We start from the raw sequence: 72,089 nt of genomic DNA, 5'->3' as shown, positions 1-72,089 counted from the left end.
AACTTACTCATAGGCTTCCCATGAGCCAGTACAAAAATATAATAGAAAATGTAATAAAAAGACAAATGAGGATAGTTACAGATCCAGCCTCATCTGTCAGTGTTAAAAAGTAATCTAGAGTAACTGGGACTACTGTAGAGGTTCCTCAATAGGTTGGAATATGAACATGTTCACTTCAAGGTCGTATTTTGCATGGTGCGCGCCTTAGGCCACAGAACACAGAAAGCTACAAACCCTACTGAGAAATTTTCAATAACGTCAGTTATTATTTTGGAAACTGATGACTGTGATAAACTTTGATTCAGTAAGGAAAACTCTTGGATAGAAATAACAATATTTACAGCAAATACTACACTATACATATTATCATTACATCTTTGGTCTTTGTTTCAAGGAAGCCATGGGCAGGAGGTAGGATAAGTGCCCTCCCCCTTAGTCAAATCCAAAAAGCAGGTGGAGGCTGGGGGGGAGGCGAACTCTGACCTACAACAGGGACGAATGGATTGAGGTAAGATATAAAGCCCCTTCTAGCTGGTTGGATGCGCTGTTAATCGAATGACGAATGTCTGGTAACGGAGGCTTCTAATATGCTTGATGTTTACTATTTGAATCTAGCTTGAAAGTGAGTTCCCTGCCTGAACCACCGCATTGCTGAATTGATTACTATTGAATACCCGTGACAAACCCGGTGAGAATTGAGGTTAGGTTTTAAAGTGGGTCTGTGAGAAGGGAGGGCTCTGGACTGGCCGTCAGGCGCATGCGTGAGCTTGCAGGGGGTTCGGACACCCCGTGTATTCCCACGCTGTCAGGCAATGTCTTATTGACAGGAGTCAGCTGTGAAGGAATCGGCTGACGCTCTGTCAATGGCTGGGGGGTGGGACTATACAAGGTGAATGGCTAAATAAAAAGGCACTGTTTTGTATCCTCACTGGCTCATACAGGAAGTATAGTGGAGTGTGACTTCATGGCGGAATTCTGATACTTTGAAGCGAAACTGGAAACTCTGGAACAGCGAGTTGGGAAGACAGCGTGAGACAGACCCGATGGTGCAAGCAAGCCATGCACCGGTTATTTTCTTTTCACTATCTTAGACAGTTAGCTTAGTGGGACTGAGCCGTCCCGCAGTATATAACAGAGGATACTGAGCAGTGCCTGTTTCTCAGGGCTTCCACCGCTAGAGGGAGCAACGAGCCGTGGTTAAAAACCTGCACACTTTATTTTGTAGTTTTTCCTTAAAGTGTTTTGCTTTCCTTTTTCCTTTCACCTTCTGCTTATTCTTTTTGGTTTACCCGCCTGCATGTGTGATTTATGAAGACGGGGCACGATACCATTGCTGGTAGAGTGCCACCGAACTGTCACAGAAGCACCTGCCAACTGAGCGAGGAATAATAAATCTGGGCGCCTGAGCCGACATTTAATATTTGAACTTTGTGTCTGCCTTGTGTTTTCCCACACCCTTCCATAGGGTCAGAAATGTTTCTTTACCCATTAAGTGCCATTGTCCTCATTTGAGGACAGGCTATTTTGTGGTTTTTTGGAGCATTTTAACTGCCATCTACCTGTTATTTTAGTTTTCTCTTTAACTATATTGTTATGATAACTTACTCAAATTGTGTTAACCGCAAAAGTTAATGTAGTGTATGAAAGTTCAATTAATTTGGTACTGAATGGGTTAATAACCCCCTTAGTGAATCTCAAGTCAAAGGATATAGAGGCCATTTATATATATAATCATAATTTTTAGAGCCTTAGGTGGTTCTGAGTTTCAACCACCATAGAATTCAATATAATTAGGACTTTATTGATGTTTTTGATGTCTTCAGTCAGTTTGTCATGTAAATATAATTTCAACAGAATATATCAATACTTGTGACCTAGGACATGTAGCAAGTAACGGTAACACTTTGCATGAAATGTCTCTAATTACTGTGTATTCACATACTAATTACTTAGTAAATACATGCGTACCTGTCATCTATCTGTGTTAACAAGGGGCTAATAACACACATTTGTTTCTGCATGATTACATTACTACTGTTCTTCCATGAAGTCAAGGCAGAACCATGCCAAAAACAGACTCTGCAATCTAACATGCTGTTTGTCTTTTTCTAATACTTGATCGAGAATAATATTTAGCTCAAGCATACTGCAAGTCTACGCAATCATGAATTCCATCCTTGTCCAGCATAAATGTTTGGTTCCATTTTTATGGGTTAAAGTTCAAACACCACACATGGCTTTCAAGCCAGTTCAAGTTCAGTTTATGTAAATGCTTGGGTAAGTCTGGGTTTCGTACGAAAGAACATAAAATCAGAGACTGTGTAAAATGTACACAGGAAAATGTTTAAATAAATAAATAAATAAATAAATAAAAACTAAGCAACCTGTTAAAACATTATTTTAAAAATATGAAAGTGTATAAATAACAAACAGTCCAACAAAAACAATACTGTAATTTAACTGGTCAAAAGGTAAGGTGATGTTAAAAGTGTACAGGCGTAGAATCTGTTTAATAGAACCTCAATGTGCTTTAATTAATTATGAACAAAACAGCCTTATACTTTGTTAGGTACAGTTTGTTCCATAAAGGATATTGGCTTGGTGGTTAACCTAGATTAGTGTGGGCTTCACCAGTAATCACAGTTCTCATTACAGTATATATAGTCACTTTCCAAGCAACAGCCAATGCAGAGCTCCCTGTGGAATCATCAGAGAAGGTTGCCACTTTGCACAGCCAGGACTCAATGCTGTATTCCCCTGCATACCACACACCAGATGAGCCACTCCAGGTCTTACTTCTGCATGTAATGCTGTCCAGTCGCACAACCATGCAGTCACTTGTTTTTATGAAGGATGAATGATACAACTGCAACACTCTGCTCTTAGCATTTATTTAATAATTCAAATTGTTTAACTCAGGCGTGTCAAACTCAGTTCCTGGAGAAGGCCGCAGTGTCTTTTGGCTTTTGTTCCACCCGAGCGCTCAATTACTTAATTGGTCTAATTATTTGATTAGTTGGACACATTTAAGACTTCTCTCCAGGCCTCAAAATGTTTCATTGGCAGTGTACCTGGAATCAAGTGCATTTTTTACATCATCAATTGTAACTTTACAAAATATTAAATACGTCCAATTGAACAAATAATTTAATTGAGAGCTTAAGTTGGAATGAAAACCAGAAGCCCTCGAGGAATGGAGTTTGACCCCCCTGGTTTAACTAGTACCTGTAACGAATAAATATCAATTGAATACATTACATTAACACTGTGTTTAAAGGATGTTACATAAAAAAAAAAAACTACAGATTACACAGATACATTAACAGACATTTACAGATTACTTGCTAATTTGTAATTGTTGCTGAAAATGTTTCCAGATTTTGGATGGTTAGCACCCACAAAGACAATACAAGCTGAAATGCTGTACAGCAGGGGTGTCCAATCCTGGTCCAGGAGGGCCGGTGTCCCTCCTGGTTTTTGTTCCAACTGAATTGGACCAATTAAGTGCTTAATAGATGCTTAATTTGTCCAATTAATTAATTTATTGTACAGTTAGAACAAAAAACAGGCGAGACACCGCCCCTCCAGGGTTGGAGACTCCTGCTGTAGATAATCATTTATATAGAAGTAAAACAAAATAGCTATTCCTTGAAACGAGTGGACAAACTAAACGTGTGTGAACAACAACAACAAAACAGAATTACTGAGTTTGCTATTGTACAAATAGGGAAGTGTGACAGGTTGGCTTGGGTGGTGACGTCAGGGCCAGGAAATGAAACCACAACACAGGAAGTACTACGGGGCAAGACGCAAATGCGCTTGTTTCTTTTATTAAATAAAAGATTTAACCCTTAGCGGTCCATTTATTCAGCGCATCTCAGGTGTGTCAGGTCCAATTTATTTTCACACGCGCAGTTTATTTTAGACGCACTGTTTAAAAGTATTGTTTTCACAGTAAAACAGGTTTGCAAATGTCTGTGATGTTCTTTGAGCGCTGGATGCGGAAGCAGCTATCTTTTTTGTTTATGTCCGTGTTATCTATGTGGTGTCGGGTCTATCAGTATTCATGAGATACTCCCTTTTTTGGGGCTTCTCTCGGCTCCTGTCAGTCTCACTCGGCCATTGAATGGTTTTCTCGGCTTTTTCCAGAGAAAAAACGACTAGAGACCTGTTTTTTTGTGTCTTTTTGATGATGTCGGACCAGGTCTGACATAGGACCGCAAAGGGTTAAACAAAAGCAAAACACTAAAAATAAATGGCACGTTGGCCAAAACAAATAGACAAACAAACAAACAGTGGACGAACACTAAACAAACAAGTATCGTGCTGAGCTATATCAATCCCAATATTACCCCCACATACATTACACAGGGCAGGGCAGTATTTCTGTTGAACAATGAAGGTGAAAAATTGTTAGTGGAGATCAAACTTAACGATAATGTGCTAATTGTATTGCAAATAGGATTGTATAAGTTGTAAGTATATAAGCATGCTTTCTTCTCCAGCTCCCTCTTGTTGAGTCTCTCCTCTCCTGTCAACTCTTTTCTTTTCCCGCAACCTCTTTCAAATAAAACCTGCAGAAAAAGACATTTTTCATTGGAACAGCCCGATGAAATTAAGCAATACTGCTTCATGAACACCATGCCTTCTGGGTACAGTAGTTCTTTACCAACACTGCTAACAGGATAAAACTACATTTTAACTTAGAGGAAAGAAAAACGTTACTGCTACAGCGTTCCCCTCAGAATCATGTGCAGGGGCTGCTGGGAGCGGCACGGTAGCTCCACTGCTCCTACAGATGGCAATTCCTCCCTCTAGCTCTTGGGCAGGCAGCTCCTCCTTTAGATCTGGAGATGACAGCGGCTCATTCTTTGGATCTGGAGATGGCAGCGGCTCCTCCTTTGGATCTGGAGATGGCAGCGGCTTCTCCTTTGGATATGGAGATGACAGCGGCTCCTCCTTTGGATCTGGAGATGACAGCGGCTCATCCTTTGGATCTGGAGATTGCAGCGGCTCCTCCTTTGGATATGGAGAGGACAGCGGCTCCTCCTTTGGATCTGGAGATGACAGCTGCTCCTCCTTTGGATCTGGAGATGGCAGCGGCTCCTCCTTTGGATCTGGAGATGGCAGCGGTGCCTCCTTTGCTTGCCTCGGGAGTGGGACATTCCTTTTAGTGGGATTAACGCTCAGCATTTGTGTGGCAAACTTTTATTTATAGCTTTAGAACATAAGAACATAAGAAAGTTTACAAACGAAAGGAGGCCATTTGGCCCATCTTGCTCATTTGGTCGTTATTAGCTTATTGTTCCCAGAATCTCATCAAGCAGCTTCTTGAAGGATCGTAGGGTGTCAGCTTCAACAACATTACTGGAGAGTTGGTTCCAGACTCCAACAATTCTCTGTGTAAAAAAGTGCCTCATATTTTCTGTTCTGAATCCCTTTATCTAATCTCCATTTGTGACCCCTGGTCCTTGTTTCTTTTTTCAGGTTGAAAAAGTCCCCTGGGTCGACATTGTCAATAAATTTTAGAATTTTGAATGCTTGAATCAGATTGTGCGTAGTCTTCTTTGTTTAAGACTGAACAGATTCAATTATTTTAGCCTGTCTGCATATGACATGCCTTTTAACCCTGGAATAATTCTGTTAAAAATGTTAAAAAAAATACATATTTTCCAAGTTTTGTCAGGATGCTGGGGAACTGATAGCAGGCAAAACTGCATTTTTAACAGGAAGCCAGAAGTTCAAATGTGAAAATATATCATTAAACACTGTGCTTCAAAATGGCACGCAATGTGTGGAGAGGCATACATCCAGAAACAGCCAGATCATCCCGCTACTATAAACAGGCAAATAGCACATTCTGAGGAAGATGCTACCACTACCAGGCAGTTAAAAATCATTTAAGTTGGAAAAAAGGTGTCAATTATAGTTTTGTTGATGCAAAAGTATTGAACTACACAAGTGTTATGTAAGAAAGGAAGGAAAAAGAGATTCGTAGATATTCAGCAATAAACTTGAGCAAAATTGTATTTTTTTTTTGTGTGCCCCTATATTTTTGCTCACATGTGCCTAAAATAAGAGCATAAAGCCCTGCCTACACCAGGTTTTAAAAGTCAGATGAAAAATGCTGGTAAGTTTCTGTTTTATAACTACCTATGCTTAATATTAAAAATGCTTTGATTGCACAGTTGTTATGTTTTTGTTGTTCTGGCTGTTTTTTTTATTATTGCTTACATCTTACATATTAGACACTATTATATTAAATCCCGCTAATAATTATTGATCATAGCTTACTGCTGGATCGCAGAGCCCATTGAGATCCACCAAAATGGGTTGCAGTGTTTGATTGATTGGCCACCACTGCACTAGGGCTACCATTGTTATTATCCTAGTATCAGCACTTGTGTTAATTAAATCTGCACACTTGTGCGGCGTTTCAACACCCTATGCTCTGTGTCTGCCTCATTATTGTTCAGTGACGACCCACACACATAACAATTCACCTTGTTCCAGGGGCACTATCCCACCCTGACACCATATGTGACAGGGTAGCATCACAGCCCAGGTTAGTTTCGGGCAGGAGGAAGACTCAGACACAGAAACTGCAGTGAAGCGCTGTATAGAGACTCAGACACAGAAGCTGCAGTGAAGCACTGTATAGAGACTCAGACACAGAAGCTGCAGTGAAGCACTGTATAGGGACTCAGACAGGTAGCTGCAGTTTAGCGCTGTATAGACTCAGACACAGAAGCTGCAGTGAAGCGCTGTATAGAGACTCAGACACAGAAGCTGCAGTGAAGCACTGTATAGAGACTCAGACAGGTAGCTGCAGTTTAGCGCTGTATAGACTCAGACACAGAAGCTGCAGTGAAGCGCTGTATAGAGACTCAGACACAGAAGCTGCAGTGAAGCGCTGTATAGAGACTCAGACACAGAAGCTGCAGTGAAGCACTGTATAGAGACTCAGACAGGTAGCTGCAGTTTAGCGCTGTATAGACTCAGACACAGAAGCTGCAGTGAAGCGCTGTATAGAGACTCAGACACAGAAGCTGCAGTGAAGCGCTGTATAGAGACTCAGACACAGAAGCTGCAGTGAAGCGCTGTATAGAGACTCAGACACAGAAGCTGCAGTGAAGCGCTGTATAGAGACTCAGACACAGAAGCTGCAGAGAAGTGCTGTAGAGACTCAGAGACAGGAAGCTGCAGTGAAGTGCTGTTGCACACATTTATTAAACAAAAAAACTAACAAAACACAGAAACAAATAAATAGACACAAAGGCCAAAACAAAAGGTTTAAACAAAATACACAAATGTACACAAAAAAACCTACTGTCAGGCTGGGTATTCGCCTCCACTGAACAGATCTACACCAACACACATCAAAAACTCACCAAACTCCGTCCACCAGACAAAGCATTTCTCCTCTCCTGTATACCATGTGGTTGGAGCCTAATTAACCATCAATCATTCAATTAATGTATTCTGGCAGGGAGAATTTAACCCCCTCTCTGCCAACCCAATATTCTCCCCACACACATTACACCTGCAGGGTTTCCAGCCTGCCACAAGTGGTGATTAAAATGACCTTTCTTGAGTGAGCCTAAATAGACCGCCCCATAGCCTACTGTCATTTCTTGACAATACCTTGAAGCATTGCAGTGCATTATACAGTGTGTGTGTGTTATATATGAGCAGAGCAGTATACCCAAGTGTAGTTTACATGTGTAAGGTGCAACCAGCATGAATACTAGCCTGTTTTTCTTGCAGCTGTCAGCAACAGCTGAAGTTACAGTCAGGCCGTATACTTAATTGACACATTGATAATATAGTGTACGTACACTATAACACAGTTTAAAGAATGATACATTATTCTTTGCATTTCTGCATCTACAAAGAAGCAGTTTTTATGAGTGGAGCGCATTTTACAAGTGGTGAGCGCTTTACAAGGGGTGTTAGATGAAACTGATCAGTAATGATCAGAATGTCTGCTTTATAAACCTACAAAGTTTCTCCAGAGTTGCAGTTGCTGGGGAATCGAAGCACATAAAACAGATGACAGCTTTTTCAGTTCAGCTAAACTCTTGTGGGTTTCAAATTGGAATCTACCTTTCCCTATGGAATATATCACATTCACATGTTCCATCCCTATGGGTGACTGCTGTGTTTTCCATAACTGACCTGGACAAGGCTATGCCAGGGTCAAAGCAAGCCAGGTTGTTTGACACTTCAAGAAATCTAGCAAGGAAATGCAATTAAAAATCCCCAGGAAATCCTTGAGATATGCACAAGTGAACTTGTCTAAATGGGCCCCACTGTGAGTGTGGGCAAGGGGCCCAAGTAAATGTGGAAACCAGCTCTGCCCAGTTTCTTGCAGGTCAGCGCAGGGCTGGAACCAAAGCCAAACATGTGTATTTTTCATTATACCACAGTGTGCAGTCACAACATCAAGTTATTTATTACTATTTTCCACTGTTGTTTCTTTTTCAAATACACACAGCTGACTATAGTCAGGGCTAACACTCCAGACAAGAAACAATTCAAGCTATTACACACACATGAATGATATACCCATTTACTACTGTATGCATAAGAACATAAGAACATAAGAAAGTTTACAAATGAGAGGAGGCCATTCGGCCCATCTTGCTTGTTTGGTTGTTAGTAGCTTATTGATCCCAGAATCTCATCAAGCAGCTTCTTGAAGGATCCCAAGGTGTCGGCTTCAACAACATTACTGGGGAGTTGGTTCCAGACCCTCACAATTCTCTGTGTAAAAATGTGCCTCCCTTTTTCTGTTCTGAATACCCTTTTATCTAATCTCCATTTGTGACCCTTGGTCCTTGTTTCTTTTTTTGACATTGTCAATACCTTTTAGGATTTTGAATGTTTGAATCAGATCGCCGCGTAGTCTTCTTTGTTCAAGACTGAACAGATTCAATTCTTTGAGCCTGTCTGTATACGACATGCCTTTTAAACCCGGGATAATTCTGGTTGCTCTTCTTTGCACTCTTTCTAGAGCAGCAATATCCTTTTTGTAACAAGGTGACCAGAACTGAACACAATATTCTAGGTGAGGTCTTACTAATGCATTGTAAAGTTTTAACATTACTTACCTTGATTTAAATTCAACACTTTTCACAATATATCTGAGCATCTTGTTGGCCTTTTTTATAGCTTCCCCACATTGTCTAGATGAAGACATTTCTGAGTCAACATAAACTTCTAGGTCTTTTTCATAGATTCCTTCTTCAATTTCAGTATCTCCCATATGATATTTATAATACACATTTTTATTGCCCGCATGCAATACTTTACACTTTTCTCTATGACATGTAATTTGCCATGTGTCTGCCCAGTTCTGAATGCTGTCTAGATCATTTTAAATGACCTTTGCTGCTGCAACAGTGTTTGCTACTCCTCCTATTTTTGTGTTGTCTGCAAATTTAACAAGTTTGCTTTCTATACCAGAATCTAAATCATTAATGTAGATTAGGAATAGCAGAGGACCTAATACTGATCCCTGTGGTACACCACTGGTTACCTTGCTCCATTTTGAGGTTTCTCCTCTCATCAATACTTTCTGTTTTCTACATGTTAACCACTCCCTAATCCATGTGCATGCATTTCCTTGAATCCCTACTGCATTCAGTTTGAGAATTAATCTTTTATGTAGGATTTTGTCAAAAGCTTTCTGGAAATCTAAATAAACCATGTCATATGCTTTGCAATTATCCATTGTCGATGTTGCATCTTCAAAAAAATCAAGCAATTTAGTTAGACACAATCTCCCTTTCCTAAAACCATGCTGACTGTCTCCCAGGATACTGTTACCATGATGTGTTTCATTTTATATCTCTGTGATCTGGGTTCAGAGTGATTGCGGTACAGAATTGTGCAGCTTTGTGCTCTATGAAGAACACAGCCTTGGTTACTCAGATGTGGAAAGCTTATTTGGCATCACTTTACATTATGTGTCTCTAATTACAGTGTTTTTTAATAGTAGTTGCTTCGTAAATACATGTGTGATTACACATAATTACAATGCTATTATGCATACTTACAATGCACTTAATGTGTAAAACATTTTGCATGATATAACCCTAACCCTAACTCTTTTCTGATACAATTGTGTACTTACAGATATGCTCATATTAAGTGCATTATAACTATGCACAATAACTACTATGTAAATACACAGTAATTAGAGACACTTAATGTAAAGTGTTCCCAACCTCGGTTACTCGGATGTGGAAAGGTTATTCAATACAACACGATAAACTGGGTGTGTGATTAGATGAGCAGTTCAAATCCCAGCTCATCCACTGACTCATTGTGTGACAAGCATGTGTAGAGAGTGCTGCAGTCATTTTAGAATAAAGACGTGTGTAACATGCAGTGCACCCCCCATCATACTGCAAATTAAAAATGAGGAGGAGGTATCCGAATGATGACACACTCGAATGGACCCACAGACACCTCACTATGTGCAGCATATCCCCAGAATCAGATCCTGTTAATGCCAAGTGTCATGACAATCGTTCCCCTTGATATATGCAGCAATGTGTGACATACAGATGGATGGGTGTACAGACCCATATACATTGCCAGGATCTGCTCTTCTCAGTAACTGATATTAAATAATCTCTGTCCCGTGGGGGAGCAAAGAGTTTGTGCAAAGTGAACTTTCTCTAGTGAAATCCCATCCCCGACTGTATTTATAATAAGGCATTCATAAATATATAGCTGGACCTGCCGCAATTGGTTTCCATTATCTGCACGTTTCATCTGTCCCTAACCTGGGGAATTTAAAGAGCCTAAAGCTGAAGCAGATGGGTTCTCATGAGGTGCAATTATCTTGTGACACTGCCTGCTGAACTTAAAAACATTCACATTTGTAAGGAAATAAAATCGGAGCATTCTGAGACATCTCATATGCAAATCTTTAACACATGTTTCTTCTTCAGCACATGTTTGCCTCCAGACTTCAAGGAACAGACGTATGTTGCTTTTGTGCATATTTCTGTTGTTTCCAATAGCAATCTGTGCAGGGCCAAAAATAGAAACCACGGGTACATAAGGTAGGAATTGTACCTAATTACTTTTAAACTGAAGCACTTGGTTGAAATCCATAACAGATGGCGGTATTTCACTTAAACCTCAACCCAGATAAAATAAACCATACAATTCTGAAGTGGCATGTGTACAGTTCTCTTACCTATTGTTTTGAACAATAGAGCAAATATTAAGCTGGTACAGGAAATAACAATGCCAGTTACAAAAAAAGGTCTAAGTAATACAGCATGTTAAACAAATGTTTTGATGAAAAGTCTTTTAATAGCCTATATAATGCCGAAAGGACAGTACAAGTACAGCTCCAGTTTCTTTATGCTGTACATAAGATCCCCTGTTACATTTTATTACCAGTTCGTAATTTCCCTTTAGAATACAAAGAAAGTGAAGATACCAAACATGAGACGTGCAATGCTAAAAGTGAATCTGTATTAGAGTGTGGAAGTCAGGGTTGAACCTGGAGCAGTTGCATAGACTGAAGCCAGCATCGTGGTTTTTTTTGCAGGTGACCCCTCTGCTTATTAAACCTCTACTTTCTCTTTGTTGAGTACCAAGGTCATACTCCTTCCTGAGTATGGATCATTTCCTGTGCACCAAAAAACTGAATTCAAAGTCATTCCAAGTTGATTTAAGCAAGCAAGCAATTCCAAACTCAAAACTGAATGAGGCTCCCTCTTCATTTAACATTTATACTCGCTGAATATAATCAAAGGAAATCAGGCAGCTTTATTTTACTAAGCATCCAGCTGTTCATTAAAACTATGCACATCATTAAACTAAGCCAATGAAGCAAACAAGAAATCCTTTCATGTCATGTGTGTATCTCATTTGAATGTTAAACTGGGTGTAGACAGGTAAAAGAAAGATCTCAGTGTGTTTGCCTTGCCGTCCAGGAAACCTGTCTCTGCTCCACTTCCTGGGTCATGTCAGTGTGGAGAGGAAGCTGCTGGTTGGTTGCTAACTAGAAAGAAGGCCCTGAAGGGGTGGACTATTTCAAATCTTGAATGTTTCTGAAATCAAGGCCTGGAAACAGAGATTTCTGTGTTTTTCAAAACTTTCAGAACTTCACACTTGAGACCTATCTAGTGAATGAAAGAGCAGGATGTGGAACCTTTATTGAATTATTTAGTCAGCTACAATCACTTTAGGTATATCTTCACGAGCTCCCGTATTGTAGAAATGGGATGTATTCACTTCACTCAGTGTTTCTTTTTTACACAGTTTTTATGAATATATCTGTTGTCATTTAATGGCATCAATAACAAATATTATAAAAAGAAGACAAATGCTTGAGCTTTCCTTTGTTGTGGATTTTTCAAATGCATCTCATCATGGCTGCCCTTCACCCACATTCTGCATCTCACTGCCTCCTCCAGACTCAGGGTGTCCCTTGTTCCAACGTTAAAAGATTTGGTCACCCTAACAGTAATTCAATTTCACATTTAAAAAAAAAAACGACAACAGGCTTGTGGCGGAGTGTCCCGCCCCTAATTATTATTATTTGTATTCTTGTTTGCGACGCGGATAAAAGCGCCGCGTCTTTTATTATATATATTTAAAAACCTTGTGAGGATGCATGACTGATCAGCAACTGATTATTTAACTAGCTGACAGTCATGCATCCTTACCAAACGCGTGCAGACTCTGGCCGAGGGGTAATAAGATAATTAACAACTAGTTAACCCCTCGGCCAGAGTATAAGAACCTGCAGCTGCCCATTCTGCGAGGTTGGAGTGTACAGAGGAGAGTACGGGGAGCGGAGAGAGCAGAAATAACGACATTTAAGAACGACTGCTAAACAGCACTTGTTTATTCGTTTGGCCCTTGTGCCTTTTTGTTTTGTGTTTGTTGATTGTTTAAATCTTTTGTTTTGTTTATTTGATTTAATAAATTACGCTGAATGCAATCGCATTCAGCTTCACCCGCCCATCCACTGTTTTGGTTTCAGTTACTTCCTGGTCCGTGACGTCACCACACCTCACCACTGCGAGCCAGCCTGCCACAAGGCTGCTTTATTTTCTCAGTTTATTCTGTTTTGCAGATGGCTCTCGCTCTTTTTTTTCATACTTTTTAAGCGATGACAGGGAAATATTGTTAAACAGGAGAAAGCCAGCTTTGTATTCACGCAGTACAACCCTGGAGAAACTTAAATACCTCGGAGTGTCAAAAACCATAGCAAGAGGCAAAGGCGTCTTTGTGATGAACCTTGATGGAAAAAACTTCTTAGAAAATATATATTGATTAGTGGCCCTAATATGTGCAGCAAGAGAAATTTTGAGGCTGTTCTTACATAAAATGCTTAAATTGTAGTCTGGAGTTATATGCAGGTGCACTAGCCTGTTGACCTCTCTGCTCTCGTAGGTCACAAAGTTGCATGTGATTAACCCCAGGCAGAAAAGGACCTCAACGCACCGAGTGCTTCACAAAGCCTTGTAAGCTGAGGTTAGAGAAGGGCAGGGTAATCTTGGACAGCACATTTTGCTCAATTGATTTAAAATCAACCTCCTGACCCAGAAAATATTACTGACTTATTTCTTTCTTGCAGTGACTAGACTAAATGTACAGTATATGAGTAAGACCATCACAGGACTATTATGTTCCAATTCAATTTGGAGTTCCTTCTACTTAAAAGAGCTGCATGATGGACATGTTCCTCCAGAGGTTTATTCCTGGTAATATTTTGGTAAAAGCATTTTTCAATATCACCATTTTTGGAAAGAAAAGTATTTTAGCCCAGGGCCTGCAATAAACCACAGTGATTAACAGGTCTAGAATTTCACCGAGGTAAAGCTGGGAACATGGGAACGAGAGGCTTATATTGTGCTTCTGTTTCAAGACACCCATCCGCCGACACCTTCCCTTTCCCAGCTTGGGCAGCTGTCCTCTTCACAATCATTATTGCATCTAAATGATTCAGACACTCTCCGCAGCTGCGCCACTAACCCCAGAAGGAAATTGTTGCCATATCCATTATTGTTTTTATTTTTGTACAGAGTGTTCCAACAGGGGAGATTTGTAGATCCACACTAACGTGTCCATGGAGATCAGCCCATGACTGATTCTTTCCGCCTACCCTTCATAAGGCTCAGGATTTAAGCCCAGGAAGTGCAGTCAGCGTGCATTTTACACCTAGCTTATGCTCAGTTTGAAGTAGCTCAATGCCAGAATTATGTCATTATTATTACATTATAATTGGCTGTATTCAATCAATCAATCTTTATTATTTATACAGTGCCTTTCATAATAAATCACCCCAAAGGGCTTCACATAGTTAAAACATTGATACATATTAAAACAGTAGCAATAAGCAAGTGAAAAATTTAAGTAGCAATAAGCAATACAACTTTATTCAAAAATGTCGCAACCAGTGTAAAACAAAAAGGGTTAAACTAAAAATATGAGATGTCCCAAACCAGATCTCTGTATTCTGTATATCAGAGCTGTCCAAGCATGTTGGTTGAAAGAGCCCTCCTGTATAGACTGTAGTGTTTATACATACTGTACACCCCAGTGTGCCAACTGTGTGTCTCTGAGCCACAACCACTATGGAGAATATATCTTAAATTCCTCAGGGTCGGAATGCAGAAGTTCCAACTCCTTTACTTTGCCAAAGGAATTCTCAGCAGATAGCATGTAAACTCAGAACCATCTGACACTTGACTTGAGCACATATGTGTGATGGAGCAATGATCTATCGAGCGAGTCTGTAGTATATATTTCGATGCAGGTTAACACAAACTCTCTGTGGTAGTCACAAAGGGCAGTGGAACAGGGTAATCTGGGGAAATGCCTTTTGAATAATAACAAGCTTTCTAATCTTGTCAGATACCTACAAGGAATCTACCATGCAGGCTCCCGAGTGGCGCATCCAGTAAAGGCGCTCCGCGCAGAGTGCAGGATGTGCCCTATAGCCTGGAGATCGCAGGTTCGAATCCAGGCTATGTCACAGCTGACCGTGACCGGGAGTTCCTCGGGGGCGGCGCACAATTGGCTGAGCGCTGCCCGGGTAGGGAGGGCTTAGGTCGGCAGGGGAATCCGCGCATCAGTGACCCCTGTGGCCAATAGGGCGCCTGTGGCTCTGCAGCGGAGCCGCCAGATCTGTGTTGTCCTCCGGCACTATAGGTCTGGTGGCATTGCTGTGGATCTGCAGTGCGAAAAATGACGGCTTGGCAGGAGCACGTTTCGGAGGACGCGTATTCCAGCCTCAGTTTCCCGAGTCGGCGGGTGGTGTTGCGAGCGGTGAGCCGGGGATACAGATAATAATTGGGCATGCTAAATTGGGGTGAAAACCGGGGTAAAATAATTGGCGACGACTAAATTAAAAAAAAAAAAAAAAAAAGGAATCTACCATGCCGAGTATACAAACAGCATAACTAACCCCCAGTAATTAATTAATGCTATTGTATAGTCAGTAAGACACGTGACCTGGTGAGTTTCAAAGACATTTAACTACAAGGTAAATATTTATGCCATTGCTAAGCAAATAATCTTTTACCTTTCTTAGAACTTTGCACACAATTCTAATACATTAACAAAACCTGTTTGCAAGAGGCATACTATCAGCTTTGATACTCGTTTTGGAAGGTATATAAATGATTTCAATATTTTTTTTATGAAACAGTCTGTCAAACAGAATATGTGTGCATTCTGCAGAGTGCAATACGATGCACAAAAGATATACTTCAACAGTGTTACTACTGTTCTAAACCCAGAAATGCAAATATACTGTCAAGATTTCAGTGTGTTATCTTGCAGTGTAAATATATATTATACACAGTATCCCTCTGAGAGTAAAATTAAAAGCCAGTGCAGAAATATGCCATGCAGCAAAGTGATATGAAAAGTATATCACAGATATGATGAGCATCATAAGATATATCATGGGATGCAGTTTGTTCTTTCTTGTAATTACTGAAACAATTACAGAGGCATCATTCACTCAAAATCAACCACCGATCCCCCCGGCTTCAAATAGCGAAATTCCTCTTGCAGGGAACACCTGTGGCACAATGCTTCCCATTATAGTGTGACAACACCACAATCTTATGATCTCCATGTGCTTCGTTAGTTCTATTAGTTCTTCCTGTACATGTCCCCTCCTTAGCCTTGCCCTCCAAGATATCAGTAACTAAGTTTACTGTTCCTAGTGGGTTGGGGGGTGGGGGGGGGAGCTTTACGGAGACAAAGGGCCGGTTGTTTTAAAGTGTCACAGAGCAGTATGTATCTGATACAGGATTGAATGTCCCTCAAGCATAAAGGCAGGCAAAGGCAATGCCAAGCCACCACCAAAGAGGCTTTTCACGAAGAGCAAACAGATGGCTGAGAATATGGAAACAAGGCCAGTCTATGAAGACGGCAGCCCCCCCCACACACACACACACACACACATACACGTTTTAAAGGCTGTGTTTGATACACTGCAACATCATCTGATGTTTGTGTACTTTTTTTAATTAGAATGGGTGGTTTGGAATAGGAGCTTTCTTGTTTTCAGTCAGATGATAAAGGAACTGTTTTGTACTCCCCCTTTTAAATAGAAAGACTGTTGTGTCATTTGTTCCTTGCAAGGGCAATCAAAGGTAACCCATGGTCCATTCATTACCGCCATTGTAGCGTTTTAATTACTTGTATCTACAAGGGGGTCTGGTTACTGGTGGAAAGGTGATCGTAGCCCAGGAAAGCCAAGAAAAAATGTTCCACAAATGAATGATGGAGATCTTTCACCATGGTTTCAGAAGGCACTACATTTGTGTTGTTTTTAAAATGGCTCACAGCATTTTTTTAAATAAAATATTCTTCTAAAAGAGCAATGATCTTTCCAGTTTTACAAGTGAAAAGACAGCACGGAGACAAACATGTCAGCAACATACATCCCTGTGGCAAAGTGGTAATTAGTAGCAGGTGTATAGCAGGTGTAGTGCAGATTTCCAGTAACAAACAGACAACAAAGTACAGGTGAAATTAGGGTTTTAATGATTATAAATCCAATTGTCTGATGATCAGCCAGAAAACAATAATGAGCTGGCAATACACAGCAATGTGTATTGCACAGTAATGAAAAAGGGTTGCAGTCCCGCAAACAATAAACACGGTACAAAACACACACAATTAGACACACACGATCACAGGTCCAAAGTGAGTGCTCTCAGTGCTTGTGGTGAAGTACAATATATTACGTGATATTGGAGAAAAACAAGTGCTGTGGTTATCCGGCTTTGTGCTGGCCCCTGGCGACAGCTCCAGATTTGTGTTTAGTCGTCTAGTGCTATTTAACAAAACAAACACAGACAGTTACTAAACAGAAAATACCAACAAAACACTCACAAACTCTTTATTTTATTTTGGGGATATCTCCCGGTCCTTCCAGTTTCCTTGTATCTCTGAAACTCAAGCGAAGTAACCGATTACAAGTCTCTGTCCCCTTTTTATGCTGTCACGTATAACCCCTTGGTAAACTAATGCAGCTGCCTTTACAATCAGCGGCTGCTACATTGTTTACCTTCCGGGTCAATACGTTCTTGCAACAGAGACTCGCCTTCTTCCAGACTGGCCAACTCCCAAACCCGGGAAAGAACTGTCAGTCCAGCCCATCAAAAGAACTCTGTCCTCGCTGCTTAGCGCCCTCACAGGTTGGAAAGGAGATTGACAACTAGAACTCATTATATTTCCATCACAGGGCCCATTGACAAGTAATAATACTTACAGGAGGACAGTCGATTCTCGTTAAGTCAGTGGTGCTGTGCTAAATAGTGCACAATTACAAGCCACTTGCACATTAATAGAATAGGTGTTTCCTATTCCAATGCAGATGCTCAGAATGAGCTGGAGGGGTCTACTGCTCCCAACATGTTGGGGAAATGTGTTTTCAAGGTTTGCAAGTACACCCTGCTTTTAGGGAAAAATAGGTATAAAAAGCGGACTGGGAAATGCCAGCAACAATTGCAACTGTTTAAAGCATGCTTTCAAAATTTTTTAACAAATTGATGCAATTGTAAGTGTCGCAATTGCCGGCAGCTTTAGTACATCTTATTATAATATTTAAGAGCCTTCATTTGCACTATCGCCACCCCCTATTTGTGAATTTATACAGAAACACCCATAATTACATATTCGTCTAAGGCTGAACCGCAAAGCAAAACTGCTGCAGCAAAGCATTCCCTAAAAAGTCGTTAAAAGCATTGCGGTTGTTTAGTACATTTCACCTTAGACTTCCGACTTGTTTGCAACTATTGCGACAGCCGCAACACTTTAGTACATCTACCCCTGAATCTAGTTACAATAGTACAAATGGAATCTGTGAAAACCCATGAGTAACATGGTCATATCTGTGGAGGGCTGGCCTGTTTACACAAACAGCTACAAGAAGCAGGTCTTCAATGTTTCTAATATTGTGTCCAGCTCCCTCTAATTCTTTATATGGGTTAACCTCACACACATAACTGAAATCACATGCCATCCTCCTGTTTCTTCATTGCTCTCATACCACACACCAGAGTTATTTGTGTACTTAGAACAGGACATGTGTTGACTTTAACTCAACAAGGTCAAGAGACTGACGCTTCTCAAGTTAAACACAAAGGCTGTTTTGCAAGTCTATTCCAACTCTTCCAAGGAGCAGGTGTTACTTTACTTTTGATTAATGAATGAGTCAGTTCCTTGATGAGTGAGTCTGTACTGGTATGTGTGAGTGCACGCAAGTGTGTGCACCTGAATACAAGTTTTACTGTTGCTCTTGGGCTGTGCCTTGACCTGCCATGGAGCGGTTCCACATGAGAGAAGCCAACTTGTTAAAAAAACTGAAAAAAGCATCAAGTCCCTTCCAAAGTGAAAGATTATGGAGCAGAGAGACTCACGCTATACAGATTTTGTTTGCATTATTTTTTCACAGAAAGGAAAGTGCAGGACCATAACAATGTAATATATGCTTTCCATGAAAGACTAATCCCTATTACCAGTTTAGGTAAAGGTAAAAGCATAGAAAAGTGGAAAAAGAGGAAAACATGTGAAAACTAAAAGCCATGCTAAACTAAATGCGTAATATAACCATACTTTGGTTATTTACCATGGTAGTTTTATAAGGGATATAACTCTTTGTTGACCACCTTCATTTAAAAATAAACTCAAATCACCAGCTTGAAAAATCATGGGATATATTCAACTGATCTAAAACAGTCCCTGGGTAAATAATGTATAAAGGGCTATACAGAGGTTATACAAAGCAAAAATCCAACAGTGAATATTCGTCTCTTTAGTTCATTTCTGTCTGTAAATAAATGAAAAAGCTGGAGAAGTTTATGGCAATGTGATGGCAATGTTCAGATCCAGATCCTTGTCTTTGTGGTTTTGCATATGAAAGAAACTCATTTTCTAAATGCACCATAACATCCGTGTTGAATTGTTCTGTTGAGGTGATCTGATCTTTTAAATAAGATGTGCTTGTTCAGCTGGATGCAGAAGGTACTGTAGGTAGGTCAGTACCCCCTTATAGCTTTACTGGCTCTGCTGTTCTCTCAAAAGCCTTTTCATAGTATTGCCGGTTGTTTGTTGTCTTTCTCTCCTTGCAATCTATCAGCAGCAGCATGGTTTACCTGGTCAAACACTGTGTTTGTGATGTTTTGCAGTCTTCAAGGGGATGTCAAGACTGTGAGTTGTTTATAAAACAGTTCAGGTTAAATCAAGTGTGTCTTATCCTCAGTATCTGAGCACAGAGAAACTTTTAGGATGAAATGCAAAACCTCAAATGCTACACCTGTCCAGTCGCAAAGCGTATCCCTTTTCTTCTACCTGGCTCACTTTCATCAGTCTTTGAAGTAGAAAAAATAAAACCTTAACTAATTAGCTTTTTTCAGCTAACAATTTTTTGCAAAGCAATTTTTCCTAATGAGAATATCTTGCTGGTACCCATGTTCACATAAAGTGTCACAAGTGACCCTCAAACCCTTTCTCTCTTGTACAAGGTATTGGTTGCTTTTGAATGGAAAGCATATGCAGCCAAAGTAACAGGTACTTCGATTGAACCAACTTATTTCCTAGGGGGATTTCCCATTGATGATGGAGATGATAATGAGGCTTGGGAACCCTCTGATATGAAAAATAGTGAATTCTGGCCAACTCAGATATTTTGAATGGAAGGAATACCTAACAAAATAGCCCTCTGTGATCAAATTGAAATGTAGAAATGAAATAGTTATCAGTCCAGAACTGTTACTCCCTGTGGGAAACTCTCTCTGAAAAGGGGGATTGTGAACAGGCTGGCTCGTGTGGTGACGTCAGGCCAGGAAATGAATGGCTATCAACACCAGACTGGGGTAATGAATGCGCTGATGTGCAGATTTAATAAACAAATACAAGATTTAGACAAAACCAAAACGCTGATACAAAACAAAAGGCATGATGGGCAAAACAAACAAAGAGACTAACAAACAGACACGGAACACAACAAGTATTGTACTGGGGTCGAACCAGCACGCATAGCAATTGTTATTTTTAGATTTCACTCTACCTCCTGACTCTCGTTCCGCCTCTGAACACACCAGCCCTGAGTGAGTGATTCGTGCCTCTATAGATACAGCTGAGCCGGGACTCAATTGCTAATCAATCATTCAATTGAATCTCGGCATAGTCTGCACGTGAACTAATTGTGCACTCTCTGTGTCCCATACAAATACCCATTTTAATCTGCACGTGAAGTGACATTTTAAATCACCCGTGCTACATAGCCCATACACACCACATAAAACATTAAACACAAAATATGCACAGTGGCGGGGCACCCCACCTCAGGGGGACATACTTACATACTCCCAGACTAATGTGTGGATGTCAAAAGTGTAAAACTGGGCTCCACAAGCAGAACCAAAATCGTGTCCTGCATGTTCCCATATGGTAAAGCATTGGAGAATAATGTTTGAATGTAATGATCCACAAGGATTTCCTTTTTTCATTTAAATGTTAAATCAAGCAATGTAAGGAGAACTGAATGTATGGGATGTAATGTAACTCATCCAGTAAAGTGGGTTCACTTGGGAAAGTTAGAATGCAAAGATTGGAATCCTGCTACCAGAGTTCAGGAATCCTGCAGGTATCAGGTATTTGAGTGTCACACACACTTGTGGTGCTCAGCGCTGGATTCCTGAGCTTTTAAGGAACTTGTAACAACAGAACCTGAAAAGGATTTCTAATCCTGCTGGGAGCATTTGAACATCTTGGATTATTATTACAAGATATCACATTATTTTTACATACAATTACCCATTTATACAGTTGGGTTTTTACTAGAGCAATCTAGGTAAAGTACCTTGCTCAAGGGTACAGCAGCAGTGTCCCCCACCTGGGATTGAACCCACGACCCTCTGGTCAAGAGTTCAGAGCCCTAACCACTACTCCACACTGCTGTCTCCATGCAAACTGGATACTGTGATCAAGAGACCATTGAAAGAAAAATAACTGTTAAGGGCAATAATGCTATTGTAAAGCTCTGTACTGGTTTAGAAAATGTTAAAAAGCTACAAGCAGAAATATTATTGCAGAAATCTGTGTTAGCCTAAATGAGAGACTCAGTGAACTATAAAACACTGCCTAATTGAATAACATTGATGGGGCCTCATTGAATGCCCATGCAGCTAAGTCTCTTATAAGCAGTTGCAATGAAACAGGAATGTCTCTAGCTGTTTAGTCTTATATTGTCAGAATACTATGATTTTCATGGTAAAAGAATAATCTCTTTTAACAACTGAGGCGAAACTCACTGACAGATCAGGTGTTCTAACTCAAGGGCCCCCTCGCTTTTATATTTTGTATCTTAACAAGTGAGAGGAACACCATAGTAGAAGAACACATATTCTTAGTTTTAGAGAAAACCTCATATATCCTTATCTTAGAAAGCCTGGTACTGATGATCATTAGTTTTAAGGAGTAGCATGGTACCAGAAAGTATATTATTAATTTTAGAAATAAACACTGTCTAACAAACCAGATGTTTAGGTTTAATTAAGCCTTCTGATGCAAGACGGGAGAGAAAAGGTCATATAAACATGGGAGCAAAATTACAATTAGTTATCAGCCAAGCTTGATAACACAAACCTGTCTGGTGCATCTTTTGAAGACCTCTTTGCGAAGCTGACTGCTGGTGTTGTATTCAGAGCCTCTGGTTTGGACGACTGTCCTTTCTTCAGTTTTATATTCTAAGACATGCTTCTTTACAGGAGGGGAAGCATAATCTTGAATTTATATCTCACCTATATTGAAGCATGATGCTATAGGATAGGATTATTATTAGCTTTAGAGACGTTGTTATATTGTATGCATTAATGTCACTGGGTGCCTTAGTCTGCCTGAGGTGCATAATGCAACCATATTGCTTTAAGTATTAATACTGTTATTTTGCAAAGACACCAGACTGCCAGGACTGTCCATGGGCTAGGATTCCAAGTAGATCTGCGATCACTCAATCCATTTAAGCATTAATAAGTGTTAATAAACCGAAGGATTAAATATATATGTTTTTCAGTGGGATGCTCCCCTAGGACCAGGCGTTTTAGGCTGTATATGACTTTCTTCATATAAAAATTCACTAAAAATCAATTTTTTACAGTAGCATCTTGGAAATGGTGTCCCTGATTGGTGAACACATTATAAAGCACTTCAGAAACCACAAAACTACACAACTCTCTCCAATCTTTAAACACTATATTTAGTATTTAAAAAATATATATATACTGTAAAATTTCATATACTGTATATTATGCATTCCAGTGTTTTTAAAGAGATCAATATATAAAAATGGATATTCCGTGACCTGAGGGACCTTAAAATACTTCCTGAAAGTTTTGTTAAAAAAAACATTGATATTTGGGCAAATTACAAGACATTGTTTCACCTGAGTGATTTTGTGATTTTTGTTACTCATTTTTAGTTGATATTTATAAATGTTATAAAACAAATGTTTTATCATTGTAAGTAAAATACATTGGATTTACAGCGTTTTTCTGTGTCTTCCCACCTCTAAACAAGTTTATCTGAAGCAGGCTGTGATGTCTTCTCTCTCCACACTGCCAAAACTTTCTCCGCCCTTTAGACACTAAATGACACTCTCAGTGATGTCACATGAAAAAAAAAACTACCAGGAAGTGAAATTCAACCCCTCCCCTATACAATGATATGTGTTTCAAGCCTGTACTGCAAAGTATGGTGGCCCTGTAAGTCATCAAAACGAACTGCATTTTTTATCGTGTTTACACGATCGCAGTCCTAGAAGCCCACTTCAGTATGATTGTGTTAACATGATCCCGGTCCTTAAAGGGTTAACTGTCATCTGGGTATGTGAAAATATGTAAGCCAGTACACGAACAACGCATTGTAGGAGTTTATACAATCGACTTGTCCTCTGTTTGTCTCCCCTGATTCTACTAGAGAAGAGAAGAGAAGAGAAGAGAAGAGAAGAGAAGAGAAGAGAAGAGAAGAGAAGAGAAAAGAAAATAAGTACTCGAACATGACAACAGCTCTGGCCAAAAGTTTAGCATCAATATTAGTATTGTGACATTGTTTAAATATATATATATTGTGAGATAGTGGTTTGTGAGAGACAGCAGGGAGGGGGTTAAAACCTCCCTGCGAGAGAATGCACCTTTTGTTAATTGTTTGGATTGGTTGCTTTATTGTTTCATTTAATTTGCTAATTGTTTTGTTAATTGTTTTATTGTTTAGTTTAATTGTTTAATTGTTTTATTATTAATTATCATCCGCACCTGGGCGTTATTGGAAAATTAGATCCAGGTGTGGGGTTTAAAAGGAGAGCAGTCAGTCTGCTTGAGGCTGCTGAGTAGAAGGAGGCAGAAGTGCTCTGTCTCTGAGCAGTCAGAAAAAGAGTAAGTGCTGTGTAAACCCGAGTTGGTGATTGTGTCGGTGCCAGGTAAATGGCTTAGTCGTCCTGCAAGTTAGTCAGGGAAATACCTGTGTAGTAAGTGCTCCAAATCGGAGTTAGGTGTTTGTTTTGTGTTTTGTTTATTTTTGTGTTTATTAAAAATTAGCGCGTCAGCGCTTGAAAACTCAATTTCTGTGTGCTGGGTCGTAATTTTAAAGGGGCACGAACCCGAGTGAGTGCAGCTGGTTTACAATATATATATATATATATATATATATATATATATATATATATATATATATATATATATATATATATGAACATAAACTACAAAATGATATCGCAAAAGTCTACCGAAAGCCATAGTAGTATATTATTTCATGTTAGATTTTAAAATGTCTGATTTTTCAATTTATTATGAAAAACTACAAAATGGTATGTAAAACAATATGTTAACGTAGCATTATTAGGCAGGCTTCATTTGACTTTATGAAGCAACATTAGTTAATTCTATAGGGTGCAAAACTTTTGGCGATAGCTGTAGATAACTGGGTATGTGTGTGGCTTAGTAGATGTTACAACAAGCTAATAAAACCACTGAAGCATTTTTACCTTTTTCTGATAAGCACTTAAAGCTATAGAGGTCTATTCAATTTATCTAAATACCTGCCCCTGACATATTTCCAATTTGTGGATTATGAAAATTATCAATCTAAACATCTATGTAGCGGTGTTTGTGAGATTCTTCAGTGCATGTCTGCCTGTGTGCTGCAAATATGTAAGTTAACAGAGAGGGGCTATTTAGTAATTAATACCACAGCGATATTTACACCAGCCAACGTTCTGATCAATTTAATACACCCCCTCCTCTCACACTGTAGACAGCATCCTCGCATCTCTAAAATAAACTTTTAAGCCGAGGGAACCCAAAGCCACTTTTTCAGGAACAGTGGCTTGAAACCTGGTTCCAGGAGACCGGGAGACCTGGTTTGAGGCAACCTCAAGTCTCACATAAGCCACATAATCTGAAGCCACTACCACCAAATGCAACCAGCCCAAAAACTGACACACACCTTTTCACAGCAGGCCACAGTCACCCGACTGGATCAGAAAGAAAATGAATAAAAACAATACAAAGAAACACAATATTAATAGCATGCTTCTTCATCAAGACGGTGGTCATTTTACTGCCATTGACTGAAGGGAAGTCGTTCAGTGATGATGCCTTGAAGTTATGCCTCAGTGCTGTAGTTAGCCCTTTGTCGAGGCTGTGGGGATCCTTGGTTAAATCCTGCAGCTGTGCTGTGAAGGTGAGAAAAGGGTGCCGCCGCATTGCTGAATTCCCAGCAGGGAATCAGAGGCCCCTGTGCTGAGAATAGCAAGGTGCTGCTAGATCAGAGCCGGTGTGTTCCACCAAGAAGAAACCACAGCAACAGAACACACATTCATCCAACAGCCAAAGATTGCTAAATTACTGAAGCAATAATGCAGCACAAACCACCGCTGATCTGAATAAATAAGCAGATTGATATATTATTATGTTTCTTTAATAATCTTTCATCTTTTACTGCATAGGGTTAGATTATATAAAAAGATGTATTTGTAAAGAGTGTACCACGGAACAGGTGTGTTTATAGAATAAAGATGGGAGAGAGGGGAGTGGGGTAGATAGCCATGAGAGGTTGTGTTCATAATACATTTATTATAATGTCTCAAATGTTTTTGTGATGTAAAATGCAGGCTCCTCTAAGGTGTTCTATAGTTGCTGTTTCTGCATGTGTTTCTATGTTGAAAGGCACTGTAACTCACAATGGTAACGATATTCCTGCTGTACTGTACATCAGCAAGCTGTCAGAAGCAGCCTTCAAGGGCTGCTGTGAAGAGACATCCTGATCAAACACTCTTTTTGTATTCTAGAGACACCCTGATCAAACATTCTTGTTGTATTCTGCTGTGAAGAGACACTCTGATCAAACACTCTTGTTGTATTCTAGAGACACCCTGATCAAACACTTTTGTTGTATTCTAGACGAGACACCCTGATCAAACACTCTTGTTGTATTCTAGAGACACCCTGATCAAACACTCTTGTTGTATTCTAGAGACACCCTGATCAAACACTCTTGTTGTATTCTAGAGACACCCTGATCAAACGCTCCTGTTGTATTCTGCTGTGAAGAGACACCCTGATCAAACACTCTTGGTGTATTCTGCTCTGAAGAGACACCCTGATCAAACGCTCCTGTTGTATTCTGCTCTGAAGAGACACCCTGATCAAACACTCTTGTTGTATTCTAGACACCCTGATCAAACACTTTTGTTGTATTCTAGACGAGACACCCTGATCAAACACTCTTGTTGTATTCTAGAGACACCCTGATCAAACACTCTTGTTGTATTCTAGACACCCTGATCAAACACTCTTGTTGTATTCTAGAGACACCCTGATCAAACACTCTTGTTATATTCTAGAGACACCCTGATCAAACATTCTTGTTGTATTCTGCTATGAAGAGACACTCTGATCAAACACTCTTGTTGTATTCTAGAGACACCCTGATCAAACACTCTTGTTGTATTCTAGAGACACTCTGATCAAACACTCTTGTTGTATTCTAGAGACACCCTGATCAAACACTCTTGTTGTATTCTAGAGACACCCTGATCAAACACTCTTGTTGTATTCTGCTGTGAAGAGACACCCTGATCAAAAGCTCCTGTTGTATTCTGCTCTGAAGAGACACCCTGATCAAACACTCTTGTCGTATTCTGCTCTGAAGAGACACCCTGATCAAACGGGTCTGTAAGCCATTCTAGTTGTAACAGAGTTCTAGTAATGATGGGCCACACCTGACACTGCGGGGATCAGGTACTCTATAGCTGTAGCCACTGCATCCAGAAAGGCTTGTGGGTGATGAGAGTTGTGAAACAAGTTCTCCCTTTCTCCTTGCTCGCTGAAGCATTTTCTCCAGATGTAGCTGAGCTCCAGGAGTGTTTGTTTTAAAATATGTTAACATCCTCTGTCTGTCGCAAAGGTGAGGAAAGCTGGAGGTGTCAATATTAATAATAGCTTGTTACTGAGGTGACAGATGAAACAGACAGGCTTTGACTTCACAAAAACAAACAGAAGGTCTGGTGTAATAGCGGACTGCAGGAAAGGTTATTGAAACCAGGTTAGGATTAAGACAGGATACATTTCAGCAAAGTAAAATAAGCAGGGAAGTATCAGCTTCATTCAATTGGGCATACGTCTGTTTATACTGAACACTAGAGAGAAATCAGGAGATTGTTCTTTTATTACAAGCAGAGAATTTGAGACATGAGTTGTATGAAAGTTCTTGACATAAGTTTCTGTCATTTTTCCATTCTAAATGCCCCTTTGTAAACCCTTTTAAAAGATGAATTTCTAAAGTGAGGCGGTGGCACAGCTATCTTAATGCTAACAGGAGCGTTTAACCAATTGACTTATTAGCCTTCAAACAGTAAGTATTTTTATTTTGTATTATTATAATTGTATTAATTGTAATACTGGTGTTGTTTTATTCATTTAGAATATTTTACATTCATTATTCATTTTGTAAATATAAATATTAACCTAACTTTGAAATAATTACTGGTTCTGAAGTTATTGGTCCTAAACAATAACAAAAATAGCCTTACAATAAGATAAATACTGATTTAATAAGACACACAATACATACATAATGATATATAACATACGCAATGCAGGTAAGAGCAAGGACATTAAACATTTACTATATGTAGTTACACTGTAGTTACCATTTACTAATAGCCACTACATGCACTTAGCTCTGTATTGCATAATGTCCTGCAGGGATAAGTACAGTGTAACTACAGTGTAGCTAACAAACCCTCTATTCTGAAGTCTATTACCTCTGGGGAAGATATTTAAATTTTGAGAATCTGGTTTCCTATAGTAATCATCTCACAACAGCTGATGCTTATCCCTGATTCTTCTATTCAGCCCGATGTGCGATGCAGAGGGGCAGCTGTGGTTCAAACCAGTGATTGACGATGACCTGATTCAGGCCATTAAAAGACACTCGCAGCCACCCACTCAGTCATCAGCCAATCAATAACCTATCAGTGCGTTTAGGACCCTGCCATGGCTATGTGCCAGATGAGACTGAGGAGGGCTGCTTCAGGGTTGCAAACTGCTTTTTTTATTTGAGGACCAGAAAAAACAACATCGACTTCTCTTTGCAGTAAAAGCCATTACTGAAACCTCCAGTTTCTAATACAATTCTACAGATACCAGAAGTTGGTAATCTTTTTTTTTTTACAAGAAAACCATAGAATTGCAGAACAAGGAATAATGCTGAGTGTCACTGAACACTATGCAGTTTATTCTGATGAGGTGGTCAGCAGTGTGGAGTAGTGGTTAGGGCTCTGGACTCTTGACCGGAGGGTTGTGGGTTCAATCCCCAGTGGGGGACACTGCTGTTGTACCCTTGAGCAAGGTACTTTACCTAGATTGCTCCAGTAATAACCCAACTGTATAAATGGGTAATTGTATGTAAAAATAATGTGAAATAATGTATAATGTGATATGTTGTAACAATTGTAAGTCGCCCTGGATAAGGGCGTCTGCTAAGAAATAAATAATAATAATAATAATAATAATAATACCACATATAAGAGGCTCTGTACTAGATTAACCAACATCGTCCAATCTATCCACTATGTATTTCTATGGTCTGCTTTGTTCAGGGACAGACTTCAATTGCCATTCAAATGAATATCTATCTGCTTGACTTTGGGGTCAGTTTGATCAACCAATACTTCCCATGGATAAAACATAGCTGCAGTCTATTGGAGCATTTTACAGCATTTCTGTAGCCTGGTAAAATAAATAAATGCCTACATATTATTATTAGGGTTAACCATGGAATAGTCATGGATAGGTGGTTGATGCAATCCAGGGTGATTCTCCAGTGCTGTAAAGTGCTCCACTGTAATCAAGCAGTTTCTTAATAGTTTTTGCACCTATATAAAGTACTTCGGTATGCAGTATATAGAGGATACTGAATGATCGTCATTCAGTATTCTGTTTATACCACAAGTACATATTTAAATGAAATAGCAATAAAATGTGTACCATTTTTATATTGAATCAGTTGTTTCACGGATTATTTTACCTGGCGGATCTTTACTTGCATTGTCAACAGACTACGCTTCACCGCAGATTCATTTTGAACCCTGTTTATGGCCTCTTCGCAACCATCTTTTTAGATAGATCCTTGAGCTCAGTCTGTCAGTTTGCAGCCTCTGTTGTTTCCAACAGTTACCGGTGTTAATAAAGGGGCTACAGGCTGTTTGGATAAGTCAGACGCAGACAGATCGGTAGCTGGCATTTCTTGAATAAACTCGTTCTCAAATAAATCGGAGTCCAAATCAAAACAATAGAAATCTATGAAATTATTTCAGACATTTTAAAGTTGTTATAAAACACATATTGGTGGCAGTATCCGTCCTGAATTTCAGCAGCGCACCACTGGATTGGAATGGAAGCGAAGACACATTTGAAACTACTCCCGGAAAGCATGTTATTCCACTATTGTTATCCCACTGAAGTGGCATCACAAACATGTATCCCACATTAGATATACCCAGGCTTCTGGTAAGGTAACATACACAACACTCTGAGCTGACTTGGCCTCTACTGCAGATCGTCGATTCAACCAGTGAAAGACCTCAGCGCCCAGGAGCATCTATACATGAACTCTAAACTGTAGGTTGATATTCCGTTGCTGCTGCAAGCCTTTGAATGGTGCCGAGGGGAGCAGCCTGGGCTTCCATTGGATGCTCCCGGACCAGGTAGTTTCATTTCTGACATGTTCAGTGTGTGTGCACTGAAGAGCTGGATTTGAATTTGAAAGTATCAGACCGCAGTGTCTCTCTATAGTGTATAGGGGATGGAGTTTGCAGAGTGGTTTCTTTTTCTCTCATGGACCTGAGAAGAGCAGATTCCCCTGCTATTATTGTAGTTCATCCATCTGAACACTGTCTTATGATATATCTCATACTCCCTGACCCTGAACTTCATTTTGTCAGCATCCATCTTAGTCCTTTTCCAGCAGCTTAGAGTAACAGTTTATACTCAGAGAATTCCTTTCTTTTATCGATCAGCAGGACCGTCCACTTGAATGCTTTCCAGGTTTTCCAATAGTGGTTTGTGAGTGTTTTTAAAACGATGCACTGCTGATGTGTTAGGCATGCTGTACTGTGCAGTATCATAGAAATATGCAAAAACTTGGTAAAACAATAAAATGCAGTTTAGCCAAAGGACAGTTATTTTTATTTGAACTGGGTTATTTGAAGTGTTGTTAAGATTAGGCAAACCAGTTTTCTGTGTTTATTCCAGTTTTTTACTCCTCACTAATAAGTAATAACACAGTTATTCTGTTTGTTTTTTTTAGTAAGAAAGTAACCATTTTGTTTTCAGTTTCACTCAGAGAAGTATGAGCGTATAATCTGACTGGCTGGCAAGCATTTGTAGAAAAGTCTTTTGAAAATAATTAAAGATTTTGGTAACACTTTCCATTAAGTGTCTCTAATTGCTCTGGGTATCTGGGTAACGGATATCCGAGTGCTGTCTGTAATACAAATAGAATAATGCATACGTCAGAGTATATTATCATCACCCAATAACAGGAATTAACCAAGGGGACAAGTTTACTGACTACTGTGGCATGGCTGAGGTCCTGCACATAGGAAACAGTGTGTTTTTGTGTTTTGTTTGTTTTTCTTTTGTTTGACATGGCAGTCAGGGATTGGCCGGCTGTGTGTGCAGACAGGGAATGGCAGGTCAGGGATTGGCCTGGCTGTGTGTCTGGACAGGGAATGGAACTGCAAACCTCCTGTATCTCTCCCAGTGGATTCACACACGCTATTACAAACTGCAAACCTCCTGTATCTCTCCCAATGGATTCACACACGCTATTACAAACTGCAAACGTCCTGTATCTCCCCCAGTGGATTCACACATGCTATTACAAACTGCAAACCTCCTGTATCTCGCCCAGCGGATTCACACACGCTATTACAAACTGCAAACCTCCTGTATCTCTCCCAGCGGATTAGTACATGCTATTACAAACTGCAGACCTCCTGTATCTCTCCCAGCGGATTAGTACACGTTATTACAAATACAAATAGTAGTGTTGATGTAATCAGAGTCCAATTACCACCCTTGGGCCGTGAAAGGTTGCTGTTTTCACTTCAGTGCTGAATTTGTAGGAATCATAGGAATCAAATCAGTATTAAAATGTGAATCTCAATTTGTTTTCTAGAAATGTGTACAATAACTTTCTGGCAGCATTGTCACTGCATAGTAACAGAGCCTCTTGATGTGGTATCGGTTAAGAACATAAGAACATAAGAACATTTACAAACGAGAGGAGGCCATTCGGCCCATCTTGCTTGTTTGATTGTTAGTAGCTTATTGATCCCAGAATCTCATCAAGCAGTTTCTTGAAGGATCCCAGGGCGTCAGCTTCAAGAACATTACTGGGGAGTTGGTTTCACTGTGTAAAAAAGTGCTTCCTATTTTCTGTTCTGAATGCCCCTTTATCTAATCTCCATTTGCGACCCCTTGTCCTTGTTTATTTTTTCAGGTTGAAAAAGTCTCTTGGGTCGACATTGTCAATACCTTTTGGAATTTTTAATGCTTGAATCAGATCGCTGTGTAGTCTTGTTTGCTCAAGACTGAATAGATTCAATTATTTTAGCCTGTCTGCATATGAAATGCCTTTTAATAATTCTGGTCTCTCTTCTTTGCACTCTTTCTACAGCAGCAATATCCTTTTTGTAGTGAGGTGACCAGAACTGGACACAATATTCTAGATGAGGTCTTACTAATGCATTGTAACATTACTTCCCTTGATTTAAACACTTTTCACTATATATCCAAGCATTTTGTTGGCCTTTTTTTATAGCTTCCCCACATTGTCTAGATGAAGTCATTTCTGAGCCAACATAAACACCTAGGTCTTTTTCATAGATTCCTTCTTCAATTTCAGTATCTCACATATGTTATTTATAGTGGACATTTTTATTGCCTGTGTGCAGTACCTTACACTTTTCTATATTAAATGTCATTTGCCATGTGTCTGCCAAGTTCTGAATACTGTCTAGATCATTTTGAATGACCTTTGCTGCTGCAACAGTGTTTGGCACTCCTCAGTTTGCTTACTATACCAGAATCTAAGTCATTAATGTAGATTAGGAAGAGCAGATGACTGAATAATGATCCCTGTGGTACTCCACTGGTTACCTCACTCCATTTTGAGGTTTCTCCTCTAATTAGTACTTTCTGTTTTCTACATGTTAACCACTCCTTAATCCATGTGCATGCATTTCCTTGAATTCCTACTGCGTTCAGTTTGAGAAGTAATCTTTTATGCAGGACTTTGTCAAAAGCTTTCTGGAAATCTAAATAAACCATGTCATATGCTTTGCAATTATCCATTGTCGATGTTGCATCCTCAAAACAATCTAGCAGGTTAGTTAGACATGATCCCCCTTTCCTAAAATCATGCTGACTGTCTCCCAGGATACTGTTACCATATAGGTAATTTTCCATTTTGGATCTTATTATAGTTTCCATAAGTTTACATATAATAGAAGTCAGGCTTACTGGTCTGACTTCTATTATATGTTGGGTTGAGTATAAATCACATGACTGGCACAGATTTATAATCACACTCAGTTCACTCCAGTGGCGGCTGATGGTCAAAAATAATGAGGAGGCACAAAAAAAGACAGCGGGTTGCAGCAGTAGAATCTTATTATTGTATTCTGACTGACAACACTTTTCATATCTTCTTAACATTTTACCCCAATTTGGTTGTTAAACACATTTTCTCCACTAGCCAATAGAGAAAATAAAACAGTAGCCCATCATAGTTTATTCTATGTACTTAACTGTTACACACTGCCAGCAGTGTTTAAAAATGCACTGTATACAACATTAATATAGCATTTAGATTTCAAGATCACGTCACAGGGTGTGATTTGTCAAATTTCCAGCAGGGGAATAAAATACACAAACTACAAAACAGGAGGAAAGCCTCTCATGAAGATACATCACGTTAATACACCGCGTGTAACATCTGCCATCAAGCAAGTGTTATTGTCGTTTAACATGTTTTATTATTATTATTATTATTATTATTATTATTATTATTATTATTATTATTATTATTATTATTACATTGCACTCTATTTATAAGAAATACAGATATAAGAATCAAATGCATATAGTGATCAAAACCACTGGGACAAAATCATTCCTATACTAACCATACTAAAATACTCCGCTTGTAAGAATAAAGCAATCAGTTTATAAGAATCATTTCGGGACTAACTGACTGCATTAATACGATACTGTATCAAGTGCAATGACGTGTACAGCCAATAAAGCTGTTTTTGAATTTGAATTTGATCACATCTCACGTGATTAGGCATGTCCACAGCATGTATACAGTATAATCCCTGGTCTGCAGCGTGTATACAATATAATCCCTGGTCTGCAGTGACTCCCAGTAGAAAAAAAGCAAGTCATGCAGTTTACATGTGAGTCGACACAGCAGGTTTTTTTTGTGCTCTGTTAGTGAACATTTGTTTAAATAAAGTAAATGCACATTCATTGAATACATACTGAGTACAGCAGTGTTATTGTGTGATATGCATGTAGAGGGAGTGGGATTGCGTAGCGGCGAGGTGAGGAGGTGATTGCAGAGCTTTGCATCTCCGCTTAGTGAAAAACTGTGAGATCTGCATCGCAAATGGAAAAAAAGCAAGCCACAGATGCTTAAATGCAGTGGTAGTTCTGACAATAAAATACTGTATTGTAATGTCATTTTAATTCAAAGCCTATTACACGTAACACTTCAGAGCAGTTAAACTAGGCACCCTCACAAGACGATCGCTTCTCAAGTATACTGTAGTAAAATAGGATTCTGCAGCCTTGAGTAAACAAGTTGTGTATCCATGAGGACTTGCTTTGATTGTTTTGATGTATTGTCCTCAGTGATTGAGCAACATTGACATTTGTATTCTGTATTTAAACTGCTGATGAGCGGAGGCATGCTTTTGCTAATTGTAATCATATCGTTCAGCTTTTAAGAACCAACCACTTATAAGAATCAAATCGTCCGGGACGGATGTGATTCTTACTAACAGAGTGCACTGTATTATTATTATTAATTATTATTATTATTATTATTATTATTATCGATAACTAAATGGCAATAACAATATACGCTTCAAATGCTACAAACAACATTTGCCAAACTAAAAATGAAGAGACAGTGTACTGTACATACGTACACAGAATCGCCATACTATATGCAAAATAATAATAATATAATAATAATATCTTTATTTTTATATAGCGCCTTTCATAGTGGATGACCATCACAAAGCGCTTTACAGAGGTAGGCTGTGAACTGTGAATTATATGCAGAGTCACTTACAATAGGACGTTGTTTGAATATCATCTGTGTAAATGACATTTTCCAGCAGAAAGACATTGTCAGTACAAAATCTATTTTCCCTGCCGTGGATGAAAATTGAAAGAGTTGGGGACACACCTCCATCAAATCGCACCCTGCTAACACACTTTGCAAAAACATTTTTCTAAATAAAGTTGTTTAGGCAGGAGAAAGGCAGACAGAAATCAAGCACATCCTATCGACTTCATTTATTAAATGTAAATTAATAACCAACAAAATAACTATAGACCGTTCCATACCGAGTATTGGCTGGTGACTTCTAAGTCACAAGAGGCACAATTACAAACCCGTTGTATCGTCTAATCAATCTGCCATGCAACAGAAAGTAATTTCTTTATTGATTTCTTCTAGCACAGTAAAGGAAATGAATAAAATCAGATCATTCTCTATGGTTTTTGACATCCTAGTAAATATAGTTCCTTATTTCCACGTGAGCAGCAAGTAAGTTGTCATATCAAGCAATTATTTCTGTAAAGTTCCCTGTGCCATGCCATATTTAACATTACTTTGAGATATGCGCTTACTAATATATTCATCGCCATGGTTTCAATGTGAACTTTCGTCATATAAATTAAATGCATTACACATCAAAAGAGTATAAAAACACCAACACACAACACAGATCAAGTGAAAATTAAATGAACACAGTAGTTATTAGTTTCTGTTCTGCCTGCTTTTCATTGATATATTTGCTTTGAAAAATGCGCTACATCTAGCCTCAGAAGGTAGAAGCATTTAAAATCATCAAAACATATACACTGCATGGATGCGTAATACGAGTACAGTACTAGTAATAATACTAGCATGAATTCGTAGGTTATTATATTTCAATGTAATATTTTTCAATTACATACTTTAAAATCTCAAAACCAAATGATGCAATTTCCATTCACTCATAATCGCGCATAGCAGGCCTACAGCATTGCTTCAGCAGGAAGCAGGAGGGTTTGAGTTGCTCCTTCAATTAAAACCAGGGATCAGACTACATCATCTGCCATTGCTAGTACTGTACTGTGTGTGGTTACAGTAGATAGGAGTTTGTAACAGAGGCTTGTCTCCTCTGATGAAAACGACTCTCTGGGCTCCTCCAATTAAAACTTGTACTCAGATCACGTGATCTGCTACTGCTAGTACTGTGGTTAATAGCAGAATGGAGTTTATAACAGAGACCTGCCTCCTCTGAGGAGCCAGAACTGCTGTTAATATAGGAATGTTGAATCTAGGGTTTTGGTTAAAATGTCATTGTAGACAATAGTATATATCTCTATATGTAGGACACTCCTCTAAGGAGCCTCCACTGGTACACTCTCAATCTTTTTCAAGTTTGCACCAAAACTGAACTGGAAAAGTAATTTTGCAATCGCTTTTTGTACAAAATGTTTTCAATCTTAAAATCTGTAAGTGTGTTTGTAGGCACCAAAAAGCAAAATGGGTGTTCCATGTTGCTCCTGGTTGGGAGGCATTGTGTTCTTGAAGTATAGTGTAATAAATGTCCTCATTTTTAGAATATCATGGGTTTAAGCACTGGACTGGAAACAATTGCTCTAAGCGTACTGTGAATCTGAAATAAGAACTGTGGAAGATTTTCCATTTTACAATTGGCCATAGTGTCAGACATCTAATCTTAATGATCTTACTAAAGACGGCTGTGTACGTATACTAGTAAAATCCCAGTGAAACCATACCTGTTCATTAGATTGGAAATTTGATAGGAGTCCTTTCACGTGTAGGTCGCCGGATTGTCATTTCAATCAGGTGGATGTCTCAGATAGATAGGTAGGCTATTTATATGGTGGCGGCTGTCAAGCAGGTGTAAGAGCTACACATAAATGAAATCATGCATCCCCTAATCCTCTTCTTTGATACTAAAGAGAGTTAACCTAATCTAATAGGAAATCAGAGGCAGTGAAACACATGTAACTTCTGCTGATTACATCAACACAGCTGCTTTTGTGTCTTTTCAAGGTGCCTTTCTCGAGTTGAGGGAACACTATGGGAGCGGAGTGGCAGCAGCCCCATTCAGGGCAGTGCAGTCAGAGACAGCAGCTGCAGCAGGAGCAGGGGGGCGTGGCCCCTGGACTGTGCACTGAGTGTGTTCATTCTCATTGCTTGTGTTATCAGGGGGGCGTGGCCAATTTACACCAACCATCAGCAGTGTTTATCAGTGCAGTTACAGCACAGTATTGTTTGAAGCTAAAAACACACTTTTATAAAATGGCTTTCTTATCTTAGTGGGTTTTAATGTAACTTTAAAATTGCTGCTTTTGTATTATTATGTGTATACTGTTATGTAAATGGTCTGACTGTGGCAGTTGTATGTGTGACATGCTATAGAAATGCATTGTGGTTTGTTTCTGTTATGTACTGTACAGCGCTTTGCGATACTTTTGTATAAAAAACGCTATATAAAATGCATTATTATTATTATTATTTTATTATTATTATTATTATTATTATTATTATTATTATTATTATTATTAATTCTCCACTTTGAGGATTTAGCTACATATTATCCTAAAACACAATGTAGGTGATCAGTCCAAGGAAAGTATTATGGTTTTATGTCCTAACCACAAGAGTGAATAAATGTAATAAAATGTGGGACAATACTGGCTCAATAGACTGTAAAAAGGGTTAATAATTGGGAGCCCCTCGTGGATCACCCAGTAACGGCACTACTGCACGACTGCAGGATGAGACACATTGGAGTCGCTGGTTCTTGGCTGGGGGCTTTGTGCTCCTGCGGGTTGGGAATCCAGGATGCGTTTTGGTGCTTTATAAATTTGGAGTGGTTCACTATAATACTCTACAGATACTGATTTCACTGGATATTTTTCATATGTTAAACAAAGGCAGCATGCCGTCAAGTTTTCAACACACGCAGGTAAACATACATTTGTGTGGTCGACTACAAAACCCTGCTGGAACCCACTGCCTGTCCTGGCTATTGTTAAAGGGAAGTAAATGTCAGCAATGAGAATATTATTACAACACATTGTCCTGCAAGGCTTTATTTAAGCTTGTTGAATATGGCACAAGAGCAAATGAGAACTTTTTAAAGGAAAAATGCAAAGCATTCCATCACTAAAACAGTGCTCTTGAAATATGCGCTTAGGCAAGAACCTTGTTTTTTTCAGTGCTGGCAATTAAAGACAAGTGCATCTTCCAACTCTGTCAAACACCTAACAATTATATTCCCTGAGAGGAGACATTTGTTTTCTTTTAAGTACCAGGCTTCAGTTTTCCATTTTGTTCTGGATAAAGTTTTAAACTAGAAACACTACACTACTGGTAAAGCATAGTTAAGTATTGTAAATCCCAGGGAGGAATGGAAAATCATATTAAAAAGCATGGCAAACCATGGTAAACAATTTTAAATAATACAGCAATGGAAAAAGACTGGAAAAACTACAAATGTACTGCACAGATTTAGCCATGGTAGACTTTTATAAGGGTCAAACCACAAACAGTGTTGGGGCCCATTTTATTGAGCTGGTTAACGTTCCCTTGATATCATTTACTGTACACAAAGTCTACATTTAGAATTCATTTAATTTAGCAAGATTTAAACTATCAGAATCCATTTGTTACACCACATCTTAAAAGACCTGCCATTTTCTTCTCAGTGTTGAAATATTACTGCACAAGTATCGGTTTGTCTTTTCCAATGCAGTGAAATGGCTGGCTTGCCGTTGACAAGCCCTGCTGATAAGGCGGTGCCCCTGTGCATGCATTGTTAAATGTACAGCGCAATCTATCAAAGCGCTTAGATCTTTACAGGCAATGCATATTGCTGAATGCCAGCACTTAGCACTGTTTGTTCATGTCAGTTAGGACAGAAAACCAAATAAAGCTCTCAAGGAGCTGCATTTACACAATTCTTCTTCCTGCTAATGCAATGCCACCTAAAAGCCTTGACACCAAAGACCTACTGTGTATTCAAATACAGTGCATTGTTGTTAATGATTTAATTAGATGCCTTGAATTTCTAAAATGCATATCTCATCCCACATAGATATGACTAATTGTGGATGGGCTGGATCAAGAGATATTTTAACATGGTATGCTTTATAACAAAATGTTAGTTTTAGCAACTTAAACATGTAAACACATAACAGTTATAAATTGACCTCTGCAAAACTATAAATTATGTTAATCAGTTTGCGTTGTGTGCACAAGATATTAAGGGGTGAGCATGAGCATTAGGTTAAGTGGTGCGCACAATATACTTATTGGTGAGCACAAGATAACAGTACCTCATTTCCAAGCACCACTCAACCCAGGTTGAGAACCCTGCTGCCCCTGATACTGCGCTTCCATGTTCATTCAGCCGACCCACAGACTCTTTCCCAAAGTGAAAAAGCCGATTTTAAATAAAACACGACGTAGGTTTTAGTTTTTTTAATACAATTTTATAACTCTGCTGTACGGTTACTGACTCAGGTACGTGATCGTACACGCATATAATCCTCTCTGTGCCAGAAATGGAAAGAGAGGAAAATGGGTTTAACACCAGAATTGTGCACTATGATGTAAGCAATAGATTCTACGTTAACCTACATAAACAACAAATCTACACACAGTATATGAATCAGACAGGGATGATGATAATTCACAGTATATGAATCAGACAGGGATGACGATAATTCACAGTATGTGAATCAGACAGGGATGTCGATAATTCACAGTATATGAATCAGACAGAGATGTCGATAATTCACAGTATATGAATCAGACAGGGATGTTGATAATTCACTGTATATGAATCAGACAGGGATGATGATAATTCACAGTATATGAATCAGACAGGGATGTCGATAATTCACAGTATGTGAATCAGACAGGGATGACGATAATTCACAGTATATGAATCAGACAGGGATGTCTCACAGTTAATTGACTGTTTTTTTTTAAATTTTAAACGTTTTGACACACGTTTCAACATCTCATTTCATAGGATTGCAATACAGAGTGGTTGACATTATTGACAGGCTTTACTTTTAGCTGTGTTTATGGATTATAGTTTTAAGCAGATTAAGTGGGAGAAGGCAGATGATGGGACAAAACCCCAAACATTCAATTTCCCAAAGTAATTACACCTATAAATAACTTACCTGTAATGTCCATCTCTGAAGCAATGAGGTTTTTCATTTCTGTTGATGACACCTAGGTGTTGACTGCTATTGGTCGAGTCTAGACACGTTGGACGAGCAGGCCGTCAAAAATTGCTTTGGGAGAAATCTGGATGTGCCACTCCTAGACGGGATGCTAAGCAAAGCCCTAGTGTGTGAGGGTACATAGGAACCATTATATGCACTCATTGTATGGCACTCATATTAGTCTGACAACATGTTTAAAGATATGTCATTGACTGTCCAACAATGCAGCTTTGAACAGAAACTTGGCTATGGCAGCTGGACAAAACTGAATGTTTTTATAGTTATAGATCATAAACACCTTAAACGGGTTACTTAATTTACAATGCAATTTGACAGAACCATTATTTGCTTTTTAGTTACATTACCATTTATATTTCCTGGCCCTGAGTTCTCTGCAACTAATACTAAGCAGATCTCTGGAAGCCTAAGACTGTTAGTTAAATTACCATTGGACATCATCCATAACTTTAGTCAAAAATAGATTAGAAGGTAAAATGAAGTCAAGTAAACAAGCGTTTCAGCTGAAGGGTTACCATTGAACAGTTGGTGGCCCAAGCTCAATTTCAAAATCAATAAACAGCTTATTAAATGTCCAGCATATAATAAGATGGGGATTTGTGGTGCACAAAGAACAGTTTTAATAACCTATGCATTACTGCGACTCATACATATTTAAATACATCATTACAAAAGTAACAGTGATTGCAGGGGTCTTTAAGTTAACAGCAGCTGTGCTTTAAACATTGATAAGCTACTGAAAGATCTGATTGCTTCAGGCTGGTTTGCTACAATTCATCTGCATGCAGAAAGGAAGTGCAAAACCCCTGGACGTTTGGAAGCGAGAGCTGACGTGGGCTGTTACTAAAATAACAGAAGAATTCCATCAATCTTACCTGTCGGGTCCTTCCATTTGCTATTTATAGGTCTCAGATGTGCAGTTTTGAAAGAGACCCATGCTACAGTAAACATGTATTTTAATCTGTTACTACACTAGCTTTAGAAATGTTTGCACACCATGTTTCAGGTAGTGTTGCACTAGAGGTCCTTTCACCTAGAGTGTGAAATTGTCCCCCATTCCTTCAACGCCTTCTTTTCTGTCATTAACCAATCGGCTGCTGCTTCCCCTAATGACTGACATGCTGTCAGCCAGTAAAGTGCTTTGACCCCGTGCACCACATGAGGTGAAATGACTTAAGAAGTAAAACAGTAACAGACTTCCTGAGAGGCGTGGAAACTAAGAGCAGTTTTAACCCTGCTGTTGTGTAATACCAGATATATGGGTTAAAATCAGAAAGACGTGCCTGTTATAACAGGTGTAATTATGGACTTGTTTTATTAGCTACAAACATATAAAAAGTTTGTTCGTTTATTAATACTTTTAGGAAACTCTAGTACATTGTGACATGACATTCCACTTTACAAATCAAGCTGGAGCAGTTAATTATTGCTTTGCATTGTTTAAACTGGATGGGCTACTGCTTTGAACAATTGTCTTTAATCATTTTGCAGTACTGGACCATTCATTTAAAAAAAAAAAAAAAAGATAATCTTGTCCATCAAAAGTCTCCTGATAATGACAGAAAAAAATTATTATTATTATTATTATTATTATTATTATTATTATTATTATTATTATTATTATTATAACGCTGTGAATAAAATTCAGACGGAAATTAAACAAAGATGGAAATTATGTTAGTTAGCGAGAAGACTGAATCACATTTTTGTATGTTTTGTGTAACTAATGTTTAACAGTACTGTAATCATAAATCATCTCTCCCATTGTTGGTAGCATTTTCTAAGAAGCTTTTACAGCCTGCTTGATGCGCTTTTCAGGAGGCTCATCCTCTTCCTGACGCCCCTTTGAACCCTTCATCTTTTTTCATGTGCTGAAACTTCTCCCTGCTTAAAATAAAGTCTGCCTTTAGCTTTCCTGTCAAATCCAAGACAGTGTTTTCAGTTCTGCATTTCAAACGATGGAATGTCTCATGCCCTTCTGCACTTAGCAGTGAGGAGTCTTCATTATCATTAAAAGCGTATGCTGTTTGCAATGGGAGAACATCCTTGGCTACACTTACTGTATCTGCTGCATGCATGATAATTGCAATTCCAAATGTCAGATCTAAGGGCTGTAATAAGGCAGCTCCACTTCAGAAGCCCAACATACTCCTGTCTCTGAGCTGTACATCAAAAATCCTCCTCATTATAACACCACTTTTTTTAGAGACAAGCATGTATTATAAAATGTCATTTTCTTACCTATCAGCCTCTTTAGTTCGTTTCTTTCTATAAAAATCTATGAAAAAAAAACTCACAAAGATTCATACTGTAATTGAATGATTTAAATGAGAAACAGTATTTAGATCCAAAGCTGTTTTGATCAATTGAATACATCCCTTGTATTTTGTATTACTCTTGGTGCACTTGCACTGAGGAAAAGCTTTCCTCACACTCCCTCCAAATACATGTAGCTACCTCCGAGCATGTCTGTTCAAAAGTAAATGACACTCATAAGAAATTCCAGAACGAGTAAAAGCCATTCAGCCCACCTATGGTCGCTCGCTTTGGTACCAGTGTGGTCTGTTAGCACTCAGGAGAAGAAAAACAAAAAACTCTAACCATTTAGTTAGTAGGGAAAATGAAACCTCTGGGAATCCATGGCTAGACTGACCGCCTTTCCTCCAGGCAGCTAGCTAAAGGTCTTATTGTGGTCACAGAGAGGGTTATACAATATTGTTCATGACAGAATCCAGTCTTTTCTTGCAGGATCTGATAGTCTCTGCTTCAACAACTCTGTCTGGCAGCCTGTTCCAATGGTTCACCGCCCTTTCTGTGAAAAAGCTCCTTCTCCCCTCGGCTCTGAATATGCCCTTCTTCAGCTTCCACATGTGGCCCCTGGATCTGTTCTCTGTGACCTGTGAAAAATAATTCTCAGCAGTTACTTTGTTAAAACCCTTGACCATTTTAAATACAGTACCTCTATTAAGTTGCCTCTGACTCTCCTTTTTTCTAGGCTCTACAGATTCAGCTCTTTCAGTCTATCTTCATATGCCTTTTAATCCTGGAATTAATCGTGTTGCTCTCCTCTGTACTCTTCCCAATGCCTCTATGTCTTTCTTATGATATGGGGACCAGAACTGTACACAGTATTCTAGGTGTGCTCATACCAGTGCATTATATAATCGTAATATAACCTCTAGATTTGAATTAAACTGTCTCATCTATATAACCTAACATTCTATTTGCCTTTTTTATAGCTTCTCCCTACTGTCTAGTTGGTTTGAGAGATTAATCCAGTACTACCCCCGGCCTTTTCATACATAGCTTCCTCTATTTCATTAATATTCATACTGTACTTGCCTCTAATGTTTTTCTGCCCTATGTGCGAGACTACATTTATTCACATAAAATGTCATCTGCCATGTGTCAGCCCAAGCTTGAATCTTGTCTAAATCTCTTTGTATTACTAAATTTGCTGATAGGGAGTTGGCTACCCCTCCCAGTTTTTGTGTCGTCTGCAAATTTGCATAGTTTACTGATTATGTCTTGGTTCAAGTCATTTACATAGATTATGAATAACAGGGTCCCAATACTGATCCCTGTGGTACCACACTTGTTATGTTACTCCAGTTTGATGCCTGGCCTCTAATTATAACTATCTGCTTTCTGTCTTCTAACCAGTTATGAATCCATGCTGCTACTTTACCATTTATTCCAAACTGATTTAATCTTTAAGTATAGTCATTCGTGCGATACTTTGTCAAATGCTTTTTGAAAATCATAAATATATTTGTAAAGCATAAATAATTGGACAAAAAGTTTGAACCTGTATATACTGTAGAGCCACTGTAGATTGTCTACACCCATCATTCTAGTCTCAATCCTGAGATTCCTAGATGGTCTATTTTACAGCAAGACAAAGGACCCCAAAGGTACAGGGGGAGTTTTCCCCAAGTACTTACAGTGGGAACATACTTGAACACTACCTATCGTATTGTGCAGGGAATCCCAGATGTTGGAGGTATGAACCACCTCAATATTTGGCAGGTGTTGCCTCTTTCACCCCAATACCTTGGCATCCCTGATTAGATCCTCCTCCTCTATTGAAATGTATGCAGAAGATTCATGAGCAAGCCTTCTCATAATTGCATGGACCCATTGGGTTATTTCATTTCATTGTCACCATTGCAGAAACCCACTGGGTTATTTCATTTCATTCGGGAGAGGAGTAAGTCAATATGCATCCTGTAATAATATTTTGGAACCGGTACTGCCACACTTGTAGGTTGGTTTACACAATAAAATGTTCTGCATGAATCTAGGGGGGCTGTCAACATTATATAGTGGTCACAAAATAAATATCCCTGTTCTGCATACCCCAAATACAGTACCCAATCCCCAGTCAAAAATGATAGCATTCTGTATTCGTAAAAAACGACAACATTTCGGGTACCTCCAGTGCACTGGTGAGATGGATGGTTCATTAAAATCTTTTGCATATATTTAATGAGGCGTTGATTACTGTTACTGTGTCTTTATCTGAAATTGTAGGCAGTTCTCATGTTGTTCTTAAAGATTATAGGTAAAAATCAATACAGCCGCAATGGTTTGACAAAGCATGTGAACAAAATGCTGAAACTTAGACACAAATTAGAACCTATGGGGTCAATTGACAAATTCCATTGATAGATGTTCCTTGAAGTAATGGAAAGGGCCGAAGGGCAAACAGGAAATTTAATCATTAATGTTATAAAGCATCAATAACCCACTGAAGAAACAGCAGTTCAATTGTTCTTTAATGCCACAGCTGGGTGATTCCTTCTCAAGTGGATCCAGTTCTGGGGAGGTGCCTCTCTCATTTGGCTGACGACACATATAAATGGTGCCAGGGCAGATGTCATGTGCTTGCAAAGGAAGAGCTGTGTATGGGGGGGCAATACCCACTTGGATGACCTTTGAACTCATTTTGTATATATGTGGGGGATAATGTTTTTCTAATTTGAAAGCATGTTTGAAGGGATTTCCAAAGATATTGAAATGATATCAGTCATTGATGTAAGAGGTTGAATAACCTCATGTGTTAACCTGAGTTCGGATTCACATTTTGCGCTAGTTTTATACCACGATAATACTTGTATTCCACACAGTTCATTTGCTTTTGCACTTGCTTCAAAATAGGGTGCATAAAATGGAGACTACAGATTCAATGAAAAAAAATAATGTACGTGTAAAGGTAATTTTGAAATGTATAAATACAATCTAGAAGCTGGAGTTAAAACAAATATAGCAAATTATAAATTCCTGGATTTACCAGTGTGTTTGGTACACATGCATGCATTTTACATGCATGCAAAATATCTTACTAGCTGTGTCCGCTTTCTGCTTATTTACAGCATAGCTTTACCTCAAATCTGGAAATTCATCACACTGTTTAGTTCTGTTGTCTCGATTCATGGAAGAACGAATCAAAGCATTGTATTCATTACTGCGTCAAAATATTTTAATAATGATGCACCGAATGACCTTATTAAAATATCATTCTTTGTGAAAAACGAGGATATTTAGTATAATATTATTTACACAGTCGGTCCCCAACCCTACTCGTTCCAGCAGTAGCCTTGGCAACCACAGTTTCAGTAGTGGCTTGCCCTTACTGACACAGACCTTCATGTGAAGAATGTGCACCCTTAATTGGAATGTGGACCTTGGGGATCGCTAACTTCAGAATGTTATTGTTATTTTGTGCAGTGCTCTGGGGGTGGATGGGTGGGGGGGGGGCTCTTATTTTCCTAATATTGCAAACAACTGAAACAGCTTAAAATGACCGTCGTCCATCAATGGTGATGCTTCTTGATTCTTAAAAGGAAACTTAATGGAACAAAATAAATAAGACAAGTTGCATTGCGCAGGACATACGTGCATGGTGCAGATAACAGAGAACAAGGCATAATGGTGCCCTAGGACTGGAATAAGTAGGAAAGATAAGAAACACAAGAGAAGTTTTTCAGCATAATGTGGTTAAGTTTAGAGTAATCAAGTGGCTCCACCCAGGAAGATTTTCTGGAGCTTTGTACGCTGCTTTTTCCACATAAACGGAATTCAAGACCTCACTAATCCAGGCAAAGGGATGGCGTAAAGGCTTTACTAGGCTCACTCAACTTTTTTGAACGTTTTAAAAAAATGCTAACATTAAAAAAGCTTCATTGTACAGAACTTCAGGTTCCATGACATATCAATAAGTGGAAAGTTTTATTTTCTCTCCAGCTGTGGTCTTGGAGATGACAGTCCTCACCTCTCTTGCTGATTATAAACATGGACTTCATCTCAACACGCAGGAGGCACAATGCTTGGTGCTGATATTTAATTAACCAGTTTGATAAAGCGTTGTGAATGAGGAATGGAAGCGCTACACAATTACCACATCAGCTTGTATTAGATGTGCAAAACAATTGCTTAGGGGATCAAACATTTGTTTTTTTTTCCACTGGTAGACTCCTTAGAGAATTAATACAGATGATGAAAGAATGATGAAAAACACAGAAAGGTGTCATCCAGATTTAACTGACAGCTTTTATTCTAGGAACTAAGCATCCTGAAAGCTAAATATAATGAAATGATGCAGCTGTACGCTTTATCAGAAAGAGCAGCCAAACATTATGATTAAAGAAATACTGCACATCATTTTGTGAAGTGGTTTGGTAATGATCAGCAGAGCTAGATTGATAGCACATGAAACTTTCTCTTTATTTTCTTTGAACAGTCACAGAGGACTGCCTGGCACAGGGCTCTGTGTTATGATCCTGGTCTGAGTTTGGCTTTGATCTCTACATCCAGAGCCAGAACATTCACATTTCATTTGACACTGGTATTCACCATTAGAAAACGTGTATGAAATTGTTAGCATGGGCATCAAAAACCCATCAATAAAAGACTTGTTCCGTTATTAAATACAATGCAATAGTAGACAGAGGCTAGTGCTTTAGTAGCCAGATCCTGATACTCGTGATGGGGATCTGTGGGTGAAACCCACATCTATAATATCACCTTCTTCAATGACAGATAATTCAATGCTGCCTCACTGTTGCACCTCACTTACCGATCAGGATGCCTGAGTATCAAAGCTCCACTCCCGCTGTCACACCAGCCGCTTCGTTCCACCAGCTGAACCCATGCTACCAAGCTACTGAGCCCTGGGAAGTCCCTGGCCAGCAGTGGTTGCTGGAGCGTGGTGAACTTGGCCATTAGGTTTCCCTCCCTAACCTTGTGGGAACGCAAAGGCCAATGCTGCTCTCATGACTTATCTGCCATTCAGGGAACCCATGATGTAATGGCTGCTATTATATATGTTTAGCTCCAGTATAAACTTATTTTATATAAGCTGCTTCCTAATACCAGTTAAAGCAATGAGCGTTGGCTCTCATTACAACCTAAATGAGTAAGAAGCTATGCATATTGCTAGAGCAGGATATGGGTCTACACTTGAGGCTGTAAATGATACTGGTGTTTGGCTTGATACCCCCATTGTCTTTTGATTATTGAGAATATCTTAACACAATTAACCAGGGTTCTTGTACAGAAACAAAGCTTGCTTTAACTATCAGGCAATATTGTCCCTTACAAGATACCACACTGTAACAACATGGCAAGTATTACAGTAGATTACTGTAGCATATCCACCTTGGCATGGCTCAGTCTTTGGAACAACTGGAACAATTCTATTTTTAAATGATAACCTCACTGATACTACAGTAGATGTGGATTAAGATCAGGCGGTGTGCTTACTCTATCTGTCACCCAGCTCAAAATCTCAGACAAAGAGCTTTGGCTTGTAAAGCCCTCATAATTGCCTGCAAGCTGGATACTTTTGCCATTGACTGTATGGCACAGTCTCAAACAAGGAGGGAATGGTTTGTTTAGGTGCACTTTTAACTAGTGCTGGTGCTGTTGCTCTGAAATGTGTAGCTTATTTGTGGTTTTAATGATTAGATTAAAAGACTGTGTGATTGTGTGCTGAAATGAACAGAAAGAAACCTCTGTACAGCCCCGCAAACTGATATTCCCAATAACTGCTACTGAATAATCTTAATACCAAATTTCATCCCATTTTAATAAGTGGTTACGCAGATATACAGACATACGCATGTACATCACTAGGGATAAAGATGTATGCTAGGTCATCCAACCCTATAATACCTCTTAGTCCAAGGGCAGTGGTATAAAAGAGGCTTCACAAAGATTCATTGCATTCCCTGGAACACAGAATGCTTCTAATTTGTAAATGTGCAAAATGAGGCAGCTCATTAACCAAGCTGTCTTCCTCTGAGCAAGAATATGTTTTCAGAGGCACAAATTAGATCACCATTAACCTCTAATGATACCAATAAAATGTTAATGTCCATTGAAACAGCAACTAATTTACACAGATAGTGCCATGTATTGCACAGACAGCACCATCTAGCCAATACGGTGTGTTTGAAGTGCGGTAAATAGGAGAGGTGGTCCTGGAAGCTGTAGTGTCCCCCTGGTAAGTGTTCACGTCTGGGCAGTTACATGTGTACAGCTGAACCAGGCAACCACGAAAAGCAAACACCAGGAATTAGCATTGGTCGGTATAGGGATGACTTTAATGTATTCTAGGGCTTTAGGCCATCCAACAGCACCAGATATGCAGCATAAACTATATAAGAGGGGGTGATTAGCCCTTTAAGGGTGCATGTGTCCCACATATACAATGATGCAAACGTTCTTATTTATGCAGTGAGGTGCACCAAACAGTGTTTAAAATGTTCAGGTTGGATCTGCTCATCCAAATGGTCAGTTTCCTCTTGGTAGTCGAGTCAAATGTGTTTTAAGAAGAACCCGTTTTCAGAAGAAACCGTTTGATCAAGCGCTCAATTCCTTGTGTACCTTAAGGGGTTAACCCACTCTGTTAAAGAACAAAACGGTTCTTTGCACAACCCCAATCTCTGCCTTCACCACAGCTGTTGTGTACTTGTGCAGTCCTGTGGAAACTTTCGAAACAGTCTGTCTACTAATAATACAAAAGGATTACAAAAAGAAATGTATTCTACAAAAACATGTAGAAATGAAATGTAGTTCAAATCAATTCAACGACTCAGTCATGAGCGATACAGGAGAGAGGCTTTCATAGAAACAAAGAAACAAAAAAATAACCTGCATGAAAACAGCAGCAGGACTGAGCAGGATGCTTACAGAAGTGGTTAGGGAAATGGGCCTCAACATAATAGTGAGATTCTTTTACAAAGCAGTGTATAGAAACTGTGGTTTGTATTAGAAGGATGAAGCAATAGATTTGTGATAAGAGTTAGTGTGTCTTTATCAACTGTCAAGATAAGTAATAGAATATATTACTAAATTTAATAGCTGAGATTTCAATCAAATGTAGCCTCTTTCTTTATCATGTATTAGTTAATAATGTCCTAATACATTAGTATAATAAATAAGTGCTAACTACAGATGCACTGGTCATTTTTGTACTGATGAGGATAACATTCAATCTACAGTTTCTTCTAAACTGTAATTATGAAGGGCAGAGTTAAAACATAATGAAACCCTTGGGCTGAAAATCGGTCATTCTTTTGGCTATGCCTCTTCCACATGAACCCAGAAACAAAGCGAGACAAGGTCTAATAGTTTCAAACTGAACAGCAAGCTGAGACCGTTTTAATTTAGGCTGCTCATACCCTTCCCATCTACGCTGCGGCTGTCTGATGACGCTTTTGTGCCCCCTGTAGGCTGAAAGAGTCATTACATGTCACTGTCTGTGCTTTGCAGAACTGGTTGAAGTACTGCATTGTACAGCCTGATTGTTTTTCGATAAGATGGTAAGATAAGATGTACAATTGTACCACGTACTATGATCATCTGTATCTTTTTAGTGCAGTGGAAGAGCGTCTAAGTTTTACTCGCATGTGGTCGAACTAAACGTGATGCCAATAGCTGCGTTGTTGTGCAAATTCATTTTCAAATATGTAATCCATATGCTGTGATGAGAAACCACTTCGCACCCAATCATGATAACTATTCACTGTTATTACAGATAACTATTTATTATCTCAGTTTAAAGTACAGTAACCCCATATTAAAAACACCCTACTCTATTGTGTCCCTCTTTTAACAAAGCCGATTGTTCGTGTGGGATATAGTTTAGTAGTTTATTGCCACTAGATAAAATACAGACTTAAATTTCATTCACACGCCGCCCAAAATATCCAGTTAATATTAAAAAGAAAACGAATTTGCAATACTCAGGTGTAATTATAAGAATATTATAAATACTACTTTATTAGTTGCCAGTTTATTCTGTCACACTGGTTGCTATGTAGATGTCTCGACTGTTTATAAAGCCTACAGTAGTAGCTGTTATTGACTGGTAAGTTTGTGATTAACTTTAAAAGGATGCTGGATTGATTCAGTTTCTCAAGTTATCACTGCTTTGTATCGGTAACTGCGCAACCTACCTTGATAGTCCAGTTGCGGATGAGGGGAGTGATGACTGGCATTTACTTCAACCAATCGCGAAATGCGGACAATATCGATCCATTGTTCATATTCTGAACCCTGATTCGTCCTGTTGGCGTGTGTGGCGCAAGTAATGGGGGCATTTCTATTATTCAATGTCAGTGGAGATGTTTTATACAGCAATGCATGACTGTAGCTATTGCTGATACAATATATCAAAGTGAGTATTTCACAGGTCCGGCAATGTATTTACAATGGATATTGAGTTGTACACTATCTCTGATATCAACTCAATTCAGCTATTTCATTATTAACTATGTGCGTCACTTGGTATAAAGTCCCACAGTTGCCCAATAAATCGTATATGAGACATATATGAAAGGGTCCACTGTCTTTTGTGCAGGCTGCAATTTTTTTCCAAAATGTAGCACTTACATTTAGGCAACATGTTAGTTTTCCATATGCCTAAGGCTAATTAGCCTGCAGTAGCCTATGTCTCCCACACACAGCCACGTCTACCCAGGCAGAGTGGGTAATATGTGGCAACTTCTAGTTAAGGATTACATTGTGAGATTTATACCCTCAGATTGCCCCCACACTTTTTTTAAACGGCACTCATGTGTTTCTAGTTAATCTTTTGGCGTGAAAAAAGATCGGAATATACGTAGATATATGTTAGATATAACATGTTTCACCTGCTCAGTATGCAGTATGCAATGTGTGTTTATTTATGCATTTATGGATTTGTTTACATGTTCAGTTCTATTCATTTATTTATGTTTTGTTGTTTTGGGGGATAATATTATCTCTGTGTTTTTGATAGTAGACTGGGGATGTTAAATAAATAAACCATATCGTAGAAAGCAAATCACGCAATATCATCCGCTATCAATATAATCTCATGTAATATTCCCACTAAGGAGATACAGTCTGCTTGCTCCGCTGACACCGGCCTCCAAGGAATTGTCAGTCTGTGGCTGGGCGTTGCCTTGTGTTTGCGGGCGGGTGTTCCGTTCAAGTGTCAGATATGGTTTGGTAGATTTGCAAGTGATCACTAGGAAAAGGGGATGGATTTTGCAAGTGTGCATGCCAGAGAGAGAAAGAGAGTTAGTGCACAACTGAGATTGACCGCAGTAAGAGAGGTTCGGATGGATTAAACAGCAACGAAAAACAGGCTCAGAATACTTCTGGAGAACCGATACAATAAGAAGTAAACCCGAGAGCTCAGACGCGCAGTGCTGTCGATTGGGATTTCAACAAGCATTCGCGTTTTGTTAGTATTGTTTTACTTTCCTTTCCGTCTGTTTATGCCATTGCGCGATCGCTTACAGAGAAAGCGGAGAGCAGAGGCCCGATTTCCCGGCACTGTCGCAGCTCCAGCTCTGTCCCTCCCGTGGTGTATTTGAGTCCCGCAACGCGACCTGGATGGATGGGTATGGGGAAAGCAGGATTTTACTACCCCGGGGCTGAACGCCTCCGCTCCCCGCCTCCTGTCCTAACTCTTCTGGTCCTGATCGCCGTCTCCTCTTGGGTCCACATAGGTAATTTGATTTTTTTTATTAATAATTTATAGCCGCTTAACACTATTGAAATATATATTCAAAAGAGATCATTTTGCGAAGTGCTATCGATCTAGAGGCATACTCCACCAACTAGCACGGATCAAAACGGCATGTGCGTTAAAATTATGCTATTTAGAGATAAATTGTATATACAGACATCAATGAAGTTACTTGACTGGCTTCACCGTGTCCTAACATAGCCGTTTATCTGTTTTATATATTAACATATTGAAATGTGCACTTGTGTACCGGTATTTTTTGTTTGTTACTGTAATGGATTTGCGTCCTGGTTTTCTGGTCGCCGATGCTGTTTACTGAAAGTCAGGGCTGGGATCAAGTTACCATCCCCAACCTACAGACAGGCTCGTGTGTGTTAGTGGAGGAAGCATTTCAACTAAATCAGCCTTGCGCGTTCCTTTCAAGGTTTTAGTATTTCTGTACAAAGTAATGGTTTTCAAGCCACTAAAAGGCATTTCGCTTCAGCATATACATCATGCGTTGTTTCCGACATACCCTGGCTTGTAATAACCAATAAGTCTGCCACGTTATAGTAAACTTACTTTTCACGGTTACGTTTCGATATGAAGTCTAGCATTTAAATTTTTAAAAAATTATTTCAGATGCACATTATTGAATGTAGAAAATAGCTGCAGTGTTAACTGTTTGAGAAAGTATTTAAGATTTTAAAAGTACACATTTTCCCTGAATGTTTCAATTAAAATATGAACACCCATATAATTTACTATACTAAGGAAACCCTATTATATTGGTAGTCTAGGGTTAGAAGATTTAGTGATGATAGACTTTATTGTTTTTACTTACCTGCTGAAAGGAGCGTTTTGTACCCATTTCAATCCACTGCATTCCTAAACTCTCCGAGGTGACATCGTGTATCCTGCAAATTGTAGCCCTTATTCTGGACACTTTAAATAACATGCTTTAAGTGGAGCTGACTGGATTCAATGTATCTATTTGAAAGTGTCCCCAGTTAAAAGATGGATTCAATGTATCTATTTGAAAGCTTCCCCAGTTAAAAGATGGATTCGATGTATCTATTTGAAAGTGTCCCCAGTTAAAAGATGGATTCAATATATCTATTTGAAAGCGTCCCCAGTTAAAAGATGGATTCAATATATCTATTTGAAAGTGTCCCCAGTTAAAAGGTGGATTCAATGTATCTATTTGAAAGTGTCCCCAGTTAAAAGATGGATTCAATGTATCTATTTGAAAGTGTCCTCAGTTAAAATATGGATTCAATGTATCTATTTGAAAGTGTCCTCAGTTAAAAGGTGGATTCAATGTATCTATTTGAAAGTGTCCTCAGTTAAAAGGTGGATTCAATGTATTCATTCAAGACGACATGGAAAAAATCGGATACAATGGATGTATTCCTCGAATGTGAAACAGGAGGCAATGCACGGGACCGATTTATTTATTTTTGTTAGCATCTGATTGTTAATCCCTGTTGTGTTAACCCTATCCCTAACCCTGTCCTTATCCCTATCCCTCACCCTAACTCTGTCCCTCACCCTCACCCTACTAACCCTGACCCTATCCCTCACCCTCACCCTAACCCTGTCCCTCACACTAACCCTGTTGTATTATCTTGTTTCATTTACTCCTGTTCTTTCCTATTTTATTGGCTACCCTAACATCTTTTTACAGAATACAAATAAAAAAGAATAAAAAGCGCCATGCTCATCAGCAGTGATTTATCTTAGCACTGTTTTTTTATGTCTGATGCTCTATTACACCCTACTAAACGACTCCCCTCGGGTTGAAGTGGCTTGTGAATAAGACTCTCTTGTTATTTGTACACATGTGGTGTCCAGTTTTCACCTGGCCTCTTGACAGCTGCTCCACTCTGGTATCCTCACCATTAGATGGAATGGTGCTGGGTGTCTGTCGAATGCTCGCACCTTCATATTGAATATTCAAAACATGGTCTCGGGCAGCTGAGCATAATGGACTTTGATTAGTTTCACTTTTAATGAAGAAACATCCTCTTGATTTGAGAGCCCAGCGGATACTCCCAACTAAACATTAGAGGAGTCGTTTTAATCAGGCTTAATAATAACCATGCCCCCCCTCCCCCCGGTTGTCCTTTCCAAATGCCTAAGGAAAGGCTTCTCAAAGCTGCTGAATCTTGTGAAGACCGAATGAGCAATGATGACACAGTAAAATGCAAGTCGGTCACCAGTGCATTGTAGAAAAGAAGACAGTTGAGGTGTATGATTATAGGTTGTGATGATTATATGAAGATTTCTAGTTGAAAGATTCTCGCAGTAATAGAAACCTGAGTCTGAAATGCATTACCCCCCCCCCCCCTCCCCCGCTCATTTTTTAAAAATGTAATCCATCAAGTACCATCATATTTTGTACACAACTGAGCATTAGGGTTACATGCCTACAGCATGCTGCTAGCCTTGCTTTCTGATTCCTAGAGGAAGGCGTCTAGTCATTTTCCTCTTGTCTGCAGACCTTCACAGTCTGGTTTACTTTTCTTCATCCATCTCTGCATCCCACAGTCTCTTTAAGTACGCTTGTGATGTGTGGTGTTGCACAGTGAAAGAGAAAGACACCATTTTTATTTATTTTTTTAATCATGGATACCACTATTCTCCCCTAAAATGGAGAGGAGGGGGGGGGGGGGGGGGGGGGGGGGACTGAAGATTTTAATTTTTCAATGCCCAGTTTAATCCAGTAATGCCCATTTCTGTAGCAGATATGATCCCTATGTATTATTATTTTTTTAAATCCAGCTTTACAAGTCAGAATTGTTCATATACAGTACATTGCGTGTTGCCAGACAAAAAAAAAAAGAAATGAGAGAGAGAGAGAGAGAGAGTCATGATCATGTGTTGTTCTAACCTTACCTTGAGTAAGATGGCAGTTAGGCATCCAGATCTCCTCCATGAAGTGACGGAGAGCTGTAACTCAGTGAAGCTTTGCATAGGGCAATGATCACTCAGAAACGGAGCTCTGCATTAACACTGGATCTCTGTCTTATTAGTGTCATTTAGGATACTTGGGAGAAAATTGCTCTGCCGATGCTCCTGGTGTATATTTTTAAATAGCTTGCAGCTTCATGGTACAGGGGCTTAGACTGACCTAGGAATAAATAGGACAGCTATTTAAAAAAAAAGCTGTTAAAGGAGATCAGGGGATGGAAGTTATGGCTTTGGCATTGTGGGCACAATAGCTGTGGACTGTCCCAGTTTAAACAGGGTTGCACTAGCAGTGGACTGTCACAATTTAAACATGGTTACAATAGCAGTGTACAGCACAGCTGGTGGTCATTCCAATGGTTTTAATAGAAGACTGTTCATTTTTTAACCCAGGAACTTGACTGTCGAATGAGTATGATAGGAAGAGATAATCGAGTGCAAAGCCATTTACTGTTTTTAATAGGATGGTAAAGAGAGATGTGGAGCAAGGTGCAGAACAGGGTCCCTGTGTCCCAGGGCAGAGTGTGGAGCTAGGTGCAGAGCAGGGTCCCTGTGTCCCAGGGCAGTGTGTGGTTCTAGGGGCAGAACAGGGTCCCTGTGTCCCAGGGAAGGGCTTCTTTAGGTTCCATTCAATCAGGAAAGAAGTGCAGTGCCGATTCTTTCCAGTGATAAATAAGACCGGCTTGAAGCACTGTCTGCTTATTTATAATGTGCTGTGCATCGACAATCGACATGCTGCTCCAGCAGGTAAGCTGCTCTCTCATTCGGACTGCAGACCCTTACAGCTGTTGTATTGCTGTCAGATCATGTGTATTGGCCTTTGCACTTTGTCAGACTTCAAATGTATAATTTGTCATTTTTTAAATCAATTAACCCTGAACCCTTCCACAATCACTTGAGGACTTTAACTTATAAGTGCCATTTTCCTTATTTACATTGTGTATTTTTTTTAATGTATTTAGTACTTAATGTGTTAATATATTGCAACGCCTCCATAAATTATAATTCTATAGACATCCTTGCTTATAAAAATAAATGACTGTTGACTTACATGTTCTGATTAAAAAAAAAAAAAAAAAAAAACTCAGTAAATGACTATTAAAGTTAAACTTGGTCCAGCAGACACATGTAGTGTCTTTTTGACAAATTCTGATTTTTATGATCAAGTGTTCAGGACACACATATACTGTACTTGGATATTCACAGGTTGAAACTGTTTAAGGGAGGGAGATCAGGATAAATAAAAGCATTCATGTTTTTGTGTATGAGTGTGTGTCTGTCTGGCAGTAACCTTGGTAACTAATAAAGTTAGATCCAGTATAATCCTGCAGGAGGGGGAAAAAAATTGCCTTTTTTCTTTATTCTCAATTAACTTGTGGTTCCTGCTTTTGGGATGGGGTCTGTGCACAGAGCACGCCTTAATGCAATTAGCTTACTGGAGATATTTACACAGGCTAGCTCTTTGAACAGTCATGCTCCTTTCCAAAGGGGCCCAGTCAGTTACTGTGTGCTGGAGTGAAAATTCAAGATGTGGAATTTGGTCAGGGCACCAGGGGTCAAGAACCGTACAGAGTGAATTTTAACAACTGTGAAACAGGAGGGGGTTGGGTTTTACAGGGAGGTTCATCCCAAAGCCATCTCCTCCAGCAGAACACTGGCCCCAAACACCATGGCGCTGGGAAACAAAGGGCATTATTTCAAGACCCCCTCCCTGCATTAGTACTGTAGGGATGTGACCCTTCAGCATTGGAAGGTGAGCATTTTACAGGACAGAACCGACCCTGGGGCATTTGGTGGATATACAGTAGTGTGTATGTTTACAATAACTAGTGTAATTATAATAACATTCATAAAATAATTCCCAGCTCAAAAAAGAGACCTTGGGTGTTAATAATGTGTTTCCACAAGACAACAAGTAGAAAGTATATTATATACAGTAGTGTGCACATGTATTACAACACTTCAGTATATGTCATTATATCCTTTATATACAGTGCCTTGCGAAAGTATTCGGCCCCCTTGAACTTTGCGACCTTTTGCCACATTTCAGGCTTCAAACATAAAGATATGAAACTGTAATTTTTTGTGAAGAATCAACAACAAGTGGGACACAATCATGAAGTGGAACGAAATTTATTGGATATTTCAAACTTTTTTAACAAATAAAAAACTGAAAAATTGGGCGTGCAAAATTATTCAGCCCCTTTACTTTCAGTGCAGCAAACTCTCTCCAGAAGTTCAGTGAGGATCTCTGAATGATCCAATGTTGACCTAAATGACTAATGATGATAAATAGAATCCACCTGTGTGTAATCAAGTCTCCGTATAAATGCGCCTGCACTGTGATAGTCTCAGAGGTCCGTTTAAAGCGCAGAGAGCATCATGAAGAACAAGGAACACACCAGGCAGGTCCGAGATACTGTTGTGGAGAAGTTTAAAGCCGGATTTGGATACAAAAAGATTTCCCAAGCTTTAAACATCCCAAGGAGCACTGTGCAAGCGATAATATTGAAATGGAAGGAGTATCAGACCACTGCAAATCTACCAAGACCTGGCCGTCCCTCTAAACTTTCAGCTCATACAAGGAGAAGACTGATCAGAGATGCAGCCAAGAGGCCCATGATCACTCTGGATGAACTGCAGAGATCTACAGCTGAGGTGGGAGACTCTGTCCATAGGACAACAATCAGTCGTATACTGCACAAATCTGGCCTTTATGGAAGAGTGGCAAGAAGAAAGCCATTTCTTAAAGATATCCATAAAAAGTGTCGTTTACAGTTTGCCACAAGCCACCTGGGAGACACACCAAACATGTGGAAGAAGGTGCTCTGGTCAGATGAAACCAAAATCGAACTTTTTGGCAACAATGCAAAACGTTATGTTTGGCGTAAAAGCAACACAGCTCATCACCCTGAACACACCATCCCCACTGTCAAACATGGTGGTGGCAGCATCATGGTTTGGGCCTGCTTTTCTTCAGCAGGGACAGGGAAGATGGTTAAAATTGATGGGAAGATGGATGGAGCCAAATACAGGACCATTCTGGAAGAAAACCTGATGGAGTCTGCAAAAGACCTGAGACTGGGACGGAGATTTGTCTTCCAACAAGACAATGATCCAAAACATAAAGCAAAATCTACAATGGAATGGTTCACAAATAAACATATCCAGGTTTTAGAATGGCCAAGTCAAAGTCCAGACCTGAATCCAATCGAGAATCTGTGGAAAGAACTGAAAACTGCTGTTCACAAATGCTCTCCATCCAACCTCACTGAGCTCGAGCTGTTTTGCAAGGAGGAATGGGCAAAAATTTCAGTCTCTCGATGTGCAAAACTGATAGAGACATACCCCAAGCGACTTACAGCTGTAATCGCAGCAAAAGGTGGTGCTACAAAGTATTAACTTAAGGGGGCTGAATAATTTTGCACGCCCAATTTTTCAGTTTTTTATTTGTTAAAAAAGTTTGAAATATCCAATAAATTTCGTTCCACTTCATGATTGTGTCCCACTTGTTGTTGATTCTTCACAAAAAATTACAGTTTCATATCTTTATGTTTGAAGCCTGAAATGTGGCAAAAGGTCGCAAAGTTCAAGGGGGCCGAATACTTTCGCAAGGCACTGTACCTACCTTGTGACCCGAATCCCACCAGCATGTCTTCAGAACTGACAAAACCCTGATTCTAACTTCATTGTGACCCGAATCCCACCAGCATGTCTTCAGAACTGACAAAACCCTGATTCCAACTTCATTGTGACCCAACTTGTGTTTGATTCGGGTTTTTTTCAAGAGCTCGAACAATTTTCAACTTTGTGTAGCAGGAGAAACAGCGGTGCATTTTGCTGTTTGTTTACATGCCGTTTTGTAGCGATCGAGGTGCACTCGTGGAAATCAGAATACAAAACGAAAGATTGAATAAACCAATCCGGGTGCCTAAAGACACTCTTGTGATGATAAGTCACTTTTGAAAAGAATGTAAAAAACATTTTAATTTAAGTTTGTTGATGAGGAGTTGTCAGGTTACAAAACAGTACTGTATCCGTTGTGAATGAATTGCTGTTGGTGCCAAGGTGTTCTTTTAAGTGAAGTTCCTGTTCCTTTAGCCGGTGCATTTACAATGGGAAAAAATCAGTTTCACCACAGGGATGTTCTCTTAGGCAAAGTGGTCTATTAGGAAGTGTTCCTATACGCGGTAACTACTGTATTAATAAAGCACTACCACTCAAGTCACTTGTTTCTGACTATGACTGTGATGATTTCTGTAGTAATTATAGTGTGTTATGTTTCTGCTGCCACCTTCTGGTCTGCTGCTTAAATTACATGTTACATTCTGTATAGATTGGTTCCAGTAGGTAGAGTTTATTCCTCATCAGATTTCAAATATTGTGTTGGCTGAGAGGAGAATGGGGTACTGTATCTACAAAAACATAAAAACAATTGTGAAATGATGTAGCGTTTGGGTTTATTCCTCTAACCATTCCCCAGTTGCAGTGTTGTATTTGATCACAAGTTCTGAAATAGTTGATGATGTAAGTCCAAAAAAAATAAAAAAAAATAAATAAATCTGCTGGTCTACAAGTAAGTGTTCCAGAAACAAACGGCAGTGTTATTGATTGCAGGGCATGTCTAATGTGCGGCTCGACTCAAGCTTTGTGATATAACTGCATTACAAGTCAATAAGTGAGTAAGTATGCTAGTGACGGAAGGCAATGAAGTGCACTTTACCCTCGTTAAAAGCTTCTCTCTTCAGTTCCTGCCTCTGATAAAGCTGCACTAGCTTGCCCTCGAACCATAGCTTGGGTTTCATGCACATCAAATCCTAGTTGGGTCTCATTTGTTATCTGTAGTTTCAGTTAAATGCAATACAGCGTTCTGTTTCTGCACTGTATCTAGATCTCTATATACTAATGGTTCTCTTTGTGTTGTTTGTCTTGGCTAATCAGCGACTGGATATTGCCTGCAATGGTGGGGGTTAGCTAGCAATAAAGAGGTGGGTTTGTTAGTCACTAAAACAGTAATTTGCTTAATATGGAAGATAAGGTAACTGAAAGAGTGTGAAATACATAATCTATAGAAGGAGTTTATTCTCTAGTGTATTTCTGCAGCTGTGTGGCTGTGGGAGTTTAAATGGGAGTTTTCTGCATGTGGTTTCCTAGCAGTCAGTTGATACCGCACTGCAAGAGATGTTAACGACTTCATACCTTCTCTTGCTTGAAATGACTTTCATGTTCTTAGTCAAACAAAAATGGTGGGGGGGCTGCATATGAACAAGTGGTCCAGATATAGCTTTCTTGTGGGGAGGCGTTTTAGAATGGGCTTTGCTGGGCGCTTTTTATTCATAAAACCCCAGCTGCAATCTGCTGACTGTCATTTTATTCATTTTATTTATCTGCAATTCATTCATTCATTCATTCATTCTTTTTTATGAGCTTGTGTATTGAAGCTGGAAGTCATTTGGACTCATTTTTACTGCTGCTCATTTAGATTAAAGAGGATTTCACAACCACTTTGAAGAGATGTTGTAAACATGTCGAGCTTCTGAAGGTATTGCTGTCGAGATGAAAACTTGAGTGCTGTTAGACTGAATTGCCGCTGAAAAGCCTGTGTGAATAAGTCTAAAGCTTCCTTGGTCCCATTAAAAAGTGGTAAAGCACATAAAAGATGGGTAGCATTTTCTCCACTGCATATGGAAATGAATGTGTCAGGCTGTTATGTGACACACTGTCACGTTAATTATTTATTTAAAGTGCAGAGTATAACACTACTTTTTTGCACAGACTTCCAGGTATTACAACTGTACATTGCCGTCTAAGAATTGTTTTTGGCAGACACCAACGACAAACTCAAAATAGTAGCATTATCTACCAAAGATGTAACCCAGGCCCTGACTTCTAAATTAAAGAAGTGGAAAACAAAAACAGCTTCTTGCTGCAGCCATTGATCCCAGGCATGCTACCCATGGATATTTAGTCCTAACATAGGCAGAGTGCTACATTTCTTTCTCTTTTGGATGCTTTAATGTTCGTGCGATCTGCCAAATATATCCGATTTCGTGAAGTTTCTTCTTGGCTGGAGTGACCATAGGTTTGAAGGTAGTCTCCTGGGCTGACAGCAATAGGATCTTCCACTTTTTTTAAAGCAGCCCTCTGAATTATTGGATTGCTTGTCACTGCAGGACACTTCCACAAACACAAACTGGACAGCCAAAAGGAAGTGCAGGTGAACAAAAACACACCAGTAAGACCGGGTTCTGACATTAACAGCCAGTGAATGAGTCAGTCCAGCAATGGCACTTTCAAGGGATCCAAGGAAGTGCAGGAGCCAGGTAATCCAACCCCGGGTTCACTCGGGTAGTTCCATGTAACAAGTCTGAAGCAGGATTGATGTCCTTGCAAACACTGTTCACAACACAAGGGCTGGCAGAAAACAATTTATATATCTCTGTGTGTGGCTCCGCGCCTCTCTCCTGGCATCCCCTAGCACGACTAACTCCCGAACACGCACACCTCCCATATATACTCCAGACTCCACCCCTTGAATTAGTTCTGCACCGATCCCTAAGGAACAGGTGCAGTTAATCCAACAATGACTCATGGAAATGGTGTCTGTAGCACATGCGGTTTTCCTCTACCAAGATGGCCACCTCAGACACTAGACTTAAGGTCCACATCATCACTGGTAAGGAATAGGAGTTAGTGAACACAGCATCCCCACCTGTCGGGAGGCCGAACTCCACCAGTAACTGAGGGAGAATACTTTACCGTGCCACGGCTGTTTGATGCTACACAATATTTAAAAAAAAACAAAAAAAAACTAACTGGGCCTACCACTTTATTACCTTGTCATATGTGATTTATATGCATCTATTTTCCTTTTTGTAAATTATGATTTGTGGATAAACTGATACTAGTTTAACTTTCTATTTTTGTGTGTTGTTTCTATGACTAAATATCCCTTAGTGGGTAGCATGCCTGGGATCAACGACTGTATTAAGCCTTAATCTGCCTTACCTGAGAAACCTTTTAAAGTGTTGACAGTTAAGACATGTTAACTGGAAGTATCTACTAGTTTATTATTTATGTTTATTTTCTCATGTTGGTTCTCAGGAGAGTGTCAGCCACAGGCTACGCAGTGTCGAATCTCGAAGTGCACGTCGGACTTCGTCTCCCTGACGTCCCATCTCAACTCGGCCTTGGATGGATTCGACACGGAGTTCTGCAAAGCACTCCGGGCCTACTCGGCCTGCACCCACCGCAACACCAAGACGTGCCGCGGGAACCTCGTCTATCACTCCGCCGTGCTGGGCATCAGCGACCTCATGATGCAACGCAACTGCTCCAAGGATGGGCCTACCTCCTCCACCCACCCCGAGACAGCCCCAGAGTCCTGCAACTATCACAGCCGTCACCATGGAAGCGGAAGGGAGTTCCGGGCAGGGGACCCAGGGCAGCCCACCTACCTCTTCTGTGGCCTTTTCGGGGACCCCCACCTCAGGACTTTCAAGGACCAATTCCAGACCTGCAAGGTGGAGGGAGCCTGGCCCCTGATTGATAACAACTACTTGTCTGTGCAAGTCACAAACGTGCCTGTTGTGTCAGGCTCCACTGCTACAGCAACTAATAAGGTGAGCTTCATGTTTTGACTTAATTTTATTTTATTTTTGGTGGTTTCCTGAAGCTTCTGTTACAGCTCCTTCATTAGAGTTGCCATATGACTCCATGTACACCAGGACAGTTCAGGCTTTTCAACTCGCATTGCAATGCATTCTTTTATGTTGTACCTGTCTCGGGTACCTTTCACAGCAGGACTACACTTCCCAGAATGTGAACTGAACTGTCCCACACTGTCCTAGTGTACGTTGAGTCTTATGGTAACCCTGTGCTTCACTGACCACAAGCTGTCCTGTGTTTGACCAAAGCGCTAACAGTTCTGAAATGTATCCATTGAGTGAAATGAGTTGTAACTGTTGATTTCTCAAGTGTTTTATTTGAGTCGTTGAACTGTACAGCCTGCAGTGGTGATCTTCAGTCTCTGTAAAACAGTACAATCCATTGCCACGAGGGGGCCGATCCAGAAGCACCTGCTCTAATCTCTGAGCTGTTTGGTTGATGTCTTGATGGCACCAGAGCATTTCAAAACCTCCTGATTGCATCTGGTGGTAAGCGGGGCTTGAAAGTCATGCCTTGTTAGCATTTACTGTTGCTAAGCTTTATGATCCATTTCCTGTGTGCACTGTAGCAGAACTTAAATAAAAAAAAATAGAAAAGATTAGATATGGGTTAGAATCTTTACCGCCCAAGGGAAATAAATGTATCTCAAGTCAGTGTACTTCTATTAACATTCATTAGCATAATACATTCTCGTAGGTCTCTCCTTGTTTTTGCTGCTGCTGGTTTTGTTTTCCAAGCATTTTATGTTGACATTTTTAAACCACAGTGTGGTGTTATTCTTTATACCAGTTCCCAGCTAGGTCTGCAGTTGAATGGTCAGTTCCTACAGTATGTCAGGGCTTGACCCAGTGACCCACAGCATCCCCACTTGGTCACAAATAATGAAAAGCCCTTTTGAGACCAGTCCCCACTCCATTTGAATATTGTCACTGAGTACAAGTTTCTCCAGTAACAACTTGGAGGAAAATATTAGGTGATAAATTAGTCTGTACTTTTATGACTTGTGATTTAAGGGAAAAAATTGTGAGAGGGCACCCTAGGCTTGAACACCTGGGAGCCCCAAGCCCCTCCCCTACCAGCCTGTTCAGACTCCACAAGCCTGCAAGATGCTCCAAGTTCAGCTCCACTGTACAGTGCTTTATTGCTGGAGTGCTTGGCTTTGACTCGTACTGACTAGCCTAGATCCGGATGTGAATCACCAGGGCTTGGAGGCTACATTTGCGTCTTGCAATGGGACTGATCTGAAAGAGATTTGAAGCGAGTCCAAGTTGCTTCCTTGTGTGGCTGAAGAAGATGAGGCTGATTTGGAGTCTTTCACCTCCCATTAGGATTGAGGACTGACAGAAGTCAGCCTCTCCTAATTGCTTTAATAGAGGATGGGACCGAGTGAGCCTCCACTTGCCAAAGACAGGCCTCCACAGGAGGACTGAACTGGACTGAACTAGTGTAGAAGTGGTCTGCTTCTTGTATTGGCTTTTGCATTTGGAATGCACAGCAATCACTTATAGTAGTGTTATTAGTCAGTGGCAGCTTGTGGCCAAAATATTGGGGTGTTTACACCTGAGATGCAGGTGAGGGTGTGTGGTCCAGGGGACCAACCTCAGCGGTAGAAGCACTGTCCAGTGGATCTGTTTCTTGTTGGAAGCGATGCAAAAAGTTTGCTCTGTGATGTCTTATCATGGCAAGTTTTTCGATTTACTTTACTTTATTATTTAAATTTAAGTTGTCCCTGAATCTAAATCAATCCCAAGTTCAAAGACCAAGAACAGGAAAAAATAAGACCTTAAATGGAAGTCACAATTAAGGCCAAAGGGGGAAAAAAAACCAAAAACCACTGTAATTAATAATGAAGTACATTTTCATTTTTTATTTTCAGGAACCAGCAAATAATTTATATAGACCTAATAAAAGATCAGCTACAAACAGTAAAAAAATAATAATTTAAAAACACCTAGGAAAAAAAGCCGGACACGGTTATCAACAAGATTAAAAATTGAGCTTGAGTTAAAGCATTGGTGAAGTTCAACAAATAAGACAAATAACATTAATTTAAAGTTAGACGAAGTTAGACAAAGATAATTAGACTTGTGAATTTTATTTTAATATTTAAACAGCTTAAACATTTTCTGTCTTTCCGTAAAGTAACACACCATGCAAGACTGAGAAGAGACGAAGTCGTGCTGCTCATATTTATAGCCTTTGTTGTCTTTGCACATGCATGCTGATCACTGTGTTTGCTAACCGGCTGCGCTCCATCCAGACATTTTTAAACCAATCATAGCCAGTCCTGGCTGACGGCTGAACAGCATTGTTGATGTGCTGGTGTCACGTGAGATGGGGTAAATGAAACGCACATCACCCAGAAGAAGGGAAGCGGAATTCATTAATAAGAGGCTGGGGGTTGGGCGAGCAAGCGAACACTATTAACCAGCCACTCCTGCTATTAGTTAGGATATTTAGAGAATACAGTTGTGTCAACAGAGTGGTTTTTAGTATGCACCTGTCAGGACAAATTCCTTGTCTGTCTTAGTGTTAGTTTGCTGCATTTATTATGTGCGTTTTTTTTTTGTTAATGTTTAAAGGATTGCTTTCCTTTTTAGCAGTGGAATGAAGTTAAAGAGTAAGTAGCGTGGTTCAGAAAAATATAGCGTTACATGTTCCCAAGTGTTACCTCAGCTGTTTAAATAATGTACCTGCAATTTTTCTTTTCATTAACATCCTGACAACCTTTTACACTGTTTCAAAGCTCTTTTCAAAATGTCCGCTCTGATAGTGTAAGGATTATTGCCCACATTGTCAAACAGGTAACACAGTAATAACGATTCCTGATGTGACACAGAATAGAAAAGCCAGAGCCCTTACGTTTTTTTAAATTTTTTTTTTTAATTGCACTTCCTGATTTGGAGGACAGCTCTCAAACCCCAGCTAGAGCAGACATTTTGAAAATTGAAAGTTACACACAATGAATTTTGAGTTGTTCAAGTCAACAGCATATCAGAATGTCATTAGCACATGTACAGTATTTAAAGGAGTGGGGTTGATGCTCTTACACACAGTCCATGCCTGTCCTTCCTAGTGCTTAATGGGGCCAGATCTTCGGAAATGATAACAAAACAGTCCTACTGCATTAGTGGCTGCTGGTTATAGCCAGCCTCATCCTCAATCAGTTTATGTCACCGGATGGCAATTGAATGCAGGCAAACTGCCAGTGAAGTGTAAACCTCTTTGCAGCATTTGTGTTATTTTATTACCCCAGTTGTATAACGCAACTCCATTCCATTTAAAGCTAGAGTGTCCATCACTCATGTGCACTCATTTAGCACAATGACAGCCTTGTTAATAGTCTAGGCTCTTCACATTTCCCAAATGTAGGTTTACGAGAGCTGTGGGACACCAGCTTTCTCCCTAGGTTTGGCCTGGACATCAATTAGTAACCTTTAATATGACTACAAAACTAGTAGTTTACATCAGTGCTTGTCTGAATCCTCTTAGCTAGCAGATCTCAAAACATTGTCGTCGAGTCTTCAAGGATCATAGTGATTCAGTGTGAACAACATGACTTGGTAACCCATTCCATCCCCTCACCACTCTGTTTAAAGAAGTGTCTGCTATGCTCTGTCCTATAGTCCCCACTTCAGTTCCAACTGTGTCCTTTGGTCCTGGTTACTGTACTGAGCTTAAAGTATTGGTTATGGTTAACTTTTTCAACTCCTTTTAAGATTTTAAAGACTTCAGTCAACCCCCCCCCTCCCTTTCTCCCTCCCTCCCTCCATCCCTTAATCCTTTGGTTCCTGTTTAGTTGTGCCTGATTAAGCCGATAGTGAACCCTTTATTCCCTGCCAGTCCCTGTTGGTGTTGGTATGAAACGGGTCTGGCACCGTGCTAGGGTTAACAGTTTTATCTTCTCATTCTTCACAGCTGTTGTACAGTACATGTAGGAACCTTTTCTTTTATCTTGCTGATAGGGTTCGAGTTCATATTGCATGCTAAAGGAGAAACAAACAAAAAAAACTAAGTGTAACAATGAATGCTTTGTTCTCTGTAGCGCAGGTGTATTTGTTGCTTGAGTTGGTCTCCTTATAGATAGTCATATTGACTTAAACCTGTTTTTTATGGCACAGTATTACTCTTTTTGTACTTTTATACTGTATCAGCTTTTTTGAATGATGAATGTAGTCATTTGCTCTGAAATATTAGTTTGCATTGTTGATTTCTGTTTGTTCTTTTGACTTTGCACTTCTCATATAGTCTCTAAGGATCACATGTGCAGATTTTATGACTTGGACTCAAACAGCTAGAGCCATTTCTTGGAGATGCTGGTTAAATGCATGCCTATTGCTTAAAAATGAAGACTATTGTACTCCATGCATTCCCTATTCTTTCTCAGTTTTAACGCTGTCATTCTGCCCAATGGAACGCACCCTATTCCAACATGGCCTCACAGCTGGTGACCTTTCTTCCTGCGGCCAAGCTTCTCTTTCCTCTGGCAGTGGTTATTTGTTAATGGACGTTATTCTATATACTGTAGGTACAGGACATGATGACCTGCTTTGTATGGTATATGTCAAGTTATTTTTAGTGTTGCCAACAAATTGTACATGCTACTTACATGTTACTGTAAAGTGCTTTGAGATTAAAAAAATCAGCTCTACTGGGGATTCCAGTCAGATATTCAACAAGGCCTTAAGTGTGCACAGGAAGCTCCAGGAGGCCTGGGGTGTTCTGTGCACATGAAACTCCAGGAGGCCTGGGGTGTTCTGCCCACGTGAAACTCCAGGAGGCCTGGGGTGTTCTGCCCACGTGAAACTCCAGGAGGCCTGGGGTGTTCTGCCCACGTGAAACTCCAGGAGGCCTGGGGTGTTCTGTCTATGTGAAACTCCAGGAGGCCTGGGGTGTTCTGTCTATGTGAAGCTCCAGGAGGCCTGGGGTGTTCTGTGCACGTGAAACTCCAGGAGGCCTGGGGTGTTCTGTGCACGTGAAACTCCAGGAGGCCTGGGGTGTTCTGTGCACATGAAACTCCAGGAGGACACAGAACGGCCTGGAATGCAGCATATGGTTCTCTTAATCTAGTCTCTGACTAGTATTTTCAGACAGTATATATCTTTGTTGTACAAACATCACAGAGTGGTCATTTTACTGTCCCAAATTGAATAAGCTTTGGTCTATTAATGGGATTAACGTCTCTGATTGTAGAATGGTCCCATGCTACATGTTTGAAGTAAATTGGTTTAACTGAAGAGTGCCGCTGATAGGAATGTTTTCAGCACTGATCCATTGGTGCGTGTGGCATTGCTATTTGTAATTTCAGTATGTAATTGTCTGCATGCCATGTTTTAACTGACTGCTCCCCGGTCCTGCTATCTGTACAATAGCCTGTTTGTCTGAATCACAGAATCTGTAACCTTATGACAAAGACAAAGCAGATGAAACCCATTACTTAAGCAAAAAGTCTCATGATGCCACTCAGGTCATTTTGGCTTTCAGGCATACTTTGACTGCATCATTTGTTTTGTTGCATTATTACAATTAGCTGATGCTAAAGGGTCAGTGGACCAGACTTTTCTTAATGTACTGTATGCTGTCCAGGGATTTGGATTAGAGGCCTACAGGAGATCACTGATGAGAACATAGAGCCTTTCTGGATATCAGCCACAGCTGAAAATGTATTAGCTAGATTTGCTTTATATACTGTATATATAATATATATTAGTGTGCAATGTATTAGAACACCCAATTGCTTCTGTTTTGATTTGTTGTGCATATGAAATCAAACCACTGGAACTGAAAGCCTTGAAAAATTGTTAAAATAGGCAAATTGGTGATAGTCTAATTTTAATTGATGACTGTAATATGCCGCACATGCAATTAATTTAAAATAGTAAGAGAAAAGGAACACACAGCCACAAATGGTAACTTTTAGAAGTTGTTTAAGATGCCTAATTAAACACAAAGTGATCTTTCCACACTAGTGCTTATTGTTTCTACTGTATATCACTGATGACCAGCGCTCCAGATAAGGCTGTGGGTCTGCGAATAACTTGCCCTCTAATTTTAACACTGAGAGATTAAAATTTTCAAAGAGTAAAGTGCGACATTACCTTGCAGTCATGAGTAATCTCGATAAATACTGTACAATCTGTAATGGTAATGGGGTAGGCATTAACAAAGAGCCTTCCATTTTAACTGCAATATTACTTTGAACTCCTGTACAACCACGCGTGTGCTGAGTTCTTTATCGGCTCAGCACATTTTTTTCGAGGTATCACACTGACTCTGCAAATATTAATTACGTTACTTATATTTTAACATTAAATTCTTAAACTCAGTGAACATGTTAAAACTTCAATATAAAGCCAGAGAGATAAATAAACTAAGGACATGCATTAATAAGTTATAAAACAGTTGGTTTAATATTATAGCTGGACTGGGGTGTTTACGCTTCATCCTGTGTAGCTTTGAATTATTCTTATTCTTACTGTGATTGGCTGCAAAGACAACAGGGCTAGCCAGAGACTGAATCATGTTTGTTGGCTTGGTTTTGCTTGTGTACAGTTTCCTAGTAACTGAAGACATGTATTCTGGGAGATGAAGTTTTAGGGGAGGCAGACAAGTTGTTCAGCAAAATTGCGATGCATATTTTTACTCATTAAATTTAATTGACTGACCAAAAATGTTAATTCTCGGGGGCTCCCGAGTGGCGCATCCAGTAAAGGCGCTCCGCGTGGAGTGCAGGATGCGCTCTATAGTCTGGACGTCGTGAGTTCGAGTCCGGGCTATTCCACAGCCGACCGTGGACGGGAGCTCCCAGGGGGCGGTGCACAATTGGCCGAGCGTTGTCCGGGGGGAGGGAGGGTTAGGTCGGCCAGGGTGTCCTCGGCTCACTGTACACCAGCGACCCCTGTAGTCTTGCCGGGCACCTGCAGGCTTGCCTGTAAGCTGCCCGAGAGCTGCGTTGTCCTCAGACACTGTAGCTCTTGGGTGGCTGCATGGTGAATTCTTACATCCAGAGGTTTTCATGCAGGTAGGTATATAAATGGCAAATCTTGAGATGTTCTAATAAATTTGCACAGTACTGTATATATACCTCCCCAAGTTATCACACCACAATGCTGACCTGAGAAGCCGACCTTTAGTTTCATTCTCAAAAAAATAAACAAGGCTTCAATTCCTGAAATCCTTTTCAGTATTGCTGAACCTTTATTACTTCCTGCTGGAATCCATAGAGACTAAGAGCAGTGTTCTGAAGTAAACTTGCGACGTACACAAAATAATGTTCATTTCAGTTATAAAAAACAGTAACAAGCCATTGAATTAACCTGTCTGGCCAATTGGTGCTGCTCTTGGTCCATTGAGAGTTGGCTGAATTCCTACATACTGCTTTACAGTATGGTGTGTGTGTGTGAAATCCTCACACAAACGCAGTGTCTGAGGAGAAACAAGGACCCCATTCACTCTACATACAGTAATGTGCACAGCAAGTCTGACAACAATTTAGGAAATAAATTCCTAGAATTCTGTATGTTGTGCCTTCGTTTACAGTATAGCAACTCGTGTTTGAATTCCAATTCCATACAACAATAATATTCTAGCTTAATAGAGGACTGTGTTCATTTGCAGATTAAAAAAAAAAAAATTCTTCAAATTATGTTTGGTAGTAACTTTTGATGTGAGGGGAGAAAGCAGCCAGCTCATTTTTTATCCAACACCCTTCACCCTGCCAGTAGCTCGAACTACTTTGTAATAATAATAGTGAATACGATTAATACAGTAAAAATAAACACCTTTTTATCATTGTGTTTCTCAGGTAACGATTATCTTCAAACCTTACCAAGAGTGCACAGAGCAGAAGGTGTACCAGGCGGTGACGGACGACCTCCCTGCTGCCTTCGTGGACGGCACCACCAGCGGAGGCGACGGCGACACCAAGAGCCTGCGGATCGTGGAGAAGGAAGCCGGGCAGCACGCGGAGATCCACGCCCGCTACATCGGGGCCACCGTCATCGTGAGGCAGGTGGGCCGCTACCTGACCCTGGCCGTGCGCATGCCCGAGGAGCTGGCCTTGGCCTACGATGAGACCCAGGACCTGCAGCTCTGCATGAACGGATGCCCCATGGCGGAGCGCATTGACGAGGATGGGTACCTCCCTCTGCCAGTCCTGGGGCTGCACCACCCCAAACACCAACACCAACACCAACACCACCAACAGCAGCAGCCACACAATATCCCACAGCATCCACGTGGGAGCTTCTCTCTTGGAAGTGCCACAGCCAAGTGCCGGGAGAAACTCAAAGTGAAGGACATCTACTTCCACTCCTGTGTCTTTGACCTCCTCACCACTGGGGATGCCAACTTCACCTCTGCCGCCTATAGCGCCCTGCAGGATCTGGAGGCGCTGCACCCGCAGAGGGAACGCTGGCACATTTTCCCCAACCAGGCAAACGGCGGACCTTGTTCCTTTCCCCGCACTCCTGTCTTCAAACTTGGACTCCTTTGCTTTATCATTGTGTTGCTTTTGTAGTTGTTGTTTTTTGTTGTTGTCTATAGACAAAAAAATAAATATATATTGTCATAATATATTGAGGAAGTAAAAAAAAAAAAAAAAAAAGAAAAAAGTAAATATGTATATACCGTGTATATGAAGGGATATCCAATCCTGAAAAAGAAACAAAACAAAGAAGCTCCACATTTGGACTGGACTTGGGTGTGTACAATTTATTTTCAGGTATGCTGGATGTGGTAGAATTGTTCTGTATGATTTTATTTTGTTTTTTGTTTTTTTGTTTTACGTCCCTAAAATAGGGTTGTTGTTTTTTTAAGCAAATAAAAGCACTTTATTTAATTTTTTATTTTTATTTTGCAACTACAAAAGTGTTCTCTCTAGGTAAAAAAATGATTTTGTGGTTGTAAACGGTTATGATTTATTTGTTTTTGAAAGTGGGGGAAGAGAGCACTTAACAGCAAGTGGATGCTAGTTCTGTTTCATGGTAGTTTGTCGCACGATTGGGGTGGTGTCAGGCCAATTTTTAGTGGACAGCTGCTGATGTCAACAACTTTGTCCCTTTTGGCAGGAAGGTTCAAGATATATATAAGCAATACGTGGCTGACCTATTCCAAGACTCCTGGAAACTCTTCATCTGAAAGAGGTTGCTTTGATACAGTATCTACCTTCATGTTTTATTTTCCATTGTTCTGGACCTGTCCTGAAGTGCAATGGTTCAATACTAGGCAGTTAGTAAGTCCCTGTACCCCTTTACATTTTTTCCCCCCCTGCACCCCTGACTCAATTTCACTTTGAACCACATTCTAGACTGTAATCCTTTGAACAGAATTAGACCAGTAGAACCAGAGGAAAACTGCCATAGAGATCTAATCCAGTATGAAGTGAAGCAGTGCAGGGCCCACAGTAACCCTGTTCCACAGAGAAAGAGGTATTGGAATGACAGTGCTGAGGTGTGTGAGTGTGTGTGTCTCGAAGCTGAGACTGCAGCTACCTCTGCAGGACCAGCACATTTCACAAGCACACATTCTCAATATAAAGAGAACAGTCCAGGTGCAGTCCAGTGGATTGCCCTTGCAGGTAACAGTGTTCAAGTCCTCACATACCAGTCGCTTGGATTTCTAACAACGTGCTGCTTAGATCCATGTTTTCTAAGCGGTGGGTGTCTGATACGTTAACGAGACTTGGTTATCATGTTGTTTACTGTGTCTTGAGTTATTTAGATGCTAGCTGTGCACGCCCCACTTCAACGCTTTGGTTCAGCTTTGCTCATAAAGGAATGTCAGGTTTTGATAGTTTTCAC

At 39.8% G+C, this 72,089-nt stretch overlaps 1 protein-coding gene across 1 annotated transcript; it reads left to right on the top strand.

Moving 5' to 3' along the window:
• The first annotated feature begins 51,034 nt into the window (after positions 1-51,034).
• LOC117963069 (repulsive guidance molecule B-like) lies at positions 51,035-71,128 on the top strand. The gene is made up of 3 exons (XM_034901565.2): positions 51,035-51,652; positions 61,726-62,243; positions 70,094-71,128. Exons 1-3 carry the CDS (start codon positions 51,541-51,543, stop codon positions 70,805-70,807), a joined length of 1,344 nt encoding a protein of 447 aa, XP_034757456.2. The 5' UTR covers positions 51,035-51,540; the 3' UTR covers positions 70,808-71,128.
• Positions 71,129-72,089: the final 961 nt, after the last annotated feature.

Source organism: Acipenser ruthenus, chromosome 2 (assembly GCF_902713425.1).
Source record: "Acipenser ruthenus chromosome 2, fAciRut3.2 maternal haplotype, whole genome shotgun sequence".
Taxonomy (NCBI): domain Eukaryota; kingdom Metazoa; phylum Chordata; class Actinopteri; order Acipenseriformes; family Acipenseridae; genus Acipenser; species Acipenser ruthenus.
Note: the sequence above shows the minus strand (reverse complement) of the source record. Positions and strands in the feature narration are given on the sequence as shown.

Bases quoted from the DNA above. Each gene is read 5' to 3' on its own strand.
- LOC117963069 (XM_034901565.2), top strand. From the start codon at position 51,541: ATGGGTATGGGGAAAGCAGGATTTTACTACCCCGGGGCTGAACGCCTC. The intron at 51,653-61,725 runs GTAATTTGATTT...GTTGGTTCTCAG, and splicing joins CTCCTCTTGGGTCCACATAG to GAGAGTGTCAGCCACAGGCT. The intron at 62,244-70,093 runs GTGAGCTTCATG...TGTGTTTCTCAG, and splicing joins CTGCTACAGCAACTAATAAG to GTAACGATTATCTTCAAACC.